General features: G+C 39.9%; 2 protein-coding genes and 8 non-coding genes across 10 annotated transcripts; 6 read left to right on the top strand and 4 right to left on the bottom strand.

The window, feature by feature from the left end:
- Nucleotides 1-21,812: 21,812 nt before the first annotated feature.
- On the top strand, nucleotides 21,813-21,884 carry TRNAA-UGC. Its single transcript has one exon. It is a non-coding gene; the product is annotated as a tRNA-Ala (tRNA).
- A 788-nt stretch (nucleotides 21,885-22,672) lies between these two features.
- On the top strand, nucleotides 22,673-22,745 carry TRNAK-CUU. Its single transcript has one exon. It is a non-coding gene; the product is annotated as a tRNA-Lys (tRNA).
- Nucleotides 22,746-23,133: 388 nt separating this feature from the next.
- On the top strand, nucleotides 23,134-23,206 carry TRNAV-CAC. The gene has a single exon. It is a non-coding gene; the product is annotated as a tRNA-Val (tRNA).
- A 3,443-nt stretch (nucleotides 23,207-26,649) lies between these two features.
- Nucleotides 26,650-26,756, top strand: TRNAL-CAA. Its single transcript has 2 exons — nucleotides 26,650-26,687; nucleotides 26,711-26,756. It is a non-coding gene; the product is annotated as a tRNA-Leu (tRNA).
- A 5,175-nt stretch (nucleotides 26,757-31,931) lies between these two features.
- On the top strand, nucleotides 31,932-32,038 carry TRNAL-CAA. The gene is made up of 2 exons: nucleotides 31,932-31,969; nucleotides 31,993-32,038. It is a non-coding gene; the product is annotated as a tRNA-Leu (tRNA).
- Nucleotides 32,039-36,146: 4,108 nt separating this feature from the next.
- On the bottom strand, nucleotides 36,147-36,219 carry TRNAK-CUU. Its single transcript has one exon. It is a non-coding gene; the product is annotated as a tRNA-Lys (tRNA).
- A 240-nt stretch (nucleotides 36,220-36,459) lies between these two features.
- TRNAV-CAC lies at nucleotides 36,460-36,532 on the bottom strand. Its single transcript has one exon. It is a non-coding gene; the product is annotated as a tRNA-Val (tRNA).
- Nucleotides 36,533-37,596: 1,064 nt separating this feature from the next.
- TRIM41 (tripartite motif containing 41) lies at nucleotides 37,597-53,697 on the top strand. The gene is made up of 6 exons (XM_044673551.1): nucleotides 37,597-38,743; nucleotides 40,846-40,941; nucleotides 41,501-41,731; nucleotides 52,001-52,023; nucleotides 52,323-52,450; nucleotides 52,745-53,697. Exons 1-6 carry the CDS (start codon nucleotides 37,943-37,945, stop codon nucleotides 53,347-53,349), a joined length of 1,884 nt encoding a protein of 627 aa, XP_044529486.1. The 5' UTR covers nucleotides 37,597-37,942; the 3' UTR covers nucleotides 53,350-53,697.
- Nucleotides 53,698-58,988: 5,291 nt separating this feature from the next.
- On the bottom strand, nucleotides 58,989-67,353 carry RACK1 (receptor for activated C kinase 1). The gene is made up of 8 exons (XM_044673566.1): nucleotides 67,143-67,353; nucleotides 63,618-63,789; nucleotides 62,523-62,670; nucleotides 61,786-61,881; nucleotides 60,727-60,837; nucleotides 60,214-60,354; nucleotides 59,652-59,762; nucleotides 58,989-59,114 (listed from the first exon to the last, which is right to left on the bottom strand). The coding sequence occupies exons 1-8, from the start codon at nucleotides 67,249-67,251 to the stop codon at nucleotides 59,049-59,051; spliced, it is 954 nt and encodes a 317-aa protein (XP_044529501.1). The 5' UTR covers nucleotides 67,252-67,353; the 3' UTR covers nucleotides 58,989-59,048.
- On the bottom strand, nucleotides 60,076-60,144 carry LOC123248200. Its single transcript, XR_006506274.1, has one exon. It is a non-coding gene; the product is annotated as a small nucleolar RNA SNORD95 (small nucleolar RNA).
- Nucleotides 67,354-71,114: the final 3,761 nt, after the last annotated feature.

The raw sequence follows: 71,114 nt of genomic DNA, 5'->3' as shown, positions 1-71,114 counted from the left end.
TATTTGACAATTCTGTCCCTTCGTGGTTGCCAAAAATGTGTAGATTAAAATTAATATACAAAATACTAAATATTATTTATGAATATTTTATTAATAATAAACCAACAGAGACCTAACTAAAAGGTTACTAACCAGCCCTCTCCCAGGAACAAAAAAGGAAGAGGGAGGAGTCACAGCCAAACATAAAACAAACATGGAGGCACAAGAGAGATTAAAGGGAATTTTGGGAAAACTAAGGGACTTATGGGGGATGAAGTCCAAGATTCAAAATCTCCATTTATACAGTGGCTTTCCAGCACATTCCTAAGAAGTCAGGGGAAAGAGAGACCTTTACTAGGTCTCCTTCTCCATATTTGGTATGAGGAAGACTAAACCAGATTCAAAGGGAAGATTTTAGACTTCCCATCTTTCCACTGGTGTCCTACCTGAATCTCTAGAGCAGTTGTCTACATTGTCTGAATCAGGAGCCAAGGACAAATGGACACAAATTCACCATATTTAAGAAGAACTTTTTGAGTGCCCCACAAATGGAAGAAAAAGATTTCCAGGAGCTGTAATACTTATGAGAGAGTATGTCCCAGACTTTTTTTTTTTTTTTTTGCTGAGGGAGAGAGGAAAATTGTACCAATTGTTCTTACTGTAGCACTTTGGTAAATATCCCTTTCTAAAAGCTACTTGGAAGACTGGCTGTTTCTACACTGATTACACTCTGGGGAATTACACTGGTAGTGGCTGGAAACAATAGCATTAGAGGCTTACCTCTGACTCATCAAAAGTACCTCTCGAATCCTGAGAGGGAGATGTAACCAAACTCTAGGGACCAAATTGGTCAGTGGAAGTGGGGATTTCGTTGGTTAAGGATTCTCAGAGATGGGTTACAGGTGGTATTCATTCTCTCATCTTTCCTGTGACCTAAAAGGATCTTTGAGAGACAGCCAGGGTTGGAGGTTTTATTGTTTTCCCAAATGTTTACTTTCTGTCTTGGGACATCAACCCTATGAGGAAATATTTACTTGAAAACCAAAGACTTAAGCTTTTGAATTGTTGATTGATGAATAGCTAGATAAGGAAAAGAGGAAGGATTCCCTCACTACTGGCTATTGGGGCTAGAGAAATGGAGACAAAGAGACATAGAGACATAGAGAGTGTCAACGTGGAATCTAGAGACCCCAAACTTGTGGCCTGGAGGGCTCTAATGAACCCCAAGTTTTAGGATTAGCTTGTGATTTGGGAGACCCCAAAGCTTGTACTTGTACCCTGTTCCTTGAGAATCTACCCTGAAGGGAATTTCAGGCTAGCAGTTCCAGATTGAATAATGGACCCTAGTGTGAACGACATCCCAATTAAGTGGAGCTAGACATATGCTAAATATCCTTTTGTCTTGGGTAGTCTTCCCCATCCTATCTGAGACCCTTTCCCAGGAAGACACACCTGGGCAGGGATCATCCTTTAGTATCCATTTTAAATCCTTTCCCAAGCTTGATTATATCCTGTCAGTGTGGTAACGTCAGTCATCTTTCCCTGCCCCTGGATCTTCCCAAATGGTGTAGAGGTTCCCCAATTTCTTTTGTTTCTTGGAGTCATCATCTAGTCATCTAGCTCAGTGGCACTGCCAGGGGTCAGGGCCCAGAGCATTTGGAGTTCAATCCTCAGACTACTCAGCCCTGTGACCCCTGTCCTTAATTAAAGAGTGGCTTTTCTGACTATTTAATAATTCGGAGTCAACAAGACAAAGACATTTGTACCACAAATCTTGCAGAAATACCTGAGACCAAATATACTATTGAGTCTTATTCTCCATATCTTTTAAAAAAAGACATTGAGCCAGAAGTAGCATGCTATGGAAAAAGGAAAGCTGAAGCCCCTTTAATCAGAGAGGCTTGGAGATGTCAGCTTTTCCACTAGCTTATGATAACCATAACCTCTAGAGAAAATAGAAAAGAATGAGAATACACACCACCTCAAGCTCAGTATCCTAGCTGGAGGCTATCAACTGATTGTGGAGTTACCATAGCAACACACCATAGCAACCCAGCAACTATGAGCTCTGAATTCATTAACTCAAGAGCTCCTCCTTGTGGTTAATATTTTATAAACACAATCTCTCACATAATTACACTAAATCTCTCACATATAAATTAATATAAAAATAACATATATAATATACACATATGAAAGTATATCAGAAGTAATTCTAGAATGTGTTTCATTCAATTATTTGAGCATCCTCTGTATTAAATTTAAATAGATGTATGTGATGTATGTGAATAAAATTATCAGCTGTTAAAAGCAGTAATAAATAATTTAAGTTTCACTTCTCTTTTTCCTCCTCCCCAGGCCTCCCCAGTGGAAGTTCACACAGTAAAAGGCAAAAGAGGCCAAAGCTAAAAATATTGCACAGATTTATAGTATTCCCCAGTCAATTTATTGAATAAAGCTATTAGTTTCAAAAAATGGAAAAGAGAGAAAAAGAATAGCATTGACTTTGAGTGCTGCCATTTATTAAATTATAATCAATGCAAAATATTCACCTCAGACAAGCTTGAAATGATTGTATAAATAAATGACATAAAGACTTTTTTAAAATGATTTCTTTAAAATGAGTTTTGATCCAAAAGGAAGAAGGAAGAATTCATGATCAAACATGGAACAGAAAGGATAACAGGAGATAAAACAGACATTTGGGTTAGTTAAAATGAAAAAGGTTTTATATGTTCAAGACTAATGTAGCTAACAGGTGTAAGAAGTAAAAGGTAAAATGACCCAAGAAACAAAGGTTTGATCATCTTGGCCTGTCAATTTATTAAGTAATGCATGCCAATTGCCCAATAAATTAAGACTAAGCCCCTTCCTCATTTTAGTACTGGACCCCAAATACAGGATGAGACAGACTTTTATATACTGAAAACAATCAAATAAAGCCAATTAATTAAAAGGAAATAAAACGATATTAGGTAATCTGATTTCTAAATGGATGAAAGATTAGGCACTTTCCAAATTGGAAGGGGGAAAGTGAACAAGTGTAATTCCTAAATTCAGGAAAAGAAGTGTTTTACTCCCCAAATATCTGTAAATAATCAAAGAAATATGGGAACAATAACTGCTTGATCAGTATGGGGCCAGTTTTCAGATAAGACATGCAGGTTGCTTGAGATGTACAATTATGAGAGAACTCCTAGCCTGAGTCTTTGTATCTGCCTGTGTTTCTTGCAATCAACCCAGTTCTCCATTAAGGGTCTCTAAACAGCAAGTACTGGTGGTCCAGTTTCTTAGCCATAACTAGGTTCAAATAATACATTAAGTTTTATTTTCCCACAATAAACTTTTCTTATAAGACAGAATTTGGACTAAATAGAAATGGAACTAAACTAGTTCCAATGTGTTCACTCAGTTATCACAATTGACCACTTGTTGTCCTAATCTAAATTTCTTCACAATTTTCTCATAATTTATCCCTTTTGATTTGGGGGAGTGTTCATTCCCTCCATGGATCACATAGCTCTAAGCCAAATCTATAAGGTTTTTAAAAAAATCAGAATCAGAATTACATAAATCAGGTTACAGGTCAAACTATTTAGGGGGCTCAAAGTAGATCAGTTTTGAAAAGGGAGGCTTATTTGTCACCAAGGAAATCATGAAACTTAAACACCATGAAATAAAAAGGCAAAGCAGTACAATAATCATCAATATTAACTAACATCAAGTTTCCTTGTATCCTAATAACCTTCTCCCAAAATTCATTTAACCAGCACATTTTAAATCCCAAATGTCCCATGTAGTTGTGTAGCAATCCAGGTATACATTAATTTTTTTTAAACCCTTAACTTCTGTGTATTGGCTCCTTGGTGGAAGAGTGGTAAGGGTGGGCAATGGGGGTGTCAAGTGACTTGCCCAGGGTCACACAGCTGGGAAGCATCTGAGGCTGGATTTGAACCTAGGACCTCCTGTCTCTCGGTCTGGCTCTCAATCCACTGAGCTACCCAGCTGTCCCCTATACATTAATTTTGATATTATTTCAAGAGTGCTCAAAAACTGACTCTTGTATTGCTTATGATTGATTTCTATAACCTTGAATTAAATTGAAGCTCAACCTTGCCAAATTCCTAGCCCTTCCCTAAGGCTACACTCTGGAAGACTGGTCAGTTATCTCAGTCTCCTTATTTTACCTACAATAATCAACTAACATATCTATCAAACAACCATAGATGCCTTAGACCATATTGAACTCCTAATCTGGGTATTGTCCTAGAATCAGGCAGTTTGTATCTCATGATGATTACCTCATAATGTTAGTGTATCAGACCACTAGGCTGTCCCCTTTCCCCCTATACTGTTATAACCCCAATAAAAGTAGCTATATGGCAGTTGAGGATGAAGCTCTGAACCATGGAAGCTCTTACCCACCAGAGCTTACTTGCTGCCTGACTACCTTATGCCTTCTATATACCTTCTTATACCTTCTATGTCTGTGTGTCTTTATTCTCCCCTTATGTTCTCTTTCCATTAGTCCTTAACCTGTAACCCATTTTCACTCAGTCCCTGGTTCCCCTTTCTGAGTGTCCTACCCACTAGGAATGTTTGTGGAGTCGGTGGATGGCTTCAAGTTGTCTGGCCCCTGTACCTCTTCTCTTGGATATTCTGGAATTGGCTTCGGTCTCAGGACTGTTCTGAAGTGAGTTTTGTTTCTCTGGCTCTAAATCAAGTGATTTGCATAGAAGTATAGTGGTTCCTAGATTAAAATCTGCTCATAACAAGAATTAATGCAATTTAGTACTATCTCTTAAAATTGGTTCATAAAAGCTAAAACTTTAGAGAATTTCACTTTTTATATATCACTTGCTGTTTTTTATCTTTACCTGAACTCTGAATCTGATATAAGAATCATTTTTTTAAAAAAAATTTATGAGGGTCTAACTTGTAAAGTGAACTCTTCTGTCTTTAAAATTAGCAAATACTTTAGTTTTTTATATGACTAAATGAGGAAAAATATTTGCAGCAAAACCTCTGATAACCATAAAAGCCACAGAATCTTTGGAAATACTGCAGTAGTCATAGAATTTACCACTATATGGTCAGCTTCATTGCCCTCAAATATAAATGCTCAAGGTGCAGAACTTATAACTTTAAAATGTGCCTGTATAATTGCCAGAGACAAAAGGGCAACAATTTACTCAGACTCTAGATATGCATTTGGAATTTGTCATGCAGTGAGTATGTTATGGCTTTAGAGAGGATTTTTAACCTCTGCTGGAAAAACTATAGCAAATGCAAAAATTATTAATGAAGTTCTTTCTGTTCTCCAGCTACCTGAAGCCATAGCTGTAGTTCATTGCTCTGCCCATACAGGTGGAACTGACCCTGTCTCTAGGGGAAACAACAAAGCAGATACCACTGCAAAACTAGTGGCTATAGAAGGACCTGAATTAATTTTAACTTTAACAACAAATAATGAATCAGACATTACTTTCCTATAATGAAAAAAGAAGTGGAAAAATTAAAGTAAAAATGTAAGGCTAAACAGATTAATGGAGTATGGGTGTCATTCTGAAGGAAAACCTCTGCTCCCTAGAAGTTTTTATCACCAAATATGCCAATCCGTGCATAAAAACAGTCACTTTGGCACCCAAGGCATTGTAGACTCTGATAAAAGAGTATGATTAGGGGCAGCTGGGTAGCTCAGTGGATTGAGAGTCAGGCCTAGAGACGGGAGGTCCTAGGTTCAAATCTGGCCTCATACAGGTCCCAGCTGTGTGACCCTGGGCAAGTCACTTGACCCCCATTGCCCACCCTTACCACTCTTCCACCTAGGAGTCAATACACAGAAGTTAAGGGTTTAAAAAAAAAAAGAGTATGGATAGTCCCTGGTATAAGTACTATAGCTTCTAAAGTATATACAGCCTACCCCACCTGCCAAGCATATAACCAAGATTCCTTTTGTGGCAAAGCATTTGGTAGGTGCCCTTTGGCTTACACACCTTTTGAACACCTGCAAATAGATCTTATTACAGTGTCAAAAGCTGGACATTATAAATTTTGTCTAATCATAGTAGATTAATTGATGAGACAGCCAGAAGCATTTCCTATTGCCCAAGCCACAGTGGCTTTTGTTGCCAAAGTACCCTTAAAAGAGATTATTCCTCACTTTGGCCTGACTGCACATATTAATTTGGACAAAGGAAGATATTTTAGCAATTTAGTTTTATCTCAGGTTTATTACTGTTTGGGGATAACTCCCACATTCCATGTACCATATCATCCCCAGAGCTCAGGCTAAGTTGAAAGAATGAACAGAGAGCTCAAAACTATGAATGACAAACTATGCACTGAAACATATCTAAAATGGCCTGAAGCTCTCCCCCTAGCTTTATTTTATCTCCACAGCAGGCCTAGAGGAGATCTACACATCTCACCATTTGAGATGCTTTTTGGACATCCTCCTATACAAGCTAAACCTTTTTCTCCTGCATAAACATCATTATTAGGGGGAGATACTTCTATTGCTACATATATACAAGAACTACAGAAGAAATTACATGAGCTCCATGAATCCAGAGCTGTAGTATCAGCAGGACCTATAGACTTTTCACTTCATGACCTAAACCCAGGAGACAAGGTATACAGAAAGAACTTCCAGCATACTGGAGCAACTTAGCCTTCCTGGGAAGATCCATTTAAAGTACTGTTAACCACTCCAACAGCTATAAAAATTGGAGAAAAGGACTCTTGGATTCATTGCTCACATGTAAAAAGAATAGCTTCTATTGAAACTGATTGACTATACCCCATAACTCAACCATGTATCCCAAGTTGATCTGAATGTTGGTCAACACCCTGTTCAGGGAGAATTTCGGGGGGGGGGGGGGTTGTATAATTACCATAGGGATTATATAATTGCCATAAAACTAAAAAATCTTTTGAGAAAGAAACATTTCGGAAAAGAGAGCTCAATAACTCTTTGAATCTAGAAGATGAATTGTTTGAAGAAGGCACCATGAAAATGTCCAAAGAAAACCTCCACAGCATCAGAAGATCAAGCACAAACTTTGGAGTATAACTGATTGAACTTTGTGGGGGTGAACACAAGTATTTTGAATGTATGCCACAGGGGATTGCCCCCCTAATGACTTATTGTTAATGTGTCTAGCAAACATTGGTTTGCTTTCTCTGTCTCTTTTATTTCCTTCTTATCTCTAACTATTGAATACTGATGCACCTTTAGCTAGAAGATCTTTAGAGATACAAGATAGTTATGTAAAATGATTCATTGGGGAGACTATTCTCCCTAGGAATTACAGAGGGGATTGTAAAAGGAAATTCTTGTTTCTCTTTCGTAGTTGGAGTTAAAACTTTGGTTAACAGTAACTTAAGTACCCCTACTCAGCACCTCACTAAATTGTGAGGACAGGATTACTCTCCTTTGTCTACTTTTGAATTAATCAACAAAATCAATACACCCATACTTAAACCTAAAGTAAGGTAAACTCTTACTACAGGAGTTTACACCTCCAAAAGGAAGATACCCCTACTTAACCTTAAGTAGGTGGAAGTCTACAACACAGTGCTAAACAGGGTGACAGCTCAGAAATATGTGACTTCTAAGAGGAGATTTAACAACTTTAGAGGTGACAAGTCAATCCCACAGACACTTCTCCTGGGCAGGGCTAGACAATTTGGAAACTGATTCCCCTGTGAAGAGGGGCAGGAACAGGAAACCACCATAAATGAAATCCTTAGGCTGAGTCTTCTTGTGAGTTGAGGTTCATGGAAAGTGTCTCCTGGAGATAGTCTTTGAGGGAACTTCACTGGAGACTGCAGCTTGGATCCTGGCTTCAACTTAGATTCTAACTCCTGGACTACTTTTGTTGGGTGAATGAAAAGGGCTGACTCCTTTCTTAGTTTTCCTAAGAGACTAGTTTCCATCTTGGAGTGTAAGGTTGGGATTTGTGCAAGGGGGATGGGACAAAAGGAGCCAGGGAAGAAGTGGCTGACAGTTGGTGACAGTTGGTGACAATTGAGACCAGGGGAATTCTGAGAAGGGTTTGGAGGAAGGAGGAGGAAGAAAAAGGTGGCAGAGGACATCCCAACTTGGATCCAGTCCTGAGGGCTTCCTGAGGATCTTTCTTTAGACATTGACACCCCAATTCCCTGGTCAAAGGCATCCCATTGCTTCTCACCCATCAAGATTTCAACTGTAGAGTCAGTTAAGTTTTGGGACTCCATTTTGGGAGCAATCTCTTAGTCTCCTTCCCCCATTACCCAACCTTGCTAAGAGACCCTTTCCAGTCTAACTTACAATTATAGAAAGGATAGAAATAGTAATAGAAATAGAAACAGAAGGAGAAGAGGCAAGGGAAGACACTTAGGAGTGGGAACCCCAAAGGTTCCCACCTGAGTGATGGACACCATAGAAATAGAGAAGACGGCACCCCAAAATCCCTCTGCCCTTCACCCTTTTCCCCAACCCTGAATTGTGAATAATAAAAGCCATTCATTAGTTAGATATTGTTCCAGTGTGTCTAGCGAGGGGGAGGGGAATCACAGCTTGGTCTGACTGCCTCCATCTTGAAGCCAGACCACCTGCTGTGAAGTTGACTGTCCTCGGGGGAAGTTTGTGTGAATCCCGCCCTCATTCAGAATTGGATTGGTGTACCACATACCTCATCTTATAGGGAAGCCTTGCCTCCAAATCTATGGGATAGCAAACCATCCAGGTCACCTAGTTTTGGAGTGACACCCCATCAAAGTCTCCCAAAGGGTATATTTTAGTGCGAGGGGAGAGCTAGAAGAGAGTCTCACTTCATAGACTCTCTCTCTCTCCCCTCTATCAAACATTGGTTACTGGCTGGTTGTTATTATTGTTACAGGAGGAGACCTCATAGTTACTCACTACTGGCCCTCCTAGATGAAGACTAGTATAGGTATTTTCTCTAACTTCTCTCACATTTCTTTACTTTACTTTTTCCCATCTAATTTGGTAAATAAACTTCTGACCTGAGATATAACAACTTTGGCCATCATGTTATTTCATGTAATTTAAGTCCAACCACTAAATTTAACCTTTACAAGTCTCATATGTAATAAGATTACTCTGCATAGGTAGCAGAGGATGTCATGTATGGCTCAAAGGAAGGCAAGAATAGATATAGTGTCTTCTCAACACATCCTTCTCTAAGGGCTTTAAGCCCTTCCAAAAAAAAAAATTGGCCTCTCCCTTCTTAGAGAGAAGGTTTTTCTCTCTATGTTTGCTCCCTTAAATATTGTTAGTCTAGTCCAGTGATTCCCAAAGTAGGCACCACTGCCCCCTGGTGGGTGCTGCAGCAATCCAGGGTGGGGCAGTGATGGCCACAGGTGCATTCGGAGGCGGTGAATAACTGTAAGGGGGTTGGTAATAGTATGTGACAGGGGGCACTAAGTAATATTATTTTTGGAAAGGGGGCAGTAGGTCAAAAAAGTTTGGGAACCACAGGTCTAGTCTAAGGGTTCAAGCTAAACACCTGATTGCTGTTTGTTAATAGGGAAAGAATAGAAGTCAGTTCTACAATTAATACATACAGCAAATAGGAAAGAAACCCATATATCCAAGTCAATAGAAAAATAAGTAAGAGATGGTATATATATGATAATATGTAGAGAGAGAGAGAGAGAGAGAGAGAGAGAGAGAGAGAGAGAGAGAGAGAAAGAGAGAGAGAGAGAGAGAGAGAATATATACCAGATCATACAGATTGAAAGAGCTCCTCCATTGGGAAGGAAGATAACTCAGTTCAACCAAAAGAGAGAGTCCCAGATTTGTCCCCAAAGGAGAAAATTCCTTGAAGTATCTATTTATAATAAGTTAAGAATGAGGGCATGATCCAAGTTCTATATGTTGTCTTCTTCCCAGAGTTTTCACTCCCTTTATGACCCTAGAGAAGTTGAAATCCCACTGGTTGAATTTCTTTCTCCATTCAGGAGGGAAGAGCCCTAAAGAGACTGTAGTGCACAGAGACTCCTGTCTGAGTGAGTATTAATGGTAGATGGGTGGGTATCTAGACTCCCCCTTTGTTAGCTTTCAATGGGCCAAATCAGCTATTTACTCACCCCCACCCCAGGGAAGACCTATGAGGGAATAAACTCAGTGAGCTTCCCAAACTAGCAAAGCTACAATGGGGATGTTGAAGGAAGGTGTTGAGGTTCAGTTGTGACCCTAATGGATGGGATCCCACCTTTGGAGCCAGCCCTGTTGAGACAAGCCTCCCCCACCTCCTAAGTACAAGTAGCTACACCCCTCAAGATGGAGTCTTCCACTGACCCCCAAGGTCAGTTACCTCCCCCCTCAATGTAACTGTTCCAGACTCTAAGTATCAACCATCAGGGATTTAATAAAGGATAAATCAAATTCAGGGTACAGAGGGAAGAGGTATATGGGAATCCAGGAAGGAGGGAAAGGATGAACTTCTCTACCAACTAAGTCTTCTCCCCAAGAGAGCAGCTTTAGATTTCTTCAGTGGCTTAGTCACAGTAGCTAACTCTCTCTCCCCCCTACAGTCTCCTATCAAATATTTCTAACTAATATAAAAAGGAAGTAACAGGATCAATGGATTCAGGCAGGATCAGAGAAGGGACCCCGCTTCCCTCAAGCCCACACCCCTCAAGGAGTTCAGACTCTCTGGCAAAATGGGAGAATTGCTGATCAATGTTTTCTCTGTTGGTATTTGTGGTCTACCAATAGTCATACATAAAAGCACAGAGGAAGCCAATTCACTCAGGATTCACCCCGCCAGCCCAACTTCCCAACCAAAGAAAGAAACCCCCCCAGCTCCTTGTCCTGACAAGAGAGAAGTGACAGTTGAAGACCTTCAGAATTCTCCTCCAAACTCCTCTTGCTGTTGGCCCCTCCCAAACGGAAGTCTCTCAGAGTTCCATGGGGTCGATTTCCATTCCCCTTCCAAGATGTGTGCTTAGTTATCCTTGATTTACCCCAATTCCACACTTACACTCCAGAGCTGAAAGATCAAGAATCCATATCTTTCTCTCACCCACTCTTTCCAGTTATGCAAGCTGAGAGGCATTGATATCCACCAATAAGGAGGTATAAGGATTAAAAATTAAAGGTTGTACTAAATGTATAAAAATATGGTCACTGAAAATATATTACTCAAGTCAGGATAACTTTTTATGGTAGTTTATTTACAAAAGAAGAAAGAGGGGCAGCTGGGTAGTTCAGTGGATTGAGAGCCAGACCTAGAGATGGGAGGTCCTAGGTTCAAATCTGACCTCAGACAATTCTCAGCTGTGTGACCCTGGGCAAGTCACTTGACCCCCATTGCCTACCCTTACCACTCTTCTGCCTTAGAGCCAATACACAGTATTGACCCCAAGACAGAAGGTAAGAGTTTAAAAAGAAATACAAAAGAAGAAAGAGTGAAAGTAAGGAAATAAGAGAGAGAATAGATTATCAGTCCAAACCAGACAGGGCTTCTGAGGCCCAGCAAAGGGGGGCCAGAGGTAAATTAAATAAAGGTTCTAACCAAGAGGCCTCTTCCAAGACAAGGGGCCTCTCCAGAGGCTAGTACCTTCAGAAAAGCCAGGAAAAAGAGTTAACCTTTTTCACTCACCCACATGGTAGTTCTAAGGGAGAGATTCAAGAACGGTCTCACCAAATTTCAGTCTCACGTCCAAATTTCAGAGTCAGAAGATCCTTCTGAACTCCTTAGAATTCACTTCACAGGAAGTTGTCACTACTTTTAAAGATGCTTTTTTGCATTCTGTGCATTCCTTCCACTTTTCGTGGACCGGTTGTAACTTTAGCTTTTCTTAGGACTGCCCAGTAGGGCAGTCAGTTGTTTCTGATTCATCACTCACTATAGGATACGTGGGTCACAGAACTCCCCATACTTAAGCATAAGTGGGGGTATATACAATTCTGGTGATTAAATCTAAAAGTGGGTGATGGGAGAGTTAATCCATCTTCATAGAAGGAGTCTCCAATGGGCTTGGGGCTCAAGTTACATATGAATAAGTGATTCAAATGTATAAGAACAAAAGTCATTCCCCAAGACAAATGGTTAGAGAATATGAACAGAATAATTTTCTTTTTTTATCTTAAACTTTTTATTTAATTAATTAATTTAGAACATTTTTTCATGGTTATAGGATTCATGTTCTATCCCTTCCCTCCTCCCACCCACTCCCATAGCCTATGCACATTTCCACTGGGTTTTACATGTGTCATTGATCAAGACCTATTTCCATATTATTGATATTTGCATTAGGGTGTTCATTTTGAGTCAATATCCCTAATTATATTCCCATCCTCCCATGTGATCAGGCAGTTGTTCTGTGTTTCTACACCCACAGTTCTTCCTCTGAATGTGGATAAGTGTTCTTTCTCATAGTTCCCTCATAATTGTCTTAAATCATTGCATTGTTGCTAATAGAGAAGTCCATTACATTCAGTTGTACCACAGTGTATCCGTCTCTGTGTATAATGTTCTCCTTGTTCTGCTCTTTTCACTCTGCATCAATTCCTAGAGGTCATTCCAGTTCACATGGAATTCCTTTGAGCACAATAGTATTCCATCACCAACAGATACCACAATTTGTTCAGCCATTTCCCAATCGAAGGATATTCCCTCATTTTCCAATTTTTTGCCACCACAAATAGCACAGCTATAAATATTTTTGTACAAATCTTTTTCCTTACGATCTCTTTGGGATATACCCAGAAGTGGTATAGCTGGATCAAAGGGCAGTCTTTTAGTGCTCTTTGGGCATAGTTCCAAATTGCCATCCAGAACGGTTGGATCAATTCACAACTCCACCAACAATGCATTAATGTCCCAATTTTGCCACATCCCCTCCAACATTTACTACTTTGCTGTCATTTTAGCCAATCTGCTAGGTGTGAGGCGGTACCTCAGAGTTGTTTTGATTTGTATTTCTCTAATTATTAGAGATTTAGAGGACTTTTTCATGTGCTTATTGATAGTTTTGATGTCTTTATCTGAAAATTGCCTATTCATGTCCCTTGCCCATTTATCAATTGGAGAATGAACAGAATAATTTTCAAAGAAACCAAGTTGTCAATAACCATATTCTTAGGGACAGCTAGGTGGTGCAGTGGATAAAGTACTGGCCCTGGAGTCAGAAAGATTTATCTTCCCAAGTTCAAGTCCTTTGTCATATCATTATTAGTTAGGTGACCCTGGATAAGTCTGTTAATCATGTTTGTGTCAATAGCCATATTTTTAAAGTTTCTAAATAACTTAAAAGTATAGAAAAATACAAATAAAAGGGAGGGAGGGAGGGAGGGAGAGAGAGAGAGAGGGTTTGGAAAGGGTTTTTAGACTAGAGTAAATAGTATTTCTTATTATTTCTAGTTGAACTAAAAAATAAATTTCTAATATGTTTTTATATTGTATACATAGAAATGCTCATTTTATTTATCTAACTTTGGAGTAACAAGGATTTTTTTTAATATAACTATCACAATTTGGAAGTTTTTTAAATGTCAGAAATAGCCATGACCATTTAATTTACTTGTGAAGTAGAGACAGGTGACTGCCACTGGATTAGAATGGAAATCCATTTGTCAACCTTATAGTAAACATTATAGAGAATGATGAAAGACTCTAAGCATATCACCTCACAAAACATCTAAAAACAATTGACCAGTGGCAAAATTGAGACATTAATGCACTGCTGGTGGAGTTGTGAATTGATCCAACCATTCTGGATGGCAATTTGGAACTATGCTGAAAGGGCTTTAAAAGACTATCTGCCTTTTGATCCGGCCATAGCACTGCTTGGCTTATACCCCAAAGAGATAATAAGGAAAAAAGATGTGTATACAAATATTTATAGCCGCACTCTTTGTGGTGGCAAAAAATTGGAAAATGAGGGAATGTCCTTCGATTGGGAAATGGCTGAACAAATTGTGGTATCTGTTGGTGATATGATCTATTGTGCTCAAAGGAATTCCATGAGAACTGGAATGACCTCTAGGAATTGATACAGAATGAAAGGAGCAGATCCAGGAGAGCACTGTACAGTGTAATAATTAGATTAAGTCTATACTGCCCATCTTTAGATTTAATCACCAAAGGTGAGAACACCTCCAATTCTGGGAGGTCCATAACCCACATGTGCTAGAGTGGATGATGAATCAGAATCAACTAACTGCCCCCTAGGCGGTCCTATGAGAAGCATCTATTGTGATTGGACACGCAAATTAGGGAGGAGGCACAGGAAGTGACTCATAAGTGACCCCTTTAATGGGAGAAGGTCCTTTGCTGGAGAGGGCTGCTGGTGAAGAGGGCGGCTGATGAAGCTCTTCTGGTCCATGGAGGAGTGCTGGCTGGAACACTGAGACCTTGGTGAGACTTTCAATATCTTCTTTAGAAGTCCACATAGTGAGTTTAAAGACTAAATCTTCTTGAACTTCTCTTAAGGAACTTCCCTTTAATAGACCTCCGAGCCCTCTGGCCCTCTGACTCTTGGCTGAGGGTTAATTAGATCTACCTGGATTAATTAGAGGATCATAGTAATTTACCTATTGTGTTAGATTCTTATTTCCTTATTTTCTCTCTCTCTTCTCAATTGTAAATGTTACAATTAAAAATGATAAAGACTGATATAAATATAGAAATTAGTATTTTAATTAAAGCCATGCTGATAGAGTTAAAATCATTAGACCACACGCTGGTAAGAATTCAAAACTTCCGCCTCAGCCATTATTGTTACCTCTTGTCTCTTCCTGCGCCTGCTAGCCAAGAGAGCTTCCTTTTGGATTCTCCTCCCATTTAAAATGTCCTCTGCCTGGTGACGCAGGTGTCCCCACGCCCAAAGAACCGGAAATGGAAACCCATTGGACCACGGGAAATGTAGTTTGATAGTTCCCACGTGTCCATAGAAAATATATATATACTTTTAAATGGCATTTCCCAAATTTCAATTAACATAAATAAACTTTCATAAAATCAATTTTGACTTGAGATTATTCTTAATTGAAGATTGATAATTGTTCAATCTTCTGGCGATAATCTTTTAATATATTTGACCAAAAAACCCTTTTTCCCCCTTACAACAGAAACTGATACACTGTGATACAATTGAACATAATGGTCTTCTCTACTAGCAGCAATGCAAGAATCCAGAGCAAAGCTGAGGGACTTATGAGAAAGAAAACTAGCCACATTCAGAGGAAGAACTGTGGGAGTAGAAACACAGAAGAAAAACAACTGCTTGATCACATGGGCTGATGGGGATGTTATTGGGGATGTAGACACTAAACAATAACTCTAGTCCAACTATCAATAATATGGAATTAGGTCTGAATCAATGATACATGTAAAATCCAGTGGAATTGTGCATCAGCTATGGGGGGGGGATGTGAGGGGGTTTGGGGGAGAGGGAAAGAACATGAAACATGTAAATATGGGAAAATATTCAAAATTAAAATTAAAAAATAATAAAAATATAAAAACAATTGACCAGATAACAAAAAATCTTTTGGAGAATGGTGTGAGAACCAGCTAAACCAGACTATCAGAGGAGCATTTAAGTTGAAACCTCAATAAAGCCAATAAACACATGCCAAATGTAATGGCTCATCAGGTTTTAAAAGGCAATATGGTATAGAACAATGGTTGTTTGTAACCCATCTCTTTACACTCTTAAAAATTATTTAAGATCCTAAAGAATTTTTGTTTATGTAAGTTAAATCTATCAATATTTACTATATTCAAAGTTAAAACTGATAAAATTTTAAAACATTTATAAATTAAAAATAATAAATTAATTCTATGTTAGCGTAGAATTAAGAAAAATTGTGCTTTTAAATTTTAGTAAGAAGACTGGCATTGATTTACATATTTTTGCAATCTCTTTAATATCTGGCTTGATAGAAGATAGCTGGATTTTCACATCTGCTTCTCTATTTAATCTGTTATAACATTGTTTTAGTTGAAGTATATGAAGAAAATCCAGCCTCACATAGATATGTAGTTAGTAAAGAGGGTAGTATTTTAATACACAAATAAAAGCATAGTATTATTATAGCTTTAATATCTCAGATTCCTGATAAAGTTTCATGAACTCATATGGGCATCATGGACCACACTTTGGGAAATGAGGCCTATGGCAAAGATATTTGCTATAAAATTTTTCTACATTTTATTGTTTATTTCCCTTCTAATCATGGTTTCATTGGTTTAGTTTTGTACAAAACATTTTAAATTTGATGTAATCAAAATTATCCATTTCATTTTTCATTATGTTCTTTCTCTATGTCTTATTTGGTCATAAATTCTTCTTTTACCCATTAAGTCTGACAGGTAAACTTTTCCATGTTCTCCTAATTTGTTTATGGTATTACCCTTTTTTTCTAGCTCAAGTATCTATTGACTTTATTCTGCTATATGGTGTGAGATGTTGGTCTATGCCTAGTTTCTGTCTTATTTTCCAGTTTTCCCAGCAGTTTTTCTCAAATTGTGAGTTCTTCCCACAATAGCTTGGATCTTTGGGTTTATTGATCATCATTAACTAACTAAATTATCATTTTGTTGATTTCCTACCCTATTCCATTGGTCTACTACTTCTTAGTACCAGATTGTTTTGATGATCACAACTTTATAATATAGTTTGAGTTCCAGGACCACTAGACTCCCTTCCATCATGTTTTGTTTTTTTTTTATTAATTTCCTTGATATCCTTAACCTTTGTTCTTCCAGATGAATTTTGTTATTATTTTTTCTAGTTCCAGGAAATAATTTTTGAATAGTTCGGTATGGCACTGAATAGATAAATTCATTTAGATAGGATTGTCATTTTTATTATATTGGCTCAACCTATCTAAGAGCAATTAATATTTTTCCAATTGTTTAGGTCAAATACAGTCTAGTTTTCCTAATTTCATTTTGCTTTGGTTCATAAAAATTGTGCCATGTTTCTCTCAACTCCTTATATTTGTAATTTTTTAATATACAATGTTATTCCATTACATTCATATACTATAGCTTATTCCACCATTCTTCAGACTTATAAGCATCCACTTTGTCTCTAATTCATTAGTCTCTAACTAATGAAATTATTTTAGAAAAGTGTACGTAGAGATTCCAAAATATTCTCTGTTCTTAAGGCCTATCCCCTTGACGCCAATATTTTCTGGGGTTGCCCTATGGCTACATCATGAATTTGTGCTTTTGGAAATATTGAGGTCCTTGAACTACATTTCTCATGAGCCCACTGGCTTCCTGTTATTATGTAATGACATAGATAGAGGGATAAAACTGAGGGGCTGGCATTTCACTTCTCTCTTTGCTATCTCTCTCAGCATGGTGAGAGCTGGGAACAGCGGGGCTTTTGAATTGCCTAAGCTAGCATGGCACATGGCTTTATTTTCTAGTGGTTACTAATAAACCTTATAAAAACCATAATATTTTTAAAGTTAGCATTTTATATTAATTTTATTATTTTTTAATTTCAATATTTTTAGAAGAACAAAAATTGCAAGTGACTCAAAGGACAAGTAGAGAAATATGTTGGGCATGTCCCTACCATAATACCAATGTTGACATACAAGAATGAAGTAATAAAATAGATATAATCAGGGATATGGATGACAGGAAAGGGAGATAAGCTGGTTTTGTATAGAGAAAAGATAAGCAATAACCCAAGTACTCCTGCTGGTTGTGTGAGTTCTCTGGATAGTATTTAGGGGAAACAAAAAGCAGAATACAAAAAGAAAGAGTGTGGATGAATTTAACCAGTTCCTACAGAGAAAGTAACCAAATCAATGGTGTCTTTCCATTTATGTTGTTCATTCATCCAATCCTATCTGATTCTTCATGACCCCTTAGATCATAGCAGGCCATGTCCTTCTTTCCTCCACTATTTCTCAAAGTCTGTTCAACATGAAACCATCTATCCATCTCAACCTCTGCAGTCCTCTTTTCCTTTTGCCTTCAATCTTTTCCAATATTCATTTTCTAATGAGTTCTGTTTTCTCATCATGTGGCCAAAGTATTTCAACTTCACTGCAGTATTTGACCTTCCTTCCAGGGAATAGTCTGAATTGATTTCTTTAAGTACAGATTGATTTGAGCTCCTTGCTGTCCAAGGGACTCTCAAAAGTCTTCTCTACAACTACAATTCAAAAGCATCGATTCTGCAGAGTAGTCTTCCTTATAGTCCAACTCTTTTTTTAATGCAAAGATCTCAATTACATGCAATAACAATTTTCAACATACATTTCCCAAAATTGTAATATCCAGATTGTCTCCCTCTCTCCCTTCCCTTCCCCCATTTGGAGATGGTAAACAATCTGATCTGGGTTATGCACATATTACCATGTAAAACATTATAGTTCAACTCTTGAAGTCATACATTGTTTCTGAGAAAAACATAGCTTTAATTATACAGACCTTTGTTGGCAAGGTAATATCTCTGCTTTTTAATATGCTGTCCAGATTTGCCACAGCTTTCCAAAGAAAAAGTGTCATTTAATTTCATGGCTACAGTTACAGTCTGCACTTATCTCTGAGTCCAAGAATATATAATCTGACATTGCTTCTATTGCTTTTTCTGTTTATCAGGAAGTGATGGGACCAGTTGCCAAGATCTTAATTTTTTTATACCAATTTTCACCCTTATTAAAAGGCTTGCAAAAGATGATGTTTTTCAGGAAATGTACCTTTATGTTTATTAGGCAGTGCATATAGTATCAACACAAAGTTTTATCTATCTATGTATGTACACATATTTAAAATGATTTTTTAGAGCACTTCTCTAGTTAAATGGGGGCTAGGAGGCGGAGATTTAGGAGGAAATACAAATATAATTGGGACAGACACATGTACAGAGTGCTTTTGACAGTGTCTCCCCACGTCAAAGAGGCTGGAAGCCTGCTCTAGGGACAGGACAGGTAATCTAAATGCTTTAGGAAAACACTGGAGCACATGTAGACTTTTGTAACTGGTTCTATTTGACTAATTACTTGCCATAGAATCATTCTCTTTGTCCACTCTCTATTGGCTTTATTTCAGTGGAGGCTGCTATCCACAATATTCTAAGGAGAGAGGTCTTGGCCTCTGGGGTCTACTTGTGGCCTTGGTTATTTTGTCTCTCTCTTCATTATTTTCCATTTTAGGTGAAGGAGATTAATTTGGAGGCTTTGTCCTTGTGAGTTTAGAAAGTTCAGAAGAGCAAGATTCTCCAAGATTCCAGTAGTCTGGAACCATGCTTGGTCTTGAAGCCAGGCTAGCACTGATGTCATGAGGGGCACGGTGTAACCTTTGGGACCTAGCCCAGAGGCAGCTGAGACAACTCCCTGAATATCTGGATATGAGCTTGGCGGAACCAATATTATATAGAAATTAAGTGTGAACCTCCTTTCCTCCCCAGAGTAAATAGGGGAGAATGTACCCACAAGCATCAAAAAATGTTTTCACTTTTGTTCTTACTCTATTTTTTCTTTTTTTTATTTTGTTCTTACTTTATCCTTTGTAAAAGCTAATTTATCTATAATATGTATGTGTGTATGTGTATATATATATATATTTTTTTTTTTTCATCCTTACATTTCCTCCCATTTCTAGGCCTGGCTCTCTATCTACTGAGCCACTTAGTTGCCCCTTAAAGCTAATTGATATTAAATGGTTAAATGGAAAGAGTACTAGCTGCTGGCATCTAACTTTGTGAAAGGAACAGTTATTAGAATTTCAAGCTCTAGAAAAGAGACTCCTTAAATCCCTCAGGGTACCCCTAGAACCCTGAGGGGCAGTTATATCAGCTTAGCTCTAGAGTCGTGAATCAGAGCACACTTTCTACGCAAAGATAACAAAAAAAAAAAAAAAAGATCCTTGACCTCCAAGAGATTTCTAAATTGTAGGAAAAAAAGAATACATAAGCAAATAATTATAAGACAACTAGAGTAAGGGACATAGTTACCAGAAGTGCTTTATAAATGAAGCTGAAGTTGATTTAGCCTATGGGGACCATCCCAGGGAGCACCTCTAGAAGCTTCTAGGGACTTCAGGGACACACTGATTCAGTGGTTGGGCCTTTCTGGCATGATGAACTTCCTGAATGATTTAGGTCATGATTAGGGTCAGACTGGTTGCTCTGGTATGGTGCAGAAAACCCTGAATGGTTGGTTCCTTGGTCCTTCCCCACCCCGTGACAGTGGGATAAAAGTGAAGCAAGAAGACACATGATTTTCAAGGAGAGGGCCCTCTGTTTCTTCAGTCTTCTCTCTGGCATCAGGTAACTCCAAGGTTTCCAGGGATGGAAGGGAAAATTGGATGGCCCTTCCCCATCCTGAAATCCTAACTCCTACTATAGTGAATAGTCTATTAGGCCAGCTTGTACTTGAGTTCCTGGTTTCCCTTTATTTTTTTTTTAAATATATATTTCCTTTCCTGAATGATTGACAAAGTATCAGACTCAAAGTGGATCCATCCAGGGTTCAATGATATCTTATGAGTTTGATAAATCCAGAGGTCCTTGTCCATCGAGAAAAGAGTTGCCTGGAGACAAGGGGAATTTCCTCATCAGTAATAATCACTTGAAAGAGGAAGAAACAAAACTCCTGGGCCTCTCTGGCCAGAAATTATGGACTTCTGAATTAACAGGGCTGAAGTGAATGTAAAATGCTTCCTCAGCAGGCCTGCAAATTGCCTTGTGCTCTGTTGAGATTTAATTTAGTTAATCAACACCCTCCTTACATCCCCTCCGTTATAAGAGTAGTTATAAATTAAGTTACTGAATCCTGTTTTTAGTCCTTATTGGATCCCACAGCAATGCTTTCTGTGAGGCTTATGTTTCTTTTAAGGATAAGAAACAAACAGTTGTCCCAGATTTGGTTTATATTTTACTTTGAGTAACTTTCTACTCTCTCCTTCTGGAGACAGCTGGGCATGAGCCACAATCTAATCTTTTAGTAATTGGAGGTGGGGGAGGGATGTGTTCAGGCACCATTTGGGGCTCTTAAAGCAGAAAACATTGAGAAAAGAGTTTAAATATTCTCTTCTTTTTCATTAGAGGCCAGATACTCCAGGATTGAAACTGGTGCCTGGGTTCAAGGAAAAGAGAGGACTCCTTGGGGAGGGGAAGGACTGAAGGAATACAAGGCTGGACAATTCCTCTGCAAGGTTAGATCAGAGGAGGAAAGACGAGTGTATTAGGGAAATCAGTAATGATTTAATGGCTGGACTAAGGAAGCCTTTGTAGCATTAGTAGGTCTTGGAGGGCAGGTAGCATTCAACAAGTAATGATGGGATGAATTCGTTCCTGGCTTTAAGATATTGGAAAAAACGACTAGGCCACCAGACCACAGTAACGTTTACAATAATTTTAGATTATAGGGACTAGAGTAGTTTGAAATAGGAAGAAATGGGAGGGTGATCCTAAAATGAAGCTAAGGAGTTTGGATTTTATTTCAGGCATTTAAAGGTTCTGAGCAGAAAGCATTATCACCACCTTATGCATAAGGTATAGGTAATACTGTAAAACATGGGTGGGCGGTGGGAGAGCTACTGCAAAAGACCTTGAAAGAATTAATAAGGGAGTAATTGCAAATGTAGAATGGCATCATTTTCGCGGGGATTTATTGCATAGGAAGATTTATGTTTCTCTCCCATTCCCTCCATCCTATGGGGGGGAAACAATACGCAGTTAAATTGCCATTTTTAAAGCATGAGATTATCATCCCACCATTCCACCTTTCCCATTTTCTTTCATTTTTTTTTATTTAAATTTTACCAGTAACTGACTAGAATGGGCAATTCTGTGCTATATCATCAAGTAGGCAATCCAAAGATAGAGTTTCTCAGTGAGGGGATGTAGCTCAGTGGTAGAGCGCATGCTTTGCATGTATGAGGCCCCGGGTTCGATCCCCGGCATCTCCACATGTAACATTTTTTTTCTCTCTTCTAATTGCAAACTAATAAAATAATCCACCAACATAGAAATAAAAGTGTACATTGTACTTAAAGAATGGAGGAAAGCAGAGAACGAACCCTCATACTGCAGGTGAGTGCTTACTATTGCCCCCTTATCCCGACGCTATGGCGTCTTCAGCAACCCAACTTCCAGCAGAGGGCCCTCCCAGGAACCGCCTGGGCACTTAACATGCGCGGAGTAGCTTTGTTTGCGCGAAGCCCCTCCCCCGAGTTTAACCTTACATTCCTCGTGTGTTTCCTTCTCCCTCCCCCTCCCGTCCTACCCTGCGCCTGCGTCTTCGTGCTCGGCCTAGGATGAACTTCGTTGGGCTTGGGGCCGCGTCTGGTCGGGACTGTGGTCCGTCCCCCACTGCGGTCACGCCGACCTCCAGAAGGGGACGTGAGGCGCTTACTGGTTGCTCTGACCTGATGAGAATTGATTTTGTGGTCTCCCCTTGAAGCCAGAGCACTAGAGGAGACCGTCCTACAGAGAGGAGAAAAATAGAAGGGAAAGACTGAGAGGCTAAGGAGACAGCAGGGCGAGAACAAGTAATTATTAAGAATTGTTCTTAATGAAGGAAAGATATTAAGGGGGCGGGGGGCTGTTTCACAATTGGCAGGGAGTTCCGTCTCCAGAAGGGAGGTGTTTTCCCAGCTAGCTTTTATTCATTTGAAAGAGAAAGAATCAATCGAAATAAGCTTGAGAGAACTTAATACTTTTTGAAAAAAGGAATTGACGAGTCTAGTGTTCAGCTGCCCGGCTAGCTCAGTCGGTAGAGCATGAGACTCTTAATCTCAGGGTCGTGGGTTCGAGCCCCACGTTGGGCGCTAGTATTTTTTTTTCCACGCCTGTATTTTATAGGGGCGAAAGTGCCTTTTAAACTTCCCTACAGGCGCCGATGCAAAGTACATACTCTTGCATCTCTTCAAACTTTGTTGATTTCTGCGGAATGAGAAAGAGTCCCTTCCCCTCTCTTTGCACCCCAGTTATACCATGATTTACCTAGAGTTTTTCCTTGTTTGAGCCACAGCTACTTTTCAAATAACGGAAAGTCGATAAATATTAAGTGACTTGCGGGTCGATGTACACTGTCCTCCTCAAAGGTGTCACCTTGAAGATTCTATAATTTGTTGTCTTACTCTTGTGTATAAAGTCTTGGGCCAGTTCCATCTTCCTCCCCATTATTAATAGTTGTGGGAAAACTTCTCACAGCTGGTTTCCGTAGTGTAGTGGTTATCACGTTCGCCTCACACGCGAAAGGTCCCCGGTTCGAAACCGGGCGGAAACAGCAAGGTATGACTGCTTTTCTTCATCACAGTGTAACCTCCCTTCTGCTTTTCTTCTACCCTATACCAGGATATGCCTCTAGTTATTAAATTACCAGTATTTGCCATTCTAATCTAATAGGTCACCCCCAAATTGGATTTACTTTCCCACTTGGTGTTGATTCCTTTAGTCATTTTTTTACACAGTAAGTATGTCATCATTTTATATCGCATCTTTTAAAAGTCTTTGTATTTTAATTTTCTATCCTTTCCAAGATTTATCTGGATCTGCTCTTTTCAGAGGAAACCTCATTTCAAAATCATAAGTTTTCTCTCCACACTCCACTATTTTCAACTTCCTGAACCTTAAAAAGTCAATTATTTCCTCTAGGATTTCTGAAAAAAAAAAAGTTTCTGAATTATCATGAAAAAGGCCACGATTTTTAATAGAATTACATCACCATTTATATAATATTATTCCACTCCTCCCTCCCCATCTACTTAAGGTTTTCCGTATCCCTTATGAACTCCAATTTTCTTCTCCAACTTTGCATGGTTCCTTTCAAAGTAACTGCTTGGAAAATGAAAAGGTTTCAGCTTCTTTTTCTTCACCCCTCAACACTCAATCCTGTGGGGATTGTTGAGAACTAAAATTTGTTTTAAGTCACTTAACCATAAGCCCTCAAAGAGGAACACTGCCTTAACCCGGAATTTTTTGTAGAGGAAGACCCTGTAGGGGCAGGACATTTAGGATGCGACCTAGGAGGTAGGTGACATACCGTGGAAAACCTACTATTCAGCTGGAAAAATGAGGATAAAAGATGCAGCTACCAAAAGGGAAGAACCTTGATGTATATAACCTTGAAAATCATTGATTGCTAAAGGAAGTTAGGTTTAAGAGTTCACCTGGCACCCACAAAGGGTAAGAGGAACACAGCAGAATAGAACTATTAGTGGCCTCTAGATTTCCATGCCCTGCAGTAAAATCTCCTTCCTCCTCTCCCTTCAGATGCTATATGGGGCTATATGCGGGCATAGTGCATATGACTTATTGTATGGCCTTTGCAAGTCATCTCATTTCTCTGGTGATAGGATCCTCATCATAAAAATAAAAAAAAATAAAAATAAAAAGAGGTGGGATGGACCAAATGCCCTCTGAGATCTTTTCTAGATTCTAATTTTAAATCCGTGATCCTTATGACCATGTGAAATGGAAATAGTCAATCAACATTGAAGCTATAATTGCCCAGTACAAATATAGTTACTATTCTCAAGGAGCTTGGAATTTAATGGGAGAAACAACATGCAAATGATGTAAAAATTGGGGGGAGGGGGGCATGTTGTTGAATTGTGTCTGATTTTTCAGGACTCCAAGGACCAAAACATACCAGACCCTTTTTATCTTCCACTAGCTCCAAAAGTCTACCCAAGTTCCCATTTATTGCTTCTGTCGACATGGAATCTAGAAACCCCAAACTTGTAGCCTAGTAAGATCTGATGAACCCCAAGTTTTAGGACTAGCTTGTAAATCGGAGATCCCCAAAGCATGTACTTATTCTCTGTTCCTGTGAAATAATGGACGCTAGGGTAAATGACAATCCCAGTAAAGAAGAGCTAGACATATGCTAAATATCCTTTTGTCTTAGGTAGTCTTCCCCATTGTATCAGACCCTTTCCCTGGAAAGACCCACATCAGGCAAAGTCCATGTTTTTTGTTTCCACTGTAGGTAGCCCCTTCCCTTACACCCTAGTCTCTAGCTATGATTCCTTTCCCAAGCTTGATTGTATCTGGTTAATATGGTAATATCAATCATCTTTCCCAGCCCCTGGATCTTCCCAAATGGTATATAGGTTCCCTAAATTCTTTTGTTCCTTAGAGTGGTCATCTAGTACTGTGGCATTCCTAGGGGCCTGGGCCCAGAACACCCAGAGTTCAATCCTCAGACTCTTGTAGGCATGCAGGGCAGCTCTGTGTAGGGTCCTACTAAGCCCTGTGATCCCTGTCCTTAATTAAAGAGTGGCTTTTCTGACTATTTGATAGTTCTGTTTTATTTTCATAGTCAACAATCATATGTGTCAACAAAATATCTTGTTTCCTCTGGAACCCCCTGGGTATAGTTCCATTGATCTGAATGAGAATTTCTGTGTACCTGGCCTCCCTCTCATCTGCCCTTGAATAAATGAAATGCAGTGTGTCCCCAAAATCATCTTGTCAACTATGGTTTTATCTTAATACTGGCTTTTTGGAAAAGAAAAAAGGAAAAGAAATTAGGTAGAAAGGAAAAAAAAAACAGATGAGTTTTGAAAAGGTGTGCAAGTGACTGGGAAGAAAAGAGGAGGGCAAAACAACAGAAATCAAGGATAGGGGTGGCGTCTTGAGATGAGTTTCAGCTTAGCTCTCCCTTTCGAGGCAACTGTGCTCCCCAGCTTTGGTAGCTCTCGGTCTCTCTTGGGCGGGTTCTAACCCCTGGAACCGCTTAGGTTTCTAGGCCTTAGTCAGTTGTAGGACACCAGGTTAGAAAGCAGGCGTCTGCCACACTGCTTCCTGTCTGGAGTCGCCCATCCCAGCTCCTGGGTGATGACTTCGGCCCTCCAGATTCCCTCAAGATAGGATGTCTCTCCTGTCAATCTCTGTCCTTGCGGTTAACCCCTTGGATTCCTGTCCTGGCCAGCTTGGGGGATGGGGGGGGAGGGGGACGGAGGAGGGTTTGCTCAGAGGACCTGAAATGGTGTCGAGAAATTGACTAAACATTACAAAATGTTATCACACAAAGGCAGTCTCTTTGCAGTGTTTCTCTCCCATGTTTCTCTTTTTCCAAAATCCAAAAAGCCCTGTTTCTCCCCAACTGGGGCTCGACGTCTATGTGGGAACATCTGTCTGCATAGGTGTGTGGCGGCCAGGGTCCATTTATCTCTCAGAAGACCCGTGTCTGTCCTTTGGCTATCATCTTCAAGCTTTACCTGGGCAGTCAAAAAGCGTTAACGGTACTCCTACTATGTGTCAGAAACTGTGCTAAGGGCAGAGGACACTTTAGAAAAAGGGGGGAAAGACCGTCCCTGCCCTAAGGGAGTTCTCAAGTCTAACTACACGCAGATATTGCTATGGACATTTTGAGAATTTTACTTCCCGGGACCGTCTGCCTTTTTGGTCATTTCTGGATCTTCTAGCTTTGCCCTCCATCTCATCATCTCTTGTTTTATTTTTTTAATTCCATTGGATCCCCAGGCTGCTTTTGCTCTGCTCGTTTTGCCTCGCCAACCTCTCCATCCAAAAGAAACATACGGTTTTTTTGTTTTGTTTTGTCACGCTGAAGACTTCCTGCTTTGTAGGGGTCGCTGTGACATTTAGTCTCTGCTCACAGCGATGCAAGACTTCTTTCTTTACGCCTCTCCTGATTCACCAATCGAAGCCGAACCTGGCTCTGTATTAGTTGAATAGGTTTCAAGAGCGCCTGTTAATCGTAGTGTCAGGATGGCCGAGTGGTCTAAGGCGCCAGACTCAAGGTTCTACCTTCCCAGCTTGGGTATTCTGGTCTCCGTATGGAGGCGTGGGTTCAAATCCCACTTCTGACACATCCCTTTTTAAATAATTTTTCACTCAAATTTACGTTTATAAGAAACAATTTTAGTTAAAAATGTTTTTGTTGAGGTTTTTTTTTTTTTACCATTTATAACATCATTTTTTAGGAGAGATGTTAATTTTTTTTCTTATTTTTCTCCCAAACCTGTCTGTACTGAACGGTACAAGCTTCTTTTTTGTTTAAAATCCTTCCATCAGTTTAAGGCACTGACAACCTGAACTGGATCCACTCCACAAACCTTAAAAAAAAAAAATGCTAAGGGTTTTACTGATGTCTCTTGTTTTTTACAGCATTATAGTTTCCTCCAGTAGCTCTCCTCCTCCCCATCCCATATGACAAATAGTATTTTCAGATAAATCTTCCTACTAAGACCTAATAATGTACCATCTTTTCTGTCTGTATTGACATCTGTAATATGTGCAAAGCACTTTGCAAACCTTAAAAGAGAGTTTAATCAGCTATTATTAGTATTAATATTAGTTAATTTGCAGTGGCCAGTTTCTTCATTCTGGAGGCCACTTGGCAAGATAGAGCTGGACACATATTTAAAAGGATTTAACTTGCATAGACTCCATTGTGGAATACTTTAATTCAGAAATATCTCCTAGAAGAAGCTGAGAATAATGTCTTCATCAGTTGTAAGTGACTAGACAACTGGTTCATAGATTTAAAATCTTTCTGTGCCTTTTAGTACAGCTCCTTCCATTTGCCAATAAGAAATGAGCCCTGGAGAGATAATTACTACTCTGTGCCTAGAACCTTTGCTAGGCCCTGGACTTGCCCAGAGCTTTCCAAATAGTAAACGGCATAGAGGAAATTTAGGTTTAGTGTTCTTGCCTGAAATCCTGCACTCATCTCCCAAGGCTGCCCTGACATTTTTCTTTTTTATATTATCTTCAACTCTTAGTAAAATGCCTCAAACAAAGTAGACCTATATTAATAAAAGTTTGTTGCATTTAAATTTGTTGGAAGAGGGGGCAGAAGCATTTTCCCCTTCTTAGTGTGTCATGAACTCTCTTGAGGGGACCTTTAATTTCTTAATCAGTAAACTGGGATAATATTATATAAGAGGTGGAGATGGTGCTGCTTCCATCTCACAAAGTTGAGTTGAAAGGGGAGAGTTCTTCTAAAGCCTTAAAATATTATTAAAATATTCATTAGTCAGTCAGTCAATAAACATTTATTAAGTACCTATTAGATGCCAGATACTATGCTACATAATAGAGATATAAATAAAGATTAAGATGATTTTTATTATTGACTCCAGCCTGATCACTCCATTACTCTTCATTGTGTAAATTTTTGTGAACAAAGCTGCGCAAGCTTCTTAAAACTTTCTCCTGCCTTTTTATACACATTTTAAGAGTCATCCAGGGGCTTGACATTGTGGAAGCATATTTTAGTTTCTCTAGAAATTAACAAATTCTAATCCTCCAACCTAAAATCTTTTCCTTCTTAGGACAAAAGCTAAGGCTTTTGCCTTCCAATACACTTGAAGTGTTTGGCTGACCACAGTCCACCAAGGGTCAGTGTCTTCTTTTGTATTGGAGGATAAGGAATTGCTTACAAAATTCTTTTCTGTCTAAGGAGAGTGGTCTAGGAAGGAACTGAATGTTGACTGTTCAGAAATATTAACCCCTCCCCCAAAATGTATTTTGACATATAATAGAACTTTTCCTTCAAGATCTCTACAAATATTATTTAAAATTAACTTCAGGCAAAGAATCATGTCTGAAGACATGAGGAATTATATCAGCTCAGACATCTCAAGCTAGAAATGTCTGAATATAAATTCAGTAAAAATTATTTCTGTAAGACCTGAGTCTGAAACACAGAGAATATTATTAGTACTCATTTTTTTTTTCTAAAGAAGCACATGTACTTACCATCAAAACTAGGCAGGGCTCAAAAGAGATGAATACAGGATTTATAGTCTTATTAAGATTGCTCTTGCAATTCTTCATGGCAAGGACACAAAGAGACTAGCAAGGCCCTGATAATAATGTATGCCCCATAAACTGAGCCATAGCACAGAACTATACCCACAAAGCCAGAGTCCACAAGCCACAAGCCAGGTGTCCTGACCAGTAGATCTAGAATTCCTTGGTTACTCCTGTTATACAACCAACCGGAGAAAGTAGAGAAAAGGAATGATAGCAACTTAGTTGGAGTTAAGAGCTCATCATATTTACTAAGTAAAACTTGTTTTTACCAAATTAAAAATCTTTAACATCTGAAGCAAATATAACTACTATACTATAGAAGTGGCCTAAAGAAATGTTCTCCCCATTATATCCTATTAATCAAAGACTAGCAAGTTTCCTATCATCTGATATTCTTAGGATTAAAGACAATCATAGAGTCAGAGTACTGAATTTAAAATTAACCTTAAAAATCATCCCAATGCTGTCACACCTATAATAGAAATGGATTCCTTTGGTTTGCATTTTGACTTAGAAAACTACAAATTAACATTATCTATGTTGTATTGCATTTTTATTTATTTTGTTAAACATTTCCCAATTATGTTTTTAATCTGGTTTCACAGTATACAGGAGTTTTACAAGCTGTTTGTAAGCTGTGGACCTAGAGTTTGACATCTCTTATTCCAAAGATGAAGAAGCTGAGGCCTGGAGAGGGTAAGGAAATGGTAGAAATGTTACAAAATCCCATGTCACAAAGAACCAGATTTTCCAGCTTTAAATATATATAGGTAACTAATTTTTAAAAGTGACCTTTGTGAACCCCTCCATTATGGGTCCTGGATGGCCTACTCTACTTCCCAGTAGAGTATAATATTGCCAGTTCTTGTTTTAAGTATCTGTTGATATCTGCTTATAATGTTTTTACATTTTATGCTTTTTTTTATGGTAGAAGACATAAATACCTGTCTTTTAGTTGATTTCTAAAAGAGACCAAATTTATCTCTTTTAGGGGAGACTTTAGATATGAACTATACCTAAGTTTTATTTAAGACTTTTTCCTTGAGACTTTGGGATAGGAGTATAAAGAGCCAAAGAATATGACAACACTAAACTTTAGTTGTCTTGGGCTCCTTGCTAGAGGGAATGTTGCTAAGGTGCTTGGAGAACATTTTCTTATTTCCATGAAAAAACTGGATAATCATAGTTATAGCCACATGGACCTCATGAAATCTTCCCAGTAACTCCAACTAACAAACCAATCCTTTTTTTGATGTTTTACTACCATGATTGTCTGTATCAAATATTTGACACCAGATTATATTTAATTTGGCACATTGTTACATTCTATATTAATTTCATGTGAATTTTTTAATGTGAAATGCTAGTTACAACAAATACTTAATGAATTAAAGACAGAGAGGAATGGGAAAGAATCAAGTGTAATATGATAAGATTACAGGACTATACCTACTGCATGTTGGGATCTAGAGAAGTCTCAATTCCCCACCAAAAAAAGCCCAGTAAAGGAATAAAAATGTATCAGAAAGAACAGTGACAGAAAAAAAAAAATATCAGCTATAAAATCTTTCATCCAGTTCAAGACTACAAAAAAAAGCTTCTAGAATCCTATGGAAGTTCCAGGTGGAAACAAGCCAGAGTAGACAGAAGGCAAAACACAAAACGGGCTGGTCTCACAGCAGAATACAGAACCAAAACAGGGCCTTCAGTCACTCAGGTGTCCCAGATGCAGCAGGCAACAGGGTCTGAGTGTACAACTCAGCATCCAGGTAGAAACAGTCAGACAATTACTGCATAAGGCAAGGCCTAGTCTTAGACAAACTACTTAAGACTAAGCAGAGTTTTACTCACAGGATCTAGGGATTACACACAGGAGAATAAAAGCTGTTTGACTCAAGCAAAAGTCCCTGTGATAGAAATTTAGGCTAGAGATATGAGTAAAAAGAAGAAAATACAAAAAAAAAAAAATGAAGAATTACTTTGGACTGAGAAAAGCCCAAAGGATAAACCTTCCCTTTTGGTAGCTGCATCTTTCATTTTCATTCCTCCAGTAACATAACTAAGAGCCTGGGAGAAAAGAGTATCCTGTCCATGAGGATTAAGAATAGTATCTAGAAGAAATTAAACAAAAGATATTAAATGATAACTAGGGAGGAAAGAATGGCAAAGAGGATAGCTTGGAACAGATTAAGATTAATATCATATCCAAAAATTTAACTGCATGAAAATTAGAACTGGTTAAAGAGAAACTACTTATGAAACAATGGGAAATACTAAAATAAAATTAAAAGACTGGAAGAAAAAAAAGAAAATGTAAGGTATATATTATCCAAAATAACTGGCCAGGGAGATAGGTCAAAGATTTTTTAAACTGGGCAAGTCACTTGACCCCCATTGCCTACCCTTACCACTCTTCTGCCTTGGAGCCAATGCACAGTATTGACTCCAAGATGGAAGGTAAGGGCTTTAAAAAAAAGATTTATTAAACTACCTGGAAATCATAAGAAAATCAAAAGGTAAAGAAAAATAGAAAGAACTGGTCACCTACAGGGGGAAAAACCGCAACATGAAAAAGACTAAGAAACATCAAAACTAAAATCCAGAACTCTAAGGAAAAGAAAAATATTGGGGGGAAAAACTCCAAACAGCAAACCAGTTCAAATTCCAAAAAAACATAGTCAGAATTGCAGTAGATTTGGCAGCTGCCACATTGTAGAAGCAGAAATCTTAGAATGAAAATATTTCAAAAGGCAAAAGATAAACTCTTACAACCAAGGATAAATAAGTCAAAACTAAGTGTTATTCTACAAGGAGAAACAAGTGATATTTATTGAAACAGAGGATTTCCAAACATTCTTGATGAAACAGCCAGAACTGAGTTAACTTATTTTATTTAAAAAAAAAATTTTTTTTCATAGGCGACCAGTCAAATTTAACACTTTAAAATGGAAACTCAAGAAACAAGAGGAACTTTAGTTACACATTTGATTTGATTTGAAAGATACTATCTGACGTCAAGAAATGAAAATGACTGAATTCTCTACCTTTAAGGGTAATAGAGAAAGGTATATAAGACAATTAAGACTTTTGGATTGGTTTTATTCAATTTCTATGGTTTTAGAAGAAGAAAATTAAAAGAATAAGAGGCTCTTCCTGAGGAAAAAAGGAAGAGGGAGGGAAAGGAACTCACTACTAAAGGTAATAGGAGCAACCTGAAGCGTAGTGTCAGGATGGCCGAGTGGTCTAAGGCGCCAGACTCAAGGTTCTACCTTCCCAGCTTGGGCGTTCTGGTCTCCGTATGGAGGCGTGGGTTCAAATCCCACTTCTGACACATCGATTTTTTGGGCGATTAGGTAAATAGGGAGCTGAATCTAGTGATGACAGGAATTTTCCAGAGTTCAAATTTGCTCAGACCTTTGGGTGTGTGACACCAGCCAAATCATATATTGTAACTCGGTTGACCTGATTTTCCCCATTTCTCAAAAGAGTTTGGAGGGAGAAATAGCAAACAACTCCCTATACGCCAGCCTCCCATCCAAAAAGAAAAAAACCAAATAAGCTTACCAAGAAAAACCAATGAACAACAACATTAGATCAAAAGTATACAAATACAGAAGACTGGGGGCCACGGCGTTCCAAGAATCTTGTTTTCATATAAACCGCACAAAGGAACCACTTCCATCCCCATACACACAAAAATGTACAGGGGACGAGGGCTTAAGGTGAGCAGCTTAGGTGAGGGAAGGAATTCTAAATCCAGCATCGGAGCGGGAAGCATAAAATGTCCAGATCTAAATTGCTAAAGACCTTGTGAATTGGATTTCTTCCCTTTCGAGAAGGGAGGGCTGAATCATAGGATCAGGACTGGAAGGAGGAGTTTTCTGCTACAGTGGCTATTGAGGGAGTTTGCAGAAGAGCGGGAGTAAGAGTAGGAGAGAAAAGGATGCAGCCAAAAGCAGCAACAGTAGCAAATGGAGGGGTTTCCCCAGAATTCTGCCTCATAAGCAACTGAAAACAACTTTTTATAGTTTATTGCTTATATTGGCTATTTGTGTCCGACCTATGGTAGAGCCACACTCAGACACGTTGTAAAGGAAAAGGAAGCCAGATTAAAAAAGAGAGAATTTTGCTCTAGCCTAAATCCTTCATGAGCTAATCTAGTGGGCATGATGAGTATGGTCAGAATAGCTAAGACCCAGGTCAAAAGATCCCAGGAGTCCTAGTGCCATTAAATTTAGCAATACAGTTAGAAATTAGTACAGTACTGGGCACATTGTAGGTGCTTAATAAATGTTTATTGACTGATTGGATAACTGACTGAGCTCCTTTACCTGCTATATCCATCATGATCAAGTCAACCCTCCAAAAGATCCCTCCATTCCTATAAAAGTCCTTGTGGCTGTTTTTTAATAGTGTCTGAGGCGTCAAGACCCCGTTTGAGGTTTTCTTGGCAAAGATACCAGCTCATTTTACAAATGAGGAAACTAAGGCAAAAGGGGTTAAGTGCTCAGGGTCACCCTGCTAGTTAATGTCTGAGGCAAGATTTGAACTCAGAAAGATGTCTTTGTGGCTGTTTTCCTACTCAGGTGATGAGAGCTGATGAGGGTGGAACCCAACAATCTAAGCACTTAGTTCTCTGAGTTAACCAAGTCTCAGGGAATGCCAAAAATGAAAGTATTTTTTAAGTGCTTTTTAAAGAAAAATTAGTCCAACCTGTATAAAGGAAAAGGTTAAGATAATTACCATGAAATATTTCTTCTTTTGTTCTACCACACTGTGAACCCTTTAAAATATAGGAACTAGATTTTTCTGGCTAGGTTTTAAGGCCAGAGCTGGTGCATGTTAAGGAATGTTAAATAATAAAATACATTTACATATGTCATTTTCTTCTTTCTCTGGCGATTCTGGGATATAGTCCTAGTAGTGGTATTGTGGGGTCAAAGAGTATGTATGTACAGTTTAGTAAATTAGAGAAGCTTAGTTCCAAATTATTTTCCTAAATCGTTGGACCAATTCAAAGCTCCACCACCAATGCAGTAACAAACCTGTTTTCCCCCAGTTTTTCTTACATTTCTCATTCATTTTTGACAACTTTGCCTGACTAATGGGTATGAGGTGGAATCTGAGTTACTCTAATTTTTTTATGTGGCTATTTTTAGCTTTGATTTCTTCCTTTGAAAATTGTCTGTTCATATCCTTTGATCATTTATCAACTAGGAAGGTAAGTGGTTTTCTCAAGGAATTTAGCTGAGAAGAGGAGAGAGAGATAAATTAGCTAGCCTAGGTAGTAGATCGGGTAAGGGATTTTGTTTTTGTTTTGTTTTTTAAAGATAGGTAAACAAGAATGCATTTGTAAGCATCAGGCAAGGAGTCAATAAATAGATAGAGATTCTGTTATCAAAAAATTCCCTCTACCTCTAATTAATTCAAGAGCAAGCAAACAAAAGCAAAAAGGGGCAGATTCTGGGAGTAGTCCAGGATTAGAATTTGTAATCCAGGATCTCAGAGAGGACAAAAGACAAGAGATTGAAGAGTGGAGAATATAAAGTTGAACTGTTTCACCAAGGAGACCACATAGGAATAGAAAGAAAAGTGTATAAACAGCTCATGAGTGATGTTGGCCTGGGAAAGTTCTGCCAAGTGACAGTAAAGAAGTCACTTTAAGATTGAAGATCAAGGATAAGAAGTCTTAAGGCATAGGAAATGATGAAATGATGAATGATTATGGTCAGATAAAGGAATTTGGGAGCTTATTAAAATAGAACTAGAAGACTTATAAATGATCAAAGGTATGTCATGGAACTAAGTAGATTGAGAAACTAAGTAAGGGTATTTGAGGAAGCATATATGTTAAAATATGTTAAAGTCTACTTGTATGAGGATAGGAGTTGAGGTGGAGAGACTATAAATGCAAAGCACAGAGCTCATCGAAGATAGGAAAATGTCCTCCATAGATAATGTATGAGTATTTTCAAAAACGGGATTTTCCAGCTGGCAGGAATATTCTAGGTTGGGGGAATCTTGTTGGAACCATAGAGTTCTGCCATATCTTCTTTCATAATCAAAATTATATCATTCTCAGATTTATATTTTATTGAAAGTGTGAAACAAAATGGAGCTAGAATTTTATTTATCTAACTACCTGTCATTCAGTTATTTATTCATAAACATGGATCAACAGTATTATAAACACCCAAACCTAACCACTCCACTCCACTCCACTCCACTCCGGAGGAGACAAGTTTGAAAGGAACCCTATTGCTATTTCGAATGCTGCCTGAGGTATGCTTGGGTTTTTAACTGCTGCTTGGTGGTTGACTGAAGGTTATAGGATTTCCAGAGGGAAGAGACTTTAGATATCATCTAGCTCAACCCTCTCATTTTTTCAGATGAGAAGACGAAGGGATGAAATGGTTCTCCTACCTCTCCAGCCCTAGGTTATCTAAGCTTACTCTGATCAAGCCCCAGACTCCATAGATTAAGGTTTGCCAGCCAATGCCAAGCGTGAGTTTCCAGATTTCTTTCTGTATTTCTTTCTCATTGGGCACCTATTTTGGAAGAGGCCAGACACTGGTTTTCTGGAGTGACCAAGGTTTGAGAATCTGATGCCCTGGATCTCCTACGTGAGCAGAGTTGAAGGCAGAGAGAGGTCTGGCAGCTCAAGAGCTTGGAGAAGAGAAGGACCAAGTGGAGAATGGGGCAGGGGAATGGAGTGCATGGACTCTGGGTCCGAAAGCCCAACAGTGACTGGAGCTGCAAGATCTGAGGGAATGGAGAGAGGCCTCCTAGATGCCACTTTGCTCTCCACCGCACCTGTATCTGATGCTCTTGCTCTGCCCGGTGGCCCCCTCCCCTCCTTCATCTTAGCCCCCACCTCCTCGTCCCTCCTCTGCGCATTCTCTCAGAAAGGTTTCGCAGAAGGGGAAGCCACCTCCCAGAGATTGGGAGGGTTATTCATTTCCTTTGCTTTTCCTGAATTCATTTCTTCCAGGCTTCCTCCTCTGCTTCTCCATCCCTTAAAGACCCCACCCCCGAAGCCTCAGCCGGGTGTCTGCACCGAGTTCCTCTGTCTTTTGGTTCCAGAGTTCTCCTCGCTTTGCCTTTTAATTTTCTAAGTTTTGAAGTTTGTGAAAGCAGAGACAAATATCGGGTGAAGAAAAGAAATAAACACTGAGCCAAACTGCAACTGAAAAGTGGGGCAGAGACATCGAGAAATAATACAAAAAGACAGACTAGAATGAGACACAGGCAAGCAACAAGTTTCCTTTTCATAAGAGAACAGAGGCATTAAGAAAACTACAAAAAACCCAAAGAATAAAAGGAGATGGGTAAGCAACAGGTTTCTTTCTCATAGTAAGAGAACAGAATCATTAAGAAAAATACAAAAAAAGAAAAGAACAGTGAGCATCGTGTTTCTTTCATAAGAGAAAAAAACGCATCGCCCAACGTGGGGCTCGAACCCACGACCCTGAGATTAAGAGTCTCATGCTCTACCGACTGAGCTAGCCGGGCTCCTGAAAAAGAAGTTGACCCACATGTCCCAGGAGGCTAGGGCTCTTGACTGGCTCAAATAAACTGAGTCTTCTTTTTTTCTTCCATTCTTACTTATTTCCTCTGGTATTTCCATTTATTTCGAATTCCCAAACGTAAAGTGGGAAAAGTTGAGAAGAACAATAAATACACAAAGAAAACAGAAACTTAAAAGGGTGGGGGGAAGTCTGTGAAACAACTTTAAAAAAAAAAAAAAAAAAGTGTTTCCGCCCGGTTTCGAACCGGGGACCTTTCGCGTGTGAGGCGAACGTGATAACCACTACACTACGGAAACCAACTAGCAGATCCTCTTTTCCCCCCAAGCCCTAAAGAAGCTACATCGAGTTTCTTGTTTATCATATTTCGGAATCTAGAGATAATGTTGTCTTGAACTGCGACCTGTGGTTTTTTTTTCCCCTCCAAATTGTAATTCACAATAACCAAGTCCCTCACCCAAATTTCGTCCCTATTTTCGGGCTTACATTTCAATGAACTTCAGGCTCGAAGCTCAACTTCTTTGGGACTTCTTAACCCTCACATCTATTCTTTCTTTTCACTAATTCCTCTTCGCAAAGTTGCACAGACCCAAATGGTTTCCAACAGAACCTCGCAACTTTATGTCTTTTAGTCCCGAAGCTTCCCACCTCGACAGTCTCCCTAGGTGGGGTTCATTTTTGAAGCAATAGGGGAAGTCCTTAATCCACAGACCTGCCCCCCCCCCCATTCCTAGTAGGTGGAATCGTCCAGAGTCCTCCTGACCACAAAATCCTTGGGCTAGAAAGGCCGGAAGTTTACAAGAACGTAGGCGACCAACTTCCCATCTCCGTCTTCCACAATTTCCCTCCGTTTCCGGCAACCGCCTGTTGGGAGGAACTGCCCAAGACCTCCGTGGGGGGCTAGAGTGGCAACGGCGCCAGCGAGGTTCTAGAACGCTTGGACGGATGGCCTAGAGCGTCGACCTCCTATTTCCCTCCCCCCACCCCACCCCCAACTTGTGTTTTCCACTTTGGGAGTGGGAGGGTGGGGGGGTCATCCTCCAACCAACGAGACGGCCCTGGCCTCCTTCAGTACCATAGAGACTGGGACTTTCTACGCCCGCCCCCTCTTCCGCCTCTTGGTTGCCGACGAGAGTGCCGCTCGTCAGCCCATTTCCTGTTGGCTGAGAGATCGAGAGCTGTAGGAGAGAACAGGGAGGGGGCGGGGCAGCCCTAGGCAGCTGGAGCCGAGGAGCCCCGGGTGGAAGGAAATGGGCGTAAGAAGAGGCCGGAAGTAAAGCAAAGGATACAGGAAGTGAAGGGGAGGAGCCAAGGGCGAGGGGAGGGGGCCATATGAGGAGGGGGAAGGGGAAGTTAGGTAGGATTTGCATTCAGAACCCAGCCCGGGGAAACTGTCCGGAGGGCCTGAAATAGTACCGTTTCCTCCTCCTGCAGCGGAGAGAGCCATTTATTAATTAAGTTTGGAAATTAGAGCTCCTCTCTTCTTGGGGCTAGAAATTGGGTGTGTGTATGTGTGTGTGTGCTTGAGTGTGTGGGAGTCTGGGCTTCCCTCTGGCCCCCGTTAGGAGTAAGCAGGAGTTAAGAGAGAGCAGGTAGGGAGGCTGGCTTATAGGATCAAAGAGAAAGAGTCTTCCTCCCTCCACTTCCTCTCTTTTCCCCACCTTCCTCCCAACCCTTGGCTTATAATCCCTAGTTGATTTGAGACTAAAATGGCTGCCGTTGCCATGACACCCAACCCAGTCCAGACACTCCAAGAGGAGGCAGTATGTGCCATCTGCCTGGATTACTTTACAGATCCTGTGTCCATTGGCTGTGGACACAACTTCTGCAGGGTGTGTGTGACCCAGTTGTGGGGTGGAGAGGAAGAGGAGGACAGGGAGGAGGAGGAAGATGAAGGGGAAGAAGAAGAGGTGGAGGCAGTAGGTGCCAGTGGTGGGTGGGACACCCCCATGAGAGAGGATGAGTATGAGGGAGATATGGAAGAAGAGGAAGTGGAAGAGGAAGAGGATGAAGAGTTTTGGACCAATAGTATCAATGGTCCTACCTGGGACAACATGGATTATGTGTGGGATGAGGACGAAGAGGAAGATTTGGACTACTACCTGGGGGATGTGGAAGAGGAACTGAGAGGTGAAGAGGAGGAAGAAGATGAAGATGAGGAGGTGTTGGAGGAAGATGAAGAGGAAGAGCTAGAGCCAGCTACCCCTCCACCACCAGCCCCTGCTCCTAGGCGTAGATTCACATGCCCCCAGTGTAGGAAGACTTTTCCCCGTAGGAGCTTTCGACCTAACCTACAGTTAGCCAACATGGTGCAGGTAATTAGACAAATGCACCCGGCCCCTCGGAGAGGAAGCCGGGGAAGTGAACAAGGGGTATGCCCCAAGCACCAAGAGGCTCTGAAGTTGTTCTGTGAGGTGGATGAGGAGGCTATCTGTGTGGTATGCCGAGAATCAAGAAATCACAAGCAACACAGTGTGGTGCCATTGGAGGAAGTTGTTCAGGAGTACAAGGTGAGAATGAGAAAGGGTGACAGTCCTGGGTGGTTGGAATAAGGCAAAGGCAAGTAAAGTGGGGAGGGAGGTTACACTGCCCTCCCCTTACAGATCTCATCCCAAGTTCAACCTTACTTCCTTATAAGGAACTTTTTACTAGAGAAAAAAAAAAAACAAGGAAAGAACTACATAAAGGAATAAAAGAATAAGAAATCTAGAGAATATGGGAATAAGCATATATATAGTGCCTACTATGCGCCAAGCACTGCAACATGTACTTTACAAATCTCAGGTGACTCCACATAACTAGAAACTGGGATGGATTGACCTTTTCAGAGTATGCTGGGCATGCCCCATAATGTCAAATTACCAGGGGAGCAGAGGACTGCTGCTTTCTGCAGTTTTCCTCCCAGGTGCTGTTATTTTCTGTGGTGACCAAAGGAAACTGGCCCTGACAGTAATCCAGAAACAGGGATAGAGAATTACAAAATTTAGGAGAAAAAAACAAGATGACTATTCATCTGTCAGGTGTAAAATACAGAATTAATTATCTTCAGACTCACACCTGCTCAGGTCTTGTGGACCTGTTTACACTAATTGAATATATCAGAAAGCAGGGGACAACGTTAGGATTCTTGCTACTTCAATATTATCCTACCTCTTTTTTTTTTTCTGGGTGACATCTGATAGTTCGCCTTTGGATTCTGATTATAGATTGGTTGTCTACTTTATTTCTGGGTCTGGCTGTGTTCTTGGACTTGGCAATGAGAAGTAAATTGTATAATAGAGAACCAGAGACCAAGCTGGGTTTATCTAATTCTCAGCATTGTTAGATCAGAAGGGGCTACTTCAGCTCTTCACCTAACCTAGAACTGTAAATTACCTGAGAATTAAGCCTTTCATTTCCCCTTTGCATCTCCCATACTACTTTCAATAGGACTCTCCACATTATTATGTAAAATTAATGCCATTAGTATTGATATTGGTTCTGAGAATATATTCAGTTCTTGCCCATTCTCCCAGCAGAATTCTAGGGCTGAATTTGAATTCAATTAGCAATATTTTTTTGAGTTTCTGTTATCTATTAGAGGCTTGTGCTGGATAATGTATTGAAGTTTGGAAAGAGATGGATGCAAAAGACAACATGTGATCCATGTTCTTGACAAGCTTTGTTCTGTCAATTCAATTGGAATACCAAAATGACACATAGGAACTAATAAAGGTAGTAATAACAAATTGATAGTTATCAATTACTAATTTACTGTTATGATTGTAAATTACTTTATCAAAAGTTGTAAATGAAATTCCACTACTGAGAAAAATACTTTCCTTTCTTACTTTATAGAGTCTTCATTCTCTTTGATTTTTGAGGACCACCACCAGAGTTAACTAGTACTATTGAGTAATCACTGGGAGACTTAAGGCAGGAGAGAGAGAAGAGGGGAGGAAAAACATGATAATACAAGATCAATAAAGAGAGGATAAACACATATAAATTTGGAAGGAATTGAGTTATCAGTGGATTTTCATTGGCACTACCCATATGTTTTGTCTTGTGAATATAATAGCTCTTTTTTAAAGAAAAAAAAAATACCTTCAGTTAAATTGTTCACAAAGCATTTCTCATCTAGTCATTGTGACAATGAAAACGGGAGAGCTGAGCTGGATTTGACTTCATGACTCTTGTTCAGAAATTCCTTTCCTTTTATTCCTTTCAACTTTAAACCAAAATAAATCTCTATTAAAAATAAAACTACAAACCCAGGATTTAGCTTTTAAAGAGGTGTGTCAAGGTCTTCTCACTTTCCTTCTGGCATGGCGAAAGGAAATGTGTGTTTGCATACACTGATGGCTTTCTTAAAAGAGCAAGAATCCAAATGATTCCAATGGTGAGAGCCTAGATTTTCAACCCTGTTTAAAACTAAAAGTTCCAGTGGTTAAAAGAGGGAGAGGAGTGGAAGGTAATTATTTGTACAGGACACTGCCTTTTTTGCCCATTTGTGGAGAGCACTTTTTTTCATTGAAAAGATAAGTTTTCAGCCTAGTGATATACCCATTTCAACTAATTCTTATGAGTGAACAAATATGTTTGCCTCATTCATACTGTTCACCTGTAACAGGCCAAGCTACAGGGTCACGTGGAGCCATTGAGGAAGCACCTGGAAGCTGTACAGAAACTGAAGGCCAAGGAAGAGAGGAGAGTCACTGAGCTCAAGGCAGGTGGATGTGATTGGGAGGGTGGGCACAGCCCATATCCATAGTCCTATATCTGGAGGGGATGGGTAGAGGAAGCCAGACACTGCTGTGATGAGGGGAATGGGGCAGGAAAGAAAAGACCTATAGTGGGAGATGGAGCAAAGTGAGGACCAAGAGCCAGATGCTGAGATCTTTGGAGGAGAATGGGAATTGAATGTGGGAGATGTGATATTAAGCCATTTTGAAGTATCTGGGCAAGAGTGATTAGAGGAAAGAAAGAGCAATTAAAAAAATATAAAGGCTGGAAGGGGCCTTGGAGATCATTTGGTCCAACTCCCACCTATTTTGCCAGTGAGGAAACTGAGCTTCAGACAAATTAAGTGACTTGTCTATGGTTATAAAATATGGCAGTAACAGAACTGGGATGAGAACCAGGTAAGTATACTTTCACATGTCACCATGAAACCTTGGATTCAGTGTCCTATGTCAAGGGTCCAGGTTGGGGAGAATAGTAAAAGTTAATTCATGATATATGGATGGCCAAGTGACCCCCTCAGTCCCTTTTTTTATCCTTCTTAGAGTCAGATGAAGACAGAGCTGGCAGCAGTAGCATCAGAATTTGGAAGACTGGCCCGGTTTCTGGCTGATGAACAAGCTGGGCTAGAACGACGCTTACGGGAACAGCATGAAGCCCAGTTAGGGAGAGCAGGAGCAGCAGCAGGACGCCTAGGGGAGCAAGCCACCCAACTGAGTCGACTGTTGGCTGAGGCACAAGAGCGAAGCCAACAGGGGGGACTTCGGCTGCTCAAGGTGAGAGCAGCTTCAAATTCTATTCCTTGTCTAGTTTTGTCCTCTTTCTCTTCTCTTCAGTCCCAACTCTTCTTATCCCTGCTGTTCTTTCCTCAGTCAATCACTATTTACCAAGCATCTATTAAATATAATCTTTAGCTATTTGACACTCATTGTGAGCAAAGGACTATGCTAAGTGCAGAGAATAACAGAGGTATGAGTTATAATCCTTGTCCTCAGGGAGCTTTCAGTCTATACAAGAGAGAAGACATCTATCAATGTATGTTTATGTGGTAGCATAGGAATTCAGAGCAAGAGGATGTTTGGCCAGTTGGAGAAGGCCCTAGATGATTTACTCTCTATAGTTTGGTTTTTTAAAAATCCTGATCTTCCATCTTAGAATCAATACTGTGTACTTCTGCTAAGGCAGAAGAGTGGTAAGGGCTGTACAATGGGGATTAAGTGACTTGCCCAGGGTCACACAACTAGGAAGTGTCCACACCCTATAGTTATTAGAAGGACTTTGCAAAGAATTGTGGAATTTCACAGTTGGAAGGGACTTTGATGTCCATCTCGTAACAGTACTTGATTAAAAATCCACTCCACAATATGATTGACATTCAGCCTTTGCCTGAAGGCCTCCAGTGAGAGGGAGCCTTCCACTATTTGCTGTGGTAGTCCATTCCACTCTTGGGCAGCTCAAATTGGTAGGAAGATTTTCCTTACATTAAGCCCAAATATCCCTCTTTGCAACTTTCTCTTATACGTTCTAGTTCTCTCTAGGGACAAAAATCCTCCTTCTACATAACAGCCCTTGTCGAACCTAGAGCACATGTGCTGGAGGAGGCAGCTCCCCACCCCCCCTCCACCCCACTCCATGTGTCCCTGAGGTCATTTCTTTCATCACCTGCCCCTCTGCCCAGCAGCCCAATGAGAGTGCTTCCTCCCTTCCCTGTCTAGGGTAAGGCTAGGGGCTTACATGCAGTATGAGGGTTGCAGTTTGGGTACTCGGTCTCTAAAAGTTTGCCATCATTGTTCTAAACTAAACTTCCCTTATAAACTCAGGCCCTACTCCATTTAATTAGATCACCTAGAGACACCTGGTTTGAGTTTTAAAAATTCAAGAAAGACACATATTTACATCAGAATTTATAAATTCAATGTGAAATATATCTGGCAGAAAAACTGGAACTGATAATCTATATAGTATTACCTTCCTAATGGATATGTCTGCTAAGGAAAATCTTGTTGAAAAGCAATATGGCAAAAGAGAAAAGAAGTTGTTTTTAAGGAGATTTGGAATTTATAGGAATCAAACTTTGCCACTTTAGGAGATATCTATAAGGCCTATTTTCCCACCATGCCTATGTAACCACAGTTTGGCAGCCTGGAACTATCCAAGTGCCAAGAAAAATTTAATTTCACTCCACAGATATATATATGTCGAACCTTGTTTTCTGCAAGGTACTATGCTCTAGGTTCTGATGGGAATAAAAAGATGAGTAAGACATCCCATCCTCAGAGAAATGGAAGAAGTAGTCTGGGAAAGGGAATAAGTAAATAAAATACAAAATCAAGGGTAAAAATTCATGAAAAGTATAGAGGATAAAAGGTATGGTCGGAGTTTGGAGAAAGGCAGAGTCATAGTAAGGCAGGATTAGGAAGGTTTCAAGGAAGAAGTAGCTAGTAAGCCCTATCTTCAATGATAAGTAGGATTCTGAATGGTTGGCATATAGAAGGTATTCCACAGAGCAGGGGTTGGCAACCTTTTTGGCCGTGAGAGCCATAAACGCCACATTTTTTTTTTAACTTTTTTTAAATTTTTTTTTTTTTATTTAAAACCCTTAACTTCTGTGTATTGACTTGTAGGTGGAAGGAGTGGTAAGGGTAGGCAATGAGGGGTCAAGTGACTTGCCCAGGGTCACACAGCTGGGAAGTGTCTGAGGCCGGATTTGAACCTAGGACCTCCCGTCTCTAGGCCTGGCTCTCAATCCACTGAGCTACCCAGTGTAATTTAATTTTTTTTAAAATGTAATTTCGTGAGCTGTACAGTGCTCACAGTGCGCGCTCCTGTAACAGCACCTGAAAAAAAATTGACTTTATGGCTCCTGCAGAAAGAGCCATACGTTGCTGACCCTTGCCACAGAGCATGTTTGGGTAACAGCTGTAGTCTATTTTGACTGAATCAGGTGTGTGAGATAAGATTGGTAAATTGAAACCAGATAGTGGAAGGCTTTGAATATCATGTGAAAGAACCTGAATTAAACCTATTGCATCTGGAATCTATAGAACTTTTGTGAACAGAGGAGGTCACAAAGTTAGGGTCTGAATTTGAGGGATCAATCTGGCTTCATTCCATGAAATGGATTGGAGAAGAGAAAGGCTAGTTTAGAAGCTGTTTTAATAGCATGAATAAAAAATAATGAAAGCCTGGACCAAAAGTGGAGGATAAGCTGTGTATTGAAGAGTGACCACAGAGGCAGAACTGAATAAAGTAGGGTACCTGGTTTAGGAGGAAAATTGAGAAGTCAAAACTTACTGAAAGATTCCAGGAAGGATTCTTCCCCCCTTCTCACCAATTGCTGCCCCTTCCCTGTGGTTGGCACAGCTGATAAGCATCAGGTCAGTTGATTAGATCTATTTAAGACGTTTTTAAAGTGATAGAAAAACATCAGATGGGCCTGGTCCTCAGGGCAACTGGGGCCTGGATTCAAGATTGAGACATCATTAGATGGAAATGATATTTAAAACCATGGGGAAGAAAGGGACCTCCTTTATCCATCAGTGCCTTTCATTTATTCTTCAATATTGGCTCATTGATTTCCCATTTCAAGTTTTTGCTGCCACTTCTTTCTGGGCCTCAGGAACCTAACAAATGATTATTGACTATTGTGCTTTTCAAGACACTTAACATGGCAGTTGTACTTTCCCTGCCAGCCATGGAATCATTAAAGTTCCATCTTTGATCCCTAAGTTAAAAAGATTCTCTTTATGTCTGACCTTCAGCAATTTCTTTTCCGGCTTTCCTGCACTGACCTTTGTTTAGGGCTGACCTCTGCCACAGTCTTTGGAATCCTGGGTCAGTCATTTAGCTTTCATTTCCTTAGGCAGCTCTCTCAGTTCTTATTTGCAAAACTGTTGCTGATCTTCATTAGTACAAAGAATTTCCTCACCAGTAGTTGTCTACATCAGAGATGTCAAACTTGCAACCCAGGCCATGGTCCCAACCAGATAAAAATGTAATTTGGAGGGATCAGGGGAGAGAGAGCTAGGTGGTTCAGTGGATTGAGTGCCAACCCTAAAGAAGGAGAGGTCCTTGATTCAAATTTGACTTCAGACACTTCTGGCTGGACAAGTCATCCTAGTCTTACCAATTTCACTCATCCTAATCTTATCCATCTTCTGTTGTGGAACCAATATACAGTATTGATTCTAAGATGGAAGGTGAGGACTTAAAAAAATTTTTATGTAATTGGGAAATATTTAGCAAAATAAAAATACCATACAACATAGATAATGTTTCCTTGTGCTTTTCTATGTCAGTATGTGCCCCACCAGCATCCATTTCTGTTTGAATTTGATACCACTGGTGTACAATGAAATCACTAAACTGAATTTGAGGCATAAGACTTCTGAGTCCTGGGTCTAGGACTTAGTAGCCATGTGACCATGGGTTAGCTCATCTCTGAATTCTTTTTCTAACCCTGCAAAATGAGTATATAATAGCTATTATTAGGAAAGTGTTCTTTAAATGTACACTTATTATGGAATATGATAATCTATAGCTTTCAAATTCTTTTCTTTGGAAAGACTTCATAAATAAGATGAAACTGGAGCAATGTGGAAAGAATGACTGGGATTTAAATAAGAGAAGAAAGAGGGCAATTCAGCCAAGGACAGCAGTATGAGGAATAGCCTGGAGGCAAGAATGAGGTTATTATGGATTACAATGAATCAGCCTGATTGATGCCAAAAGTGGCTTAGCAGAGTGGTTTTGAAATAGGTTGAAGGGACCACTGGGTAGCATAGTAGATAGCCTGCCTGGAGTTGGGAGGACCCGAGTTAAAATGTGACCTCAGACACTTATAGCTAGCAAGTCTCTTAACCTTAATTATCTAGTCCTTTGCTCAGTTGTGGCAAACCTATGGCACACAAGCTAAAGATGGCACGTTGAACGCTCTCTGTGGGCACAAGCACCGTTGACTGGCAGAGTTTGTTACTAGAAAGGCAGAGGGACTCCTGGGAGCTGCTCCTCTCCCCCTCTCCACTGTGCCTGATGACATTTTTTTCACTTCACCTGCTCTACTGCCCAGCAGCCCAATGAGAATACTTTCTCCCTTCTCTGTGTTGGGGGAGTGGGGGGAAAGGAGGCGCCATTCAGTCTCTAAAAGGTTTGCCATCATTGCCTTAGTTCTTCTGCTTTGGAACTGATACTTAGTGTTGATTCTAAGACAGAAGGTAAGGGTTTTTTGTTGGTCTTTAGGACCTGGTTATAAAAGACTTTAAAAGCAGTATGGAATCAAAATTTTGAATTTAGAATGGATTTAAAGATCCAAATCTAGTTGAAATCTTTCCTTTCCCCACTTTTTAAATATGAATCATTATATATCTAGAAGGATTAAGCAATTTTCCCATAGTTAGGGGCAGAGCTTGAACTAGCACCTAGTTCTCAATTTAGTTTCATATTCCTTCACATTCCTCAATTTATACCATGCAAAGAACTTTTTAAAAATATTTATTTATTTAGAATATTTTCCCTAGTTACATGATTCATGTTCTTTCCCTCCTCTCTTCCCTTCCCCTCCCGGAGCTGACAAGTTCCATTGGGTTATACATGTATCATTGTTCAAAACCTATTTCCATGTTATTCATATTTGCAGTAGAGTGATCTTTTAATACCAAAACCCTAATCATATCCCTACTGAACTATGTGACTGATCATATATTTTTCTTCTGTGTTTCTGCTCCCACAGTTCTTTCTCTGGATAGCGTTCTTTCTCATAAGTTCCTCTGGATTATTCTGGGTCATTGCACTGCTACTGGTAGAAAAGTCCATTGCATTTGATTGTGCCGCAGTGTATCAGTTTCTGTGTACATTGTTCTCCTGGTTCTGATCCTTTTGCTCTGCATCAATTCCTGGAGGTCTTTCCAGTTCACATAGAAATCTTCTAGTTCATTATTCCTTTCAGCATAATAGTATCCATAGCCAATATACCACAATTTATTGAGCCATTCCCCAATCTATGGAAACCCCCTCATTTTCCAATTTTTTGCTTCCACAAAGAGCATGGCTATAAATATTTTTGTACTAGTCTTTTTCTTTATTATCTCTTTGGGGTAAAAACCCAACAGTTGTATGGCGGGGTCAAAGGGTAGGCAGTCTTTTAAAGCCCTTTGGGCATAATTCCAAATTGCCCTCCAGAATGGTCAGACCAATTCACAACTCCACCAACAGTGCATTAGTGTCCTAATTTTGCCACATTCCTTCCAACATTTATCATTTTCCTTTGCTATCATATTGGCCAGTCTGCTAGGTATAAGGTGGTACCTCAGAGTTGTTTTAATTTGAATTTCTCTGAATCAGGAGGGATTTAGAAAACTTTTTCATGTGCTTATTGATAGTTTTGATTTTATCCTGTGAAAACTGCCTATTCATGTCCCTTGACCATTTGTCAATTGGGGAATGGCTTGATTTTTTGTAAATTTGACTTAGTTCCTTATATACTTGGGAAATTAAACCTTTGCCAGAGAGTTTTGTTATAAAAATGTTCTCCCAGTTTATTGCTTTTCTTCTAATTTTGCATTGGTTTTATTTGTACAAAAAGCTTTTTAATTTGATATAATCAGTCATTCATTTTATATTTTGCAATGTTCTCTATCTCTTGCTTGGTCTTAAATTCCTTCTTTTCCCACAGATCTAACAGGTATACCATTCTATGTTTACCCAATTTATGAATGATTTGACTCTATATATTTAAGTCATTTACTCATTTTGAATTTATCTTGGTATGGGGTATAAGATGTTGATCTAAATCTAATTTTTTTCCATACTGTTTTCCAGTTTTCCCAGCAGTTTTTGTCAAATAGTGAGTTCTCGTTCCAAAAGCTGGAGTCTTTCGGTTTATCGAACACTAGCTTGTTGATGTCATTTACCCCCAGTCTATTCCATTGATCCACCCTTCTGTCTCTTAGCCAATATCATATTGTTTTGATGACCACTGCTTTATAGTACAATTTAAGATCTGGTACTGGTAGGCCACCATCCTTCACACTTTTTAAAATTATTTTCCTTGATATTCTTGATCTTTTGTTCTTCCAGATGAACTTTGTTATAATTTTCTCTAATTCTATAAAAAAGTTTTTTGGTCGTTTGATAGGTATGGCACTGAATAAGTAGATTAATTTGGGCAAGATTGTAATTTTTATTATATTAGCTCAGTGATTCCCAAAGCGGGCACTACAGTGATCCAGGGGAGCAGTGATGTCCACACTTTTTTTGTATTACATTCTATTCTGAGTTCAATAAATAGTTTCATAATTTCCATGGGGCACTAAGTAATATTTTTTCTGGAAAGGGGGCGGTAGGCCAAAAAAGTTTGGGAACCACTGTATTAGCTCATTCTACCCAGGAGCAATTAATGTTTTTCCAATTGTTTAGATCTAGTTTTAATTGTATAAAAAGTGTTTTGTAGTTGTGTCCATTTAATTCCTGTGTTTGTCTTGGCAGATAGATTCCTAAATATTTTATATTGTCTAGAGCAGTGATGGGCAAACTTTTTAAAGAGGGGCCAAAGGAAAGGAGAAATGCTCATCTGTCAGTCTGTTTCTAAGGCATCTCTTTCGAAGTTTCATTGTATTATATCCTACTCATTGTATTCATCAGATTAGGAATAATGTCCTTGGCTGGATAGAACATTTCAGGGCCCCCCTCACTCCCCCATCTGGCCCGTGGGCCTTAGTTTGCCCATCACTGGTCTAGAGCGATTTTAAATGGAGTTTCTCTTTCTAACTCCTGCTGCTGAGTTTTATTGGAAATATATAGAAATGCTATGATTTATGTGGGTTTATCTTGTACTCTGCAACTTGGCTAAAGTTGTTAATTATTTCCACTGGTCTTTTAGTTGATTTTCTGGGGTTCTTTAGAGTAGACCATTATATCAGCTACAAAGATTGATGGTTTAGTTTCCTCATTGCCTACTTTAATCCCTTCAATTTCTTTTCCTTCTCTAATTGCTATCACTAAAGTTTCTAGAACACTATTAAATAATAGAGGTGGTAATGGGCATCCTTGCTTTACTCCTGATCTTATTGGAAAGGCTTCTAACTTGTCCTCAATGCAGGTGATACTTGCTCATGGTTTTGTTTTGTTTTGTTTTTTAAACCCTTACCTTCCGTCTTTGAGTTAACATTTACTCCAAGGCAGAAGAGTGGTAAGGGTAGGCATGGGGGTCAAGTGACTTACCCAGGGTCACACAGCTGGGAAGTGTCTGAGGCCAGACTTGAACCTAGGACCTCCAGTCTCTAGGTCTGGCTCTCAATCCACTGAGCTACCCAGCTGCCCCCTTGCTCATGGTTTTAAATATATATTGTTTATTATTTTGAGGAATGGCCTTTCTATTCCTGTCTTTCTAGTGTTTTCAATAGGAATGGGTGTTGTATTTTGTCAAAGCTTTTTTCTGCATCTATTGAGATAATCATGTGATTTCTGTTGGTTTGATTATGGTCAGTTATGTGGATATTTTTCCTAATATTAAACCATCCTTGTCATAGTGAATAATCCTTGTAATAACTTGCTGGAGTCTTTCTGCTAGTATTCTATTTAAGATTTTTTCATCTATGTTCATTAAGGAGATTGGTCTGTAGTTTTCTTTCTCGTTTTTTTGGTAATATATTTCTTTCTCATTCCCTGCCTTCATCCCCTCCCTTCTCCAATAATCCCTTCACACAGCTTCCTAATACTCATATCCAACCTCCCCTTTTCTCCCCTTTTCCAGAACTCATAGGACAAACTGCAGAAGCTTAGTCTTAAATATATAGTCAGACTCCAGTCTTTTCCCCACCTTATTCCATATTTATTCCCCTTCACATACTCTATAATCCAGAGAAACCAGAATAAGTAGCTGTCTTCCCAATCTTATCCTGCCCTTTTTTTTTTTTTTTGCCTCCATGTATTTGCTTGCCTAGGCCTAGAATGAAATTATACTCCAGTTGCCAAATCCTCTGTGAAGCCTTCTCTCATCTCCTTCTCTCCTCCTTCCTACTCTTACTTTTCCTCCTCAGCAGAACTCTTCTGGTTCTCTCCCTAATCATATTATGCCTTGTATTATTCATATTTGTATAAGTATTTTATTTTTCCTCCACCTCCATAATACTTTTTGAGGGCAGGGATTATGTTCTTTTTTATCTAATGCTCAATAATTATTGAATTGAGTAGAATCAGGGATCCTAGAAGAATAACACTTAGTGACTTGCCCAGGACCACACAGCTATGAAGTGTCTGAGGTCAGATGACCAGGTCTTGCTGACTCCAAGCCTTGTTTTTGACAAAAAAGAACATATTGGAAGAATAGTAGAGGGCTGTGAACAGTTTTGAGGTTCACTCAAATTTAGGAGGCAGAAGAAAGAAAACTGTGATGGAAGGAAATTCAGGAATATCAAAAAGGGGAAATTGCAATATCACAAAAGCCAAGGAAGTATAATTTCAAAAAGCATCATCAGTATTAGGAGTCAAGGAAGAATGTTACTTGAACTTCACAAGAAAAATTATTAGTGGCTTTGGAGTAATTTCAATTAATTTATAGAAATATAAACCAGAGTGCCAAGTTAAAGAAATAGGAATTTAGAATGTGGAGCCAACTGATGCCAACCCCATTTTTGAGGAGTTGGGCAAAGAAGGGAAAGATTGGATGGGTAGGAAAAAGTCAGGCCAAGCAAAAGTCTCTTAAAAGGCACAAAGGAAAAAGAGAATATGAAGGAGAAAGTGAAGAGGCTAGAAAGGATTAAGTGCCATTGACGGGAATGGGAACATAACATTTCAACAGAGGAATTATATTTACAGTAAAGGTAGCTTCCTATGAGTAGGGAAAGAAATATGATCTCAAAGATATAGGGACCATGTTCCTTAATCTCATTTCAGAAACTAGATAATTTCAAAGGGGCATTACATTACATTCTGTAACATATTGATCTAAATATGGCAGCACACAGGGACATCTTATCAGATAAACCCTGTAATGCAAAGAGCAAGCTCATACACTAACTGAGGATGGAAAATTGGAAGTTTAAAGGGAAATATATGAAATAATACGAAAAGTATGTTAGAGAGTTGGAGATGAATAAAAGAAAATTGCCAGAGAAATACCAAGGTCAACATTGGACAGCATAAAACTGAACTGGGGCCAAATCTTAAAGATTGTATTACTTTTAAGCAGTTCGCCTTCAGAGCAGAAAAATAGAATGATATTGGTTGGAAGTCATGGATTCTCAGAGAAGGTAGGAGGAGAAAAGGGGGAGATAAGAGATAAATTGAATAGGCAGTTACCACTAACAGAATTTTTGTTCCAAGACAGCTTTTCTGTAGTCCTTCCAGCATGTTTCTGGGCTACCTTCCCCACAAACATTCTTAGGCTTGGACTATTAAAAATGAAGTTGCATTCCATTATATAATTAGGAAGATAAACCCGCTGTTCGTGGGGAGTGGATCATAAAAGACATTCTAAAGCAAACAGAAATGATACTTTGGAGTTGTATCTTTTGGATTATACCAGTTACCATTCCCCTACATTACTGTGGATCTTAAAAGGCCCTGTTGTAATATGTTCTTTCCATAAGAGGAAAAAATTGAGATATTTTAGCTTGAAGAGGAGGCCAGAGTCATTTTGGGAACTGAATAGTAGACAGGAGTGTTTGAAGGCTTATTGTACATGTAGAATGAGAAGGGGAAGAGAATTAAATTGCATATGTTGAGTCAGTCTTAAGAACTTCTAAACAGTAACGCCCTAGATCATGTGTCCAAGAAAAAATGTGATATTGCTTTTTTTTTTACAGTCCCTTAAAGATAGAAGAGACCTTCAGTGAATGGCATAACATGGGTTGAGTACCTGGGGTTTTAGGGGGTTGGAGGAAATGAATTAAAACTCCCTTAGGAACCTCTCATTTTCTCAAATATCCTCAAACCTGGCCTTTCTATTCTGGGCTGGAGATCTAGGGGATAAGGAAACCAACTGTGAAGGGCTGACTTTATTTTTCTTTCCCCTTCCTTACCCCCCTTTTTGTCTCTATTATTCTCAGGATATCAAGGAGACTTTTAACAGGTGAGTTCCTATCCCTCAAAACCCTGAATTCCACAGAATACAGATTTTAAGTAGGACCAAGGCATCTGGTTTCCCTTGGCCCTGACTCTCCTACATACCCTGTTGACCCTGACCAAATCTCTGGATCTTCCCTTATCCCCTTCCCTGGACCCACACATCTTGTCCCCAACCCCTGAATCCTTGTCTTCCTTTCTCAGGACCCAAATATCTGTCTCCCAGCCCCCAGTTCTCCCATATCTTTCCCTTTCCCTTCTGGGACTTTAGTGTCCGATTTGTACCAACCTTTAATCCTCTCCCAGGTGTGAGGAGGTACAGCTGCAACCTCCAGAGATCTGGTCCCCAGATCCCAGTCATCCCCACAGCCACGACTTCTTGACAGATGCCATCGTGAGGAAGATGAGCCGGATGTTCTGTCAGGCTGCCCGAGGTACACAGAATTCACAGATCATCTTCCCTCATCCATCCCTATACAATCTAGAGTCAGAGTTTGGGAAGTGTGTGTATATATACTGATAGTGAAGAAGATGGGAAGATAGGTAGGTGATCTTCAGACTTGAACATGGGCTGCCTAGATGCTAGAAAAATGGTTACAAGATGGGGTTTAGAATTCAGAGGCAGGATTCTTTGAAGGGGAACAGGAATCAAAACACCTAGGTTTGGGGAAAGGGAGGAAATGAACTGAATCAAGTGAACTTTCAAACCTCTCCTCTCCTCATTCCAGTGGACCTGACTTTGGATCCTGACACAGCTCATCCAGCTTTAGCCCTGTCACCAGACCGACGAGGGGTCCGTCTTGCAGAGCGGCGCCAGGAACTCCCTGACCACCCCAAACGATTTTCAGCTGAATGCTGTGTGCTAGGAGCCCAGGGTTTCCGCTCCGGTCGCCATTATTGGGAAGTGGAGGTGGGTGGGCGTCGTGGCTGGGCTGTAGGGGCTGCTCGTGAGTCAACTCGTCACAAGGAGAAAGGGGGACCAGGAGGTGGATCTGGGGGTGGTAGTGGGGATGCCACACCATCCCGTCACCACCATCGCCGCAGACGGCCCCATCTGCCCCAGCAGCCAATGTTTCAAAGGGAAGTATGGTGTGTGGGTACCAATGGGAAGCGCTACCAGGCTCAGAGCTCAACTGAGCAGACACCCCTAAGCCCTGGGGACAAACCACACCGATTAGGGGTATACCTGGACTATGAGGCAGGACGCCTGGGCTTCTATAATGCCGAGACTCTGGGACATGTACACACTTTCTCAGCTGCCTTTCTGGGTGAGCGGGTCTTCCCCTTCTTCCGGGTGATTTCCAAGGGCACCAGAATCAAACTCTGCCCCTGAAGTATCCTAATGCTTGCTCCCCCTCCCCCCAATTTCCCTTATCTTGGTAGGGGTTAAGGGTGGATCCTCAAGCTGGGGAGGTCCTCTTCTGCAGCCCTGCTTTTTTTTCCCTCCCTCCTGTGTTCCCACCTTCAGTTTTCATTCTCCTACCTTCTTTGTCTATAGTTGGCTATGGGTCCCTGAAAAAGAAAAATTGTTAAACAATCTGCTTTTCCCCCTCCTTTCTACCCTACCTCTCTCCATTTACACCTCTATTGTTTGTCTACCCAAATGGATTTTATTTGTGGGGAAGTTTTTTTTTGTTTTTTGTTTTTTTTTTAATGGGTTGAGACCCTTCCCCTCCCCACACACACACACATACATACATATATATATATATACACACACACACACACACCTGTCAGCTGTGTGCAGCTGTGGGGGGAGGGGGAGGAAAGGATAAAGAGAGTTTGGGTCCCTTAAGGGTTCTTTCTCTCAGCTCAGAATTGTAATGATTCTGTCACCCTCACGGTTTTGTTCTTTTTTGCCCCCTTTTCACCTTTGCTGCCTCTGCCTCTTCCTTCACTTTTTATCCTGTTCTGCTGCTCACTTGCCTCCCACCTCCATTTCTTGAAGGGGAATTTGTCACCAAAAAATGTGACTTGTGTTCTCAGGCCCAGATTCCCCTTCCCCCTCTCCAGTTTGGAGCTTGCAGCATCCCCTACTTGGCAGCCTACATGGGGAGATGGGGATCGGTTTGGTCCTGAGATCTTGGGCATAGTCTATATTTTTCTAGAACTCTCTGCTTCCAGTTTGGGAACCTATTCCCAGTTGGAGGCAATTGCCCCACCCCTCTCCCTGTTTCTTAGCCTCCTGCCTTTCTCTGTATTGCTCTGGGCTGAGGTTGGTTTTGGGGGGAAATTGAGGGGTGGGGGTGGAAGGATGTGTAGAAATGGACAATAAACTGTTTACTGTTTATCAGTTTCGGTGAGTATGATTTTATTTTTGTAACTTCTGGTGAAGATGGCTGCTTAATTGGCTTAATTTTACCTTCCCTTCTACCCTTCCTCCCATTTCATCCTCCCACTCGGCAATTATCAGTAAGCCCTTCCTGGGAATAAAGTGCCTCTACATATAAGTGCCTGTAAATAACTAAAGATAGTGAGCTATCACATCTGGTCCCACCTTACACAGGCTACACCTATAAGTGCTTTGAAGACAAAGAGAGGGACTACTTGATTTTGTTCCTTCTTTGGATCTCCCTTTCCTCCTTTGCCTTGTTTTTTCTTCTACTCACTAATGCTTTTCTACGTACTACTTTCCTACCTTCATTTTTGCCTTGGATCCTCATATTTTGAAGCTTAAAAATCTCATTTGCAGGGGGCAGCTGGGTAGCTCAGTGGATTGAGAGACAGGCCTAGAGAAGGGAGGTCCTAGGTTCAAATCCGGCCTCAGACATTTCCCAGCTGCGTGACCCTGGGCAAGTCACTTGACCCCCATTGCCTACCCTTACCACTCTTCCACCTATAAATCAATAAACAGAAGTTAAGGGTTTAAAAAAAAAAACAAAAAATCTCATTTTCCATACAACACACCCTTTATCTCCTCTACTCATGTATTTAGGCATCTTTTTTTGTCCTTTACCCTACATGCTTTTCCATTCTTTTTGGTGTCTTTGCTTTTGCTATAGATTTCCTACCCAGTCATCTTAACCATTGAAACAATTTAGATTCCTCTCATAGTTTTCTCCACCCTCCCACTCTACTTCAAGGCCAACATCCAATAACTAAGAAATAAAACCATAAGGAATATAGAATTAACAATGCTTCTAAGAGAATTGTTGAGAACTACAAGTCAGCAAAGACCAATGGTGTTAAGTTAAATTATCCATTAATAGTATGTTGTAGTTTTATTTCTTTAAGCATTTCCCAATTGCTTTTTTTTAAACCTTTCCCTTCCATCCTAGAATCAATACTGGGTATTGGTTCCAAAGCAGAAGAGTAGTAAGGGCTAGGCTATGGGGGTTGAGGACTTGCCCAGGGTCACACAGCTAGGAAGTGTCAGAGGCTAAATTTGAACCCAGGATCAACATCTTTAGGCCTGGCTTTCAATCCATTGAGCTACCTCCTCCCAACTGCATTTTAATCCAGTTTGGTTACCTCTTGCTTGACCTCCTTGATTTGGTTCAACCCTATTGTTTTATAGATAAACAAGCAGGAACAAAAATATTAAGTAACTTAGTCCAAATTAAGTAACTTAGCCCTAATTCAAGTTCAGGCCTCAATGATAGCACCTGCATGTCTGTAATATTGCTTTGTCTTTGCTACCTAGGTGTTCCTCACACCAGACACCTTTTTAACAGAAGTGGGAGGCTGAAAATCATTGTATTAATCCTTTCCTAATGAGTGTTAGGAAAATTTAGTATATTTGGTTTCATTCAAGGTCTGTATGCCATAACAATCAAAAAACTATTAAGTATTCTACTCTATGCTAGGCATTGTGGGATATAAAAAAAGGGTATCGCTGCCCTCAAGGAACTCTAATGCAAACAAGCTATATAAAGATAAATTGGAAATTAACAAGGAAAGGCATTAGAATTAAAAAGTTGGGAAAGACTTCCTTTAAAAGATGCCATTTCAATTGGAACTTAATGAAGCCAAGGAAACCAGAGCCGAGGGACAATGCTCCAGATATGGGGGGATAGCCAGAGAAAATGCATACAGCATGAGATATTCTATTACTGAAATATTAAATTTCCAATTGTTAAAAATGAAACTGGGAACTGATTAACAAAAAATGTAACAAATTTGTGGCTTACGAAGCCAATGTGGCCTCCAGGAATCATTTGAGTTTTGACACCATTGCTGTAATGAATTTTTATAGTATTCTTGAGCAATAAACTTGCTTCCTTTCTTTTAGTCTTTGTAGAAAGTCCAGTTTTTCCTTTATCTTCAGCTTTTTGGGCTTACATTCATGCCTCTTTGGGAAAATAGATTTGCATTAATTTTCTATACTGGTCTAATCCCTAAATTGGAGCTTTGTGCTAATGCCAGACTGCCCCCTGCATCATGTTAGGATGGTCAGCTCTTTTCTTTCTGGACCTGAAACTGCAGCTACCACCATCACCCTCCAGGTTTCAAGTGGTAGATCTTCAAATCTTGAGTCTCAGGACAAAGTGAGGCATCTAAGGTTGGGATGTCATATTTTACCCCATGCTGCCCATTTCTGGGATTTCTAAGATCCAAACCAATGCTGGTGTTCTTTTAATAAACTGCTTTAGTGGCCAACATTTCTATTTGAGCTTGATACCACTGCCTCCCAACACAAAGCCTTGCAGACTCCATATATCGACTGATTGTGCTGAAAATTCACCCTCTCCTGCTCAAGGGTTTCTGATAGTCTTTGCAATTCCAGTGTTGGAAATCAATCTATTGGGGCTTATAGGATTTTTTATTTGGTCTGGTGAGAATTAGTTTTACCAGAATAGATTATGTAAGTTGAACCTGTCTGCTTTCCATTCAGAAGGCAATCACAGACAGAAATCTTTTTTTAAAACCTTACCTTCTGCCTTAAAATAAATTATAAGAGAAAAGCAGCAAGGGCTAAGCAATTGGTGTTGACTTGCAGGAGGGTTACACAGCTAAAGAAGCATTTGAGGCCAGATAAGCACCCAAGTCCTCCCAATTCCAGGCCTGGCTTTATCTACTGCTACCTAGCTGCTCCTTGGACAGAAATCTTAAGCAAACGTTCACTAACAACTTGTTTATGTAATACTCATACACATTTCTACACTTTCTTTGCAGCCTACCCAAATTTCCCCAGGTTAGGAAAAAGGTATTTCCAACTTACCATGAAAGGATTCAGTTTCTAAATCATGTCTCACTTGTCCCCAAGTAACATTTTCTAGTATTCAAAAGTAAATATCAATTTGGGGAATTCAATGTAGTGAAGCAAATAAAAATCCTATTCCTCCAAGGTAGGAGGTAGCCAACCTCAGTTCTGGTCCTTTCTCATTTTCTCTTGGCATTCGGGATACCAATAGATCTCTTTCCCTCATACATTTCTTTGCTCATACCCTTTTCCTTCTTTGTAATGTGCTCTAAATGCTCACATCTATGTACTTTGTTAAACTTTCTTGATACTGAGATAATCTAATATTTATCAGAAATAAAGCAGTTTTTCTAAGTTTGTCTAAATTCCAAGACTAGATTGTATATGATCTCAGATCTGCAAAATTAGATCAACAGCCTCTCATTCCTCTAATTTTGCAGAGGCTGGACAACTCACACAAAGAGAACACAAGAACCAGCACCAATCTGGGGACTAAAGGGGTCTATTAACTGGCAAAAAGAAATAACCTTGATAGCAGTGATCCAGGGATTCCCAAGCAAGGCCACACAGTAAGGGGCAGTCACAATACAAACCCTGATCATGACACCAATTCCACTGGTTTTTACCATTGTAACATACTATCCCCCCTTCCCAAGATCAATCATGTTTGAATCCTCATGAAGTAACCCTCAGGTCCCAGTTACCATCTATCAAAGGTACACTTAGGGGCAGCTGGATGGCTCAGTGGATTAGGAGCCAGGCCTAGGGATGGGAGGTCCTACGTTCAAATCTGGCCTCAAGATACTTCCTAGCTATGTGACCCTGGGCAAATCACTTAACCTCCATTGCCTAGCCCTGTAACAAATAAAATTAATACATAAGGATATATATAAAAGATATTAGGGTTAAAAAAAAAAAAGGGTACACCTGACTTGTGAATTGTCCTTTTTGTATAGAAGACTCCTCTGATTCAACCCCCTTGTCAAGTAGCCCGTAACCTAACTCTTAAAAGTCATTAAAAAGAGATTGTTAATGTGCTGGGACAGCCTAGGTTGTTGAATCAGCAGCAGAGAATTGGGTTCCAAATGTAGCACTAGTGGGAGGCCTTCATAGAGCATCCAAAAAAAAAAAAAAATAATAATCAACCCCAATTCAGAATTTACTTAATGAGATTATCAGGAAAGCAGTAACCCAATAAAAATTTCAACTTGACTTTGAAATAATAATTTTACTTTATAAGCACAAATAGAGTACTACATCAAACTGCATACATTTCCTAAAGCTGTTGCATGAATATACTTTCATCCTTATATAACATTTTAAATGTGGAAAGGATTATTTCTTCTACTTTCACATCAAAAAATGGACGCCCAAATAAATTAGGCAGACCTTTGGATTTTGTAGCTTGCTATATGTAAAATTAACTTGAGTCTCAAATTAACTGAGAACATTATATAGTTTTATAATGCTAGATGAGAACCATTGGATGCCAGCTAAAAGGTTGCCATATTCTTGTACAGAAAACAGCTTATTTTCCATCATAATGATCACCACCACTTCCTGTATACTCCATAAATGAGCATTTGCTGCTCTTTTCTATCTCCATGACTATAATCAGCTAATGATTCTGCCTCAAAAATATGTGTTCCTCAGTAAGCCCCATCTTTTGTGACTTTGGGAATCTGTCCTCAAAAGCCACCTGCTAGCTTTTAGACTAACTCCTCTTGTCAGGGAGATATAGGAAGGTGCCAGAAGTGTCTTCAGAGCAGAGGCCCAGATTGAGAAAACAAATCAATCAAAAAAAAAAAAAAAAAAAAAAAAAAAAAGCATTTTTTCAAAAGGCAAAAATTAAGGTCTTTATTTCAATATCTGAGTTAAGGTCGACTCCTTTACCGAGTGCCAATGGTCACCTGCCACACCCGCACCAAATTGTCTGTGTATCCAGCAAAGAGAGTCTGCAGGAAGAGACAAATATAATTTGTCACACACACAAATCACAAGATTAAAGGCCCTTTCTCTCTCACTCTATCTATAATAATGTACCATGAAAAATAGTACCCCAAGGGCATCCTTGACATGTCATAAAATCAGACCATCTTCATGCCTAGAATGCAGTCCCATCCCACGGAAGTTCAATATACAACTTCTATTTAATTTTTTCCTGCACTGGAATCTAAGTTCCTTGAGGCCAAGAAGTAGTATGTTTAAAAGCACTTAAATGGTTCACAAAATAACAGGCCTAGGAAATCAAAGGATGTCTTTCTCTCCATCCTTTCATGTCCCAGAAAAGTGAACTTAGAAAAGGCAATAATCAAATAATCAAATCCACTGGCCTATGTGTGCTAGCTACTTCTCCAAAAAATTAAATTCCAAGCAATTCACTCAAGCCCAAGGACCACTCTCAACAATTCCTTCCCAGTGTATCTAAGAAGGATTCAAGGGTTTCTTCAAACAATTAACTCTTTGTCAGGAAGGGTATGATGAAGACTTACCTGGCCATCAGCAGACCAGGCTAAGGAGGTGCACTGGGGAGGCTCAGCCTTGCTGCTGGTGCTGATCACTTCTTGTTTTAGCTCATCCACAATGATCTTGCCTTCTAGATCCTGAGGATTAACAATAATTAGAATTACATTATGTATTAGGGTTCCCCCCAAACACACATCCAGTCATTTGAGTCTCGTAACAACCTTGTCAAATAGATATTTAACCCCACCCCCCAGGTTACAGAGGCTGCAACTAAGTGCTGGAAAGGCAGGTGGTATGAGACTCCAGAATTTGCCAAACTATCCCAATAAGACACCTCAGTGCTTTTTTCTTTAAAGCTATAAGATAAATGACATACACATACAAGATTGCTCTCTTGTTCAGGCAACATCACAGACCCTCCATAATTTCAGACCTTGGGGTACCAGGAGTTTGCTCAGAAACAGCCTCTGGGTTTCAGCAGGATTAGTCAGATGGCATGTTGGGGTTCATCACAGCTCTACCATGGTCCCCTAGACCCTGTCTACCAATATTTCTCTGAAATCTAGATATTTGAAACCCATCACTTACCCAAATTTTGATGCTGGGCCCAGTGGCAGCACAGAGCCAGTAGCGATTGGGGCTGAAGCAGAGGGCATTGATGATGTCACCACCATCCAGAGTATACAAATGCTTGCCCTCATTAAGATCCCACAGCATGGCCTGACCATCCTAAAGAGAATTCAAGAATATTCCTATACAGTTCATTTCTTTAAAATTCAAACTACAAATCAGCCCATTATTTCATTCCATTTTTTTCTCAGCTCTGAAATTGCCTGTGAAACCTCAAATCTTGTCATTTTCCCTGTTTCTATAGATGCAGGAGCCAGGATACAACTAACTTTACTCTTCTAGCAGTCCCAAAAAGCCAAATAATATATCCAAAGTAGCACAGGTAGTGATAATTCAATCTGTTCCTACAAATCCATTGGTTCCTGTGATCAAGAATAATTGATTCCCCTATGGGCCAGGACCCTTGAAATTCCATTGTCAATAAATTCTTGGGTAGTTTTTTTGGGATAAAGATTTCCCCACTTCTCATACCTTGCCTCCAGAAGCACAGAGAGAGCCATCAGGAGAAACTGTCACTGTATTTAGGTAGCCTGTGTGGCCAATGTGGTTTGTTTTCAGTTTGCAGTTGGCCAAGTTCCAGACCTAGGGATATGGGAGAAAAGTTTCAGAGGGAGGGCTCTGCTCTGCCTTTAGAATACATTTAATTAACCCAGAACATTTCAGTTTTCCTGATGTTGATGATCAGAGGCAAACTATGATAATCCAATAGAAGTTTCCTTAATTTGGGAGTCCTTGAATGGATCTTGAGGTCTCTGGTCTAAACTTCCTGTGGACATTTAAGACTCTTAAATTACATTTCCCACAATTCCTCTTGCGTAATACAGGTGGGCAGGAAGTGTGATTATGCAAACAAAAGTATAAAGACTCAAGTCGGAATTTGTGCCTTTGGTTACAAAGGTGACAAAAGCAGAGTTGGGAATGTTAACCCCAGCTTTTGAATTTCATACTCAGTATAGGAATAATTGAGAACTACTCAAACTGGATTTCCTAGTTTTGAGTGGCAGATTGGTATCTTTGTATGAAACCAGGCAAGTTTGATATCTAAGACATAAAGGAAATTGACATGTACTAAAACTCAAGAGCTATAACTCAAAAGAATGAAACATAAAAAAATTGTCAGCCATCATGAAAATACTCTATTCATAACCTTTCAAGGTAGTGATACACCTAGCTCCAGGAGATCAAAGAGGTAAAGCTTCCTTTACCAACCATTCACAGCAATATTTTCTCTAGTAAGACTAAACAAAATTGGTGGCCTACTACTATAAAACTGAACAAATTCATATAAACATAATTGAATATTATACCATAAAGACCAAAGAGTAAGAATTCAGAGAAAAAAGCAAATATAAACTGATAGTAACATAAAAAAACAAAGCAACAAAAACATCGTTAGCCATATCTTCAAGTGAAGACCCTGAATTAGTAAAGGTAATATAATTTTAACTAATAAGGAAGACTGCTAAATTCAGAAACAGGTTAAGAACATACTAGGAGGAGGGCAAATAGATCCACTTTGGTCACTCTCACCTTGACCAGTTTGTCCCAGCCACAAGAGACGATGATGGGATTACTGCTGTTAGGTGAAAAACGGACACAGGACACCCACTCTGAGTGGCTCTCATCCTGTGGGATATTCAGAATCAAAGTTAGACACAATTACTGTCCCTGTCCCAAATTCTATGGCTGAAATGGTTCTGCTGATTTATATTTCTTACAATCCTAGTTGGTTCAAAAGGGATCCAGAGTGGAAGAGAAAATGCCCATCATATTCATGCATGTACCAAAGCAGGGAATATAACCCTAAAATTACTGTGACAGCCAGTTATTGTGACTACACCCCATCTGAATTCACATCCCATACTAGTGTCCTGCCGCCCTCTCAGGCACCAAACCATATAGAATGGAATTTCAGAGACAGAATTTGTACTACTCCTTACTCAAAATATGAAGAAACTCAAGTCTGAAAAGGGACTCACACATCTATACTTATTTGTGTATAAGAGCCTTCAACAAAGCAGAGGCTGTCATTTCAATAACCAGGCTAATACTCTGCATTAACCAAAATTCAATATTAAATTGACTACAGGTCCAGATATCACACATTTTATTGCAGAGGTGCAGGGAGGACAGGATGGAGCATGGGTAAATAGGGTTAACCATACTACACTCAAAACTGAATTTATATTATAGTGCAATCAAACCTCGGGTCTTTTTGGACATAAAATATTTATTATACAGCTATAAATCCTATGCTGACATTTTACCTGCACAGTGTATTTACAGACACCCAGGGTGTTCCACAGCTTGATAGTCTTATCCCGAGAACCAGAGACAATCTGGCGGTTGTCTGAAGAGAAGGCTACACTCAGCACATCCTTGGTGTGACCGACAAAACGCCTGGTAGTAGTGCCACTAGATGGGAAGACAGTATTCCTCTAAAGTATATGAATTCCTTTTCTCCCAAGACAATCTTCCACAATCCTCTTCTACACTGGGTTTTTCATAGCCTCCTATATCTCTATAACATACCACAAATAGCCCCTTCTTTAGACTAACCAGAACCCTCTGTTGAAGATCTAGATCCAATACTGGTCCGAGCAGACAATAATGAAACAATTTCCTCTCTGTATTTGAGGGTTTAGGGGAGTAGGGAAAAGATAGGTATGGAATCTTCTATACAGTGTTAGATGCTGTCAACCATGTCTATTTCACCTAATTTTGTTTGCAGTAAGGCAGTTGGGAGGCTGGAGAGAATACTGAGAAATCTTGTTGGTAAAATATCTATGTTTATATAGTTTTGAAGGTCCCATCAGAATTGCAGGACTTGTCTTCAGTCCCCAAGGGGTCAGCTGACAATGTCATCTTCTCATCACCGGGACATCAAGAATTCTCCAATTTTCCTAGCTGCCACTTGTTCATTGGCTTGATCCAGGCCATAAAACTTCCCTAGTTACCTGCTATAATTATGCTCAACTCCTATAAAGCTAAAAGTCCAATTCAAATGAGCAATGTTTTTTTTTTACTTAACCCATTATTCTTCCCTATTCAAACTATGATTCCACTTGGGCACCTGGAGCACAGAACTGATTTTACATAATTCTGCCATTCAGTTGTGTCTGATTCTTTGTGATCCCACTTGGAGTCTTCTTAGCAAAGATGCTGGGGGGTTTGCCATTTCCTCCTTCAGATCATTTTACAGATGACAAAATGGAGTTAAGTAACACAACACATAAGTGCTTTATAGAATTCTAGGGCCCTTCTAAGACCACTTCTTCCCCTCTTCTATCCTACACATCCTTTTGTAAGAAGCTTAGGTTTAATACCTACCCCAAGAGGTAGCCATTCAAATAGGTACTTACGTCGTGAGATCCCACAGCCTTAGTGTGCCATCCCAGGAGCCTGAGAGTGCAAACTGGCCATCAGAGGAAATGACCACATCACTGACAAAATGTGAATGACCTCTGAGGGCACGCTGGGGAATCCCGTAGTTTGTTTCGTCTCTGGTAAGCTTCCACATGATGATGGTCTTGTCTAGATAAGAGAGAAAACAAGTTAAGTCACTATAAATTCATGTCCCTTCCAATCCTGTCAATATATGTTCTTATGCTGAATAGGACCACAATAGGAAAGGATATCTTTTCAGTCTTGATGGCTGCAAAGCCCTCAAAATGAATTTACACAAAAATATAAGACCTATAGAGCCACGGAAGAAATATTTATTACATACTTATTTCTTGTAACATTTCTTCAAGGTCTAGAATGAGGAAATGTGGATTTACACTTTTACAAGGAATTTAAATTAAATCTGTGGATGTCATCCGGCCCAGATTAAATTTAGTTAAGGATTTGTTGAGTGCTGCCCAACACTTGCTAGGTATTATAGGAATTACTAATGGAAAGACAAGACATACAGAGAACAAGAGAGCATAGACAGACTGTCACAAAAGTCCAGAGTCAAAGGACTAAATAGTCCTTTATAAATAGTTCCTAAATTGTTCCTGTTATGAAGAGAATTTACAGAAACTCTCCTTGCCCTCATGGTACTTGGTCTAAGAAATTCCATGCTTACTCTCTCCCTTTACTGTCTTTGTTCAAGATGTTTCTTCACCCCTAACTTCTCTTTCTTTAAAACCCAAAAGATTTGAGTCAGTGGATCACAAGTCAATACAGTACTTTGCATTGTTATTTCATGTATAATATTAATCTTGCTGCCTAAGTGGATTCTAAGCTTTCCTCATACTGCTATCACAATAAGCAGGGGTTAACTATCTGAATCAATTTCTGCAACATTTACTTAAATGCTTTGGCACATTCTGGAAAAAAATGGCTCAATAAGAAGCTTAGACCAGTTCTCCCCAACCTACATCACCAATCTCTGGCACCTCTTCTCAGAGCTCTAAGCCCTTTTTTAAAACCACACACTAGACACTATTTCTAGTCTTCTTGTATCTCCCTTCTGTCACAAAGTTAAAGTTGAAATTCCCTTGTCTGAATTTCAAAGATCTGGCACCTACCACTCTGGTCTCATATTCCTTCATCTATGTCCCAGAAATCTGGACTACATTATTTCCCAAACATTCCTTGTACTTTTTCACTTCCTAAGACTAAATCTCCTTCCCTATCTTTGCCTCAATTTTCCATCCATCCACAAAGACTGTCACCAAGGCCTAGCAATACTCTGAATACAAAAATACCCTCACAAATATTAATTGGGAGAAAATTAGGGAAACTTGGAGAGTATTAGGAAAACGTAGTCTCAGTCATATGCACTTTCAACAATATAGTTATGTGTTAATAAAATTATCTTTTTATGAATGAGAAAAAAAATTGATTTTCCTTCACTTTTAACCCTGAAGAGGTTAAAGTGATTTAACCAAGGTTACAAGACAACTAGAAGTCAGGTCTCCTGATTCCGAATCCAGCACTCAAGTTTCAATACATCAGTATACAAAAGTTAAGGTGTAGCACTGGATCTGAAGTTAGAAACTTGGATCTGAAATCCCTTCTGTGATCCAAATTTCTTACATACCTAGTTGTGGGAAGAGCATTTCATTATGTAAAAAGCATTATATAAATGCCAGCAAAACCATCCAACCCTTTTGGACTTAAGCCTTTCTTATATTCCTAAAAATTATCAAAGTGCCTGGCACATAATAGATGCTTATAAAAGCTAGCTGATTGACTCACTAAGGAAAAGACTCAACGGAACAAGGCAGAAGCTCAGAAACAGCCTCTGTATTCAGCATAGGCATCAGATGGCATGTTAGAAAATCATCATTGCTTCTCCTTTAGCCCCAGGAAAACCTCCATTAAGAGGGAAAAAACCCACAACCTGCCTCTTTTCCCACTCCTTTCCCCAACCCAAGATCTTCCTAGTGTCTAAAATTACTTGTTGTGTTTCCTCTGCAAATCTTAAACTCTCCCTTAGCAAAATTCCAAAAATTCTTAATAAGTGCATCCAATATGTTCAAGGGCCTGGATATGAGAGAATGAAAAAAATTCTTTGTGATCCTTCAAATTATAGTATGAGAGTCAGGCACACAAATTCAGGAAAATTTCCTGTTGGTGGTTTATACTGGAGCCTCAATTCCATTTGGAATCTAAAACTGAATTTTCCAAGAGTCTACACAGTCTTAGAGACCATCAAGATCAATTGCTCATTTACAACATAAAGAAACAAGGCAGGAGAGGTGCCACCAGAACAATGTCACACAGAAAGCAGAGTCAGGATTTGAACCCAGGTCCTTATATTGAAAGCAAACACTCCTTTCTAAAGAATTCTGAGGAACCAAAGATCAATGGGCGCTGAGGAGTCAAGAAAACCTGAGTTTAAATCCTGTCTCACTCTAATGACCTGTGTGCTTTCTTTCCTTATCCGGAAAATGGGGATGAAGCATTCAGCTGCAGTGAGGATCAAATGAGCTTTAGCACAATGCCTGGCAATTGGTAGGAGATACATTGCTTTTTCCTTCCTTTCTACCAATTCTAAGTGAACCTGAGCATCAGGATGCCTAGGGTCGGGGGTGGGTGTTCAGTGAAAATCTGAGCCTCAAGATCTTTAGGAACTAAGGAGAATCCAGTGACCAGGACTCAAATTACATTCAGAGGCTTAATTCACTGTCCTTGGAAAGAGATGTGTAATGAAGGGTGGAGTGTTGACCACTGGGTTTAAAAAAAAAATTTAATAAGTAGGTCTTCAGAGTAGGAAACCCAGCTAGGATGAGACTGAATGAGTGACAGCCTCCCTTTTATATTTCAGTATACCCCCTACCTCAATCACCACTTACCCAAGGCCGAAGGGCCGGATGCAACCAGCTTTCAAAAGGGAGGCCTTTCTATCCTTTCCTGAACCTGAGGGGAAGGTTTCAACAAGTACCACCCCTCACCCCATTGAAATCCACCACCCGCCCCGAGCAATTAAGTACACTATTAGGTGGTGTATTCTACCCACCTTTTTCTGTAATACCCAAGGACACATTCTGGATCCCCATCCACTGAGTGGTTTCACCCAAATCGCGTCGCGCCAGTCTCTCCACAGACAAAATGGGCTTTTCCAAAGTACCGCTCCCCCCCATTCCCTGCCCCCTCCCCGGCCTTCCTTCAACGCGGGAGCTTAGGCCGCGTCAGCCCTCAGTCTGGGCTAAGTGACTGTCCGGCACAAATGCTCTCCCCCTCCCCTCCCCCGCCCGAACCCTGTGGCCCGTCTTCCCTCAGTGTGGAATCCTGCCTTCCATTCCCTTAGCGAAAGCAGACATTCCTCTCACAATCCCCCATTACCTGCACCACCACCGCCAACCCTCCCCTACACCACTCTCCCCGGTCAGTGAGATGGTCTCTCCTAACCTTCCCCCCGCCCCTGGCAGGCGTGATCCGGGACGCGATACCTCGGGAGGCGGACAGGATCATGTCTGGGAACTGAGGAGTAGTGGCAATCTGGGTCACCCAGCCATTATGGCCTTTAAGGGTACCCCGAAGGGTCATCTGTTCAGTCATGATGACGAGAGCTCAGTGGATCGCTCCAGGAAGAAGGATGGATCCAGATTGCACGGAGAGAGACGAGCCAGGTCCCCCTCACGCCAGCCACCCAGCAAGGAAAGAGAGAGCAGCTTCCGGCCGGAATCGGATATACCCTAAGTTCCCGGACCCTGTTCAAAATGGCGATGTACGTAACACGTTTCCGTACGAAATGGCGGAGGCGTTGTCCAACAGCCAATAGGCAAAAGAGGGTCGGCGCCTCGGGGGCAGCAAACCGATCGTGCGTCATGACGTATCGTCCCGGGCGCAGCGGAACATCATGGCCTCTTCCTTGTTCCTGGCTTCCTTGCTTTTTACTCCCCTATAACTTTTTTGCTCTTTTACTAGGGCCTTCATTAGCAAAATCAGAATAGAAGCCTACAGAGAGGTAATCCCGAAGTCTTGTTAGGTACTGAAAGCGAAGGGAAGGACCTTGGTAATAAGAAAAGCGAAAATTGTATGGCAAATGGGAATGGGGCCGCGTCTTTGCTCCACTTCCCTGTGTAGCCTGGGGCTCACACTGTCACTGAAGACAGTGAAGCTGAAAAAGACACTTTCAGGATCGAGAGTTTGCCTCCCGCGCTGGCTGTTTCTCTGTTTAATGCCCCCAAAATAGGAGCACATTTGTATGCAAAATAGAACAAATAAAAACTATGCACGAAGCTGAGTTTTTCATAATACTACCTTTTAAAAAATATAAAGTCATCACTTTTTAGTGCTACCCTGCTTTCTTTCCGAACGTCTGCTTTTAAAAATGTTTCAATAGTTCATTTGGGGGTAAGAGGAGTGCAACACCATCGTCATTTTTCTTGCCTCCCCCAACACCCATTAAAAATAGAAGAGAAAAAACTTGTAACAATATTGTTTTGTCTTTTTATTCATTGTTCTATTGACTGCTTACAGTACTGCATCCGTTCATTCCAAGTTTCTTTGAACTCATCCTTTGTCCCTTTTTATACAAAAATGATATATTAACATAGCATATTTTATTTACCATTCCCCATTTAATTAGATTACTTTCGTTTCCTGATTTTTTTCCCCTTTATTTCGCTCTGGAGGAGCAGCAAGATTGTTTTACTTATTTATATTCCCTTTGTGCTATTCTCCACCTCTATCCCTGTACCAGTTTCTGATGTTAAGTTTGGGGTATTATGCCCACTTTATTGATGTACTTAAAAGTGCTTGTTGATCGTTTGAGAACAATTGCTGTTAAATATTTGAAGACTAGTACTCATTTCGTCAAAATCTCCTTTTTATTTTTCTTTATAGTTTCTAAAATAATTCAAACTTATTGCATTTATCTTCCATTTCTAATGTTTCCTCCAACAACTGCAAAACTGACATTTCTAAAATATAGTTCTGACCATTCGAGTCCCCTGTTCAACAAGCTTCAATATAAAATATGAATTCTTCCTTGACATTAAAAATCCTTCATAGAGACACCTAAGTGTATCAGTGGATTGAGCCCTAGGCCTGGAGAGAGGAGTTGGGTTCAAATGTGACCTTGGACACTTTCTTAGTCCTGTGACCCTGGGCAAGTCATTTAATCCTAATTGCCTAGCCCTTACTGCTCTTATGCCTCGGAATTGATAGGACTATAAAATAGAAGGTATAGGTTTAAAAAAAAAAAAAGGCCTTCATAATCTGAATCCAGTTTATCTTTCCAAACTGATTATGATTATTAAAATTCTCTCTTATCATCTCAAGTGTCTCAGCCAGAGAACCTCCTTGCTCTTTCCCATACACATTTTATCACTGCCCAAATGCCTCTCACAAACTTGTGTCCTCTCCTTTTCTCCTCCACCTCTTCCTTCCTTCAAAGCTCAACTCAAGTATTCTTTTTCGTGTGTGTGTGTGTGTGTGTGTGTGTGTGTGTGTGTGTGTGTGTGTGTGTAGAGAAGACATCAAATTACTCTGTGTGTGTATATATATGTATATATACATATTTATGTAAGTATGCACTATATATAGTATTTTGTATACATAATGTATATATACATATATCTTTATACATGTATATGTAGAAAAACAGACAGACTAGCATAGGGGATTACGGGTAGAGTAGGTCTATATTGGTTTGCTACTAAGTAGAGCTAGCCTCCCACGGATGGTCACTATTTCCCAGCTGCAAAACTGACATCTCTCTTCACTTTTGTCTTCTCTTTTAGGGAGGCTGGTTTTCCTTTCAATCTGACCAAAAATAAAGGGGAAGGGGGGGGGCAGCTGGGTAGCTCAGTGGATTGAGAGACAGGCCTAGAGACAGGAGGTCCTAGGTTCAAATTTGACCTCAGGCACTTCCCAGCTGTGTGACCCTGGGCAAGTCACTTGACCCCCATTGCCTAACCTTACCACTCTTCTGCATTGGAACCAAGATGGAAGGAAAGAGTTTAAAAAAAATTTTTTTTTAAAAAGGGGGAAGGAAAATGGTCGTAGCCACTACTCAAATTAATTCCAGCCAAAACCAAAGTTATTAGGGTCTAATTTTCTCTCTCTAGGAAAGTACAAAAATTTTAATCAATAATTCTCTTTTGATCAATTTTAGGCCTCAGATAGAAAAACAGATCACAGTTTTAAAAAATCTATTTCTCCCTCTTCCATAGGAAATTCCCCCTCTATTACTTTCCTCTGCTGAATTTGAGGAATGAATGAATGAAGCATTTATTATGCACTTACTATGTACTTGACAGTTTGCTAAGCTGGGGCTATAAATAGAAAAAAAAGATTGGGCTTTCAAAAACCTTAATGGAGGAGACAACATATATAGTAGATGTTAAGTGGATTTTTTAAAAAGGTCATTTCCAGGGGCAGCTGGGTGATTCAGTGGATTGAGAGCCAGGCCTAGAGATGGGAGGTCCTAGGTTCAAATCTGACCTCAGCAAATCTGGCCTCAGATACTTCTTGACCGTGTGACCCTGGGCAAGTCATTTAACCCCCATTGTCTAGCCCTTACCGTTCTTCTGCCTTAGAACCAATCAGTATTGATTCTAAGATGGAAGGTAAGGGTTTTTTAAAAAATATCATTTCCACTGATAAACTAATAACAGTTTCTGGTGTTGAAGCATTTGATGAGGCTAAGGATTTTAGCAGAAAGACTTTTCTTTTCTGGATCTTCAGTAGCAATGGGTGTAGTACCTATAGGAGCAGTTGACAAAGGGGTTGCTTCCCAGGATGATGACTAAGAGCACTGGAAGCACTGCTATTCCAAACTCTTGAATTCAGGGCATTGAGCTGCCTCTGTTAGAATCTAAGGGAAATAGTGGTCAAGATAATGATATGGTTCTACTTACCTAATACATGAGTCTGTGTGTGTGTGTGTGTGTGTGTGTGTGTGTGTGTGTGTGTGTGTGTGTCCTGCTGCTTCTGCTAGGTTGCCCTGTGTGTGGCAATTGATTAGCATTTAGTAGGAATGACTGACCCCATGTCTACAAGAGTTGCTTCCCTGATGATGACTGTTTGATGAACAATACACAATGGCTTACCACATTATCTTGGGGGGCAAAAAACTGCTTTAAAAACTGAGAAAAAAAAAAGGAAAGCAAGCAAACTCTTAAAAAAAAAAAACAGATTGGGGATGGAGGTGAGGTGCAGCAAGGTAGCTCAGTGGATCAAGAGTCAAACCAGGAATCAGGAGGACCTGGGTTCAAATTTAGCTTCCTAGCTGTGTGACCCTGGGCAAGCCCCTTAATTCCCATTGCCTAGCCCTTACCACTCCTATATTGGGCATAATAAATAATATTGATTCTAAGACCGAAGGTAATGGTTTTTTAAACCAAAACATCTCTCCCAAGAAAAGAGAGGCATTGGAAAATGGAGGAGTAGCATGAGAAGGGATCAACAGTTCA

Source organism: Gracilinanus agilis, chromosome 4 (assembly GCF_016433145.1).
Source record: "Gracilinanus agilis isolate LMUSP501 chromosome 4, AgileGrace, whole genome shotgun sequence".
Classification (NCBI taxonomy): Eukaryota; Metazoa; Chordata; class Mammalia; order Didelphimorphia; family Didelphidae; genus Gracilinanus; species Gracilinanus agilis.
This window is presented reverse-complemented; position numbering and strand designations above follow the sequence as displayed.

Coding starts and splice junctions, on each gene's coding strand:
- TRIM41 (XM_044673551.1), top strand. CDS start 37,943: ATGGCTGCCGTTGCCATGACACCCAACCCAGTCCAGACACTCCAAGAG. Junction 38,744..40,845: donor AAGTTGTTCAGGAGTACAAG/GTGAGAATGAGA, acceptor CACCTGTAACAG/GCCAAGCTACAGGGTCACGT. Junction 52,451..52,744: donor GTTCTGTCAGGCTGCCCGAG/GTACACAGAATT, acceptor TCCTCATTCCAG/TGGACCTGACTTTGGATCCT.
- RACK1 (XM_044673566.1), bottom strand. CDS start 67,251: ATGACTGAACAGATGACCCTTCGGGGTACCCTTAAAGGCCATAATGGC. Junction 60,355..60,726: donor TCTGTGCTTCTGGAGGCAAG/GTATGAGAAGTG, acceptor AATTCTCTTTAG/GATGGTCAGGCCATGCTGTG. Junction 59,763..60,213: donor GGCCCAGCATCAAAATTTGG/GTAAGTGATGGG, acceptor GTTAATCCTCAG/GATCTAGAAGGCAAGATCAT.